The 55,455-nt window shown below is 54.4% G+C and overlaps 4 protein-coding genes across 4 annotated transcripts; 3 read left to right on the top strand and 1 right to left on the bottom strand.

Annotated features, from left to right (window-relative positions):
* Nucleotides 1–21,428: 21,428 nt before the first annotated feature.
* On the top strand, nucleotides 21,429–27,968 carry KRP23_12261 (Deleted in lung and esophageal cancer protein 1; the record flags this gene model as incomplete). Its single annotated transcript, XM_067882857.1, has 1 exon — nucleotides 21,429–27,968. The coding sequence occupies one exon, from the start codon at nucleotides 21,429–21,431 to the stop codon at nucleotides 27,966–27,968; it is 6,540 nt and encodes a 2,179-aa protein (XP_067739870.1).
* A 172-nt stretch (nucleotides 27,969–28,140) lies between these two features.
* KRP23_12260 (6-phosphofructo-2-kinase/fructose-2,6-bisphosphatase) lies at nucleotides 28,141–29,839 on the bottom strand (the record flags this gene model as incomplete). Its single annotated transcript, XM_067882856.1, has 2 exons — nucleotides 28,141–28,508; nucleotides 28,579–29,839. The coding sequence occupies 2 exons, from the start codon at nucleotides 29,837–29,839 to the stop codon at nucleotides 28,141–28,143; spliced, it is 1,629 nt and encodes a 542-aa protein (XP_067739869.1).
* A 6,113-nt stretch (nucleotides 29,840–35,952) lies between these two features.
* Nucleotides 35,953–36,782, top strand: KRP23_12259 (Transmembrane protein 256-like protein; the record flags this gene model as incomplete). The annotated part of the gene is made up of 5 exons (XM_067882854.1): nucleotides 35,953–35,975; nucleotides 36,225–36,259; nucleotides 36,358–36,440; nucleotides 36,501–36,647; nucleotides 36,732–36,782. The coding sequence occupies 5 exons, from the start codon at nucleotides 35,953–35,955 to the stop codon at nucleotides 36,780–36,782; spliced, it is 339 nt and encodes a 112-aa protein (XP_067739868.1).
* A 231-nt stretch (nucleotides 36,783–37,013) lies between these two features.
* Nucleotides 37,014–38,444, top strand: KRP23_12258 (Tenascin; the record flags this gene model as incomplete). The annotated part of the gene is made up of 1 exon (XM_067882853.1): nucleotides 37,014–38,444. The coding sequence occupies one exon, from the start codon at nucleotides 37,014–37,016 to the stop codon at nucleotides 38,442–38,444; it is 1,431 nt and encodes a 476-aa protein (XP_067739867.1).
* Between the last annotated feature and the right edge of the window lie 17,011 nt (nucleotides 38,445–55,455).

Here is a 55,455-nt window from a genome sequence, read left to right as displayed (position 1 = left end):
TGTCGGTACCCGCGCCAATGGAGATCGATGCGATCGAGGCTTCGCAGAATCGACGGTGGTCGTCCTCTGGGAGAGGCCGTAGTGGTCGGAATGACACATCGCAGAATTGTTTCCGCTACGGAAAGCCTGGTCATGGCGCGGCGGTTTGCCGCGCGCCAGCTCTGATCCTCGCCCACATGAAGCACATCACGCCCGACGAGAGAATTCCGAGCCGACTTCGACGGCGAGATCGGAGTGGAGCTGCGCTGTCGGAGACGCTTGCGCCGGTCACGCCGACGCTTGGAGACCGAAGGGATGAGCGGCAAGTCGTCCGATTCATCGCTGTCGTCCCCGGCGCCGGCAGACACCTCGGCTGGAGCCTTGGTCTCGTCGCCAGAGTCCATGGCAGCATCGGGGCTGTCCTCCGAACTCTCGGAGGACGAACTCCGGCTGCGCTTGGAACAAATGCTCGGAGGCGACAGGCCGAGCAACTCCCAGTCGATGTCCTCTGAGGTGATACCTGACAGAGGAAACATGAAGAGTTAGAGGATGAGAGACGACCGAGCAAGTGGAGACCTAGGACTTACCAGCAGAAGCAAGGACCTATGTGTCCACATTCAGGTTGTGGGCAGCCGAGTGACGGCGCAAGACGGAGTTGGTTCGCTTCAGGCTTGCATTTTCTTCTTGCAGAGCCTGCAGCTGAGCCGGAACCGCACCCGCAGAGGCTTGAGCAGACGCGGCGAGGTCGCTCCGAAGCTTGACCAGCTGCGCCGTGTAGGCGACGAGGCCAGCTTTAAACCGCTCCCGATCCTTCCGGATCAGTCGCTGAGCGGCCGCCGCCGAAGTCTCAGCAGCCTTGGCGCGAACCGACACGCCTGCCACTATGTCGGCGTGGTGGCCGAGAGCAGCATTGGCAGCGTTGTGGTGCCGGGTGAGGGCCACGTTATCCTGGCGTAGCTGACGCAAGGTGTCTATAGCCTGGTTGCGGTCGCTCGACCCCTGGGCGCAGAAAACCTCAACCTTCTCTCGCTGTTGCACCTCTGCGTGCAACCGATCCTCTGAGTCGGCGCACTGGGCCTGCAGCCGAGCGATCTCATCCCGCAGAGAGATGATCTTCTCGGACTCGGCGAGCGAGAGCCGAGCAGGTGCAACAGCAGCCGACAGAATCTCACCGAGATCCGTGGCGCTCTCCAGCCGACTGTCCAGGACAGAGTCGACGCGTCGTGGACGCTGGCGCGTAACGCCGACGACCAGGTGACCCAGCTGCAATAGCTGCCGCTCGATGGACGAGGGACCCGAAGGCTCGGCTTGAGCACTACGGGGTAGGTCACCGTCGGTGGGGTCAGTTTGACACCCGACTGAGATGCTGTGGGCCGTCGGCGACCCCGGCGGTGTCGGGACAACCGCCGGAGTGGCGCCAAGGAGGTACGCCAACACCGGAGAGGACCCCGGTGATGACGGAGGCGTGGGTGGGGACGAACCCTCTGCACCCTCGCCCGCGGCCAGAGGCGTGGCAGCTGGCGACCGAGGAACGGTCACCGATGCTCCAGCGGAGTGTGGCGTTGGGTTTTGGTGCCGAACTGTCACGGTTTGGCTGACGTTGCACCTTTCAGTGAACGGCGACAGAGCGTCTTGATTGGCGGGTCTCATTTCCCGCGCTATAGTGACCTAGGAACGATAGTGACCGAGGTCTCGGCTGGGTCTAATAAAACCCCGGCCGAGGTTAAAAGCCTCGTTTGTACCCATTTCGTGTCGTACCCTCGGCTGTATAGAGCCGGCTATACGATTTCCCGCAGAGATCTGTTTACACTTGATATTTGTATAGAGATATAGGACTAGCCAAATGATGACCTACAGAGGCTCCCAGAGCTGTAGGATAAAAGAGAAATAAATCAGCAGTCTTCCCCACAAGCCACCAAGGGTCAAGTCCGTCTTCGGTAAGTCTAGCTAGCTTGTCTTAGGGTCTGGATACGCTCGGCTGCGTGGGATGCCTGTCAGCGAGCTTGAGGTACATTGAACCGAGAGTTTGTTGCTGGTCAGTCCAAGAGATAGGAGTGGCCGAGAGTTAGGGGCGACAAGGAGTGTCGATCCCTATATATTGGTGGAACCCGAGTGTTCCCAAGTGTATCTCACTACCCGCCGAGGTTACCCTCGGCAAACCCGTATCAGGCGTGACTGCCGGTACCCTTACTTCTGAGGGACTGCGGGGAATCGCGCGAAAGCGCAATATTGCATTCTAGCCCTCGCTCGTGGCTAGTAGTGCAGGTTTTAAGGTTGACCGAACTCAACCTTGGTATACAGAGGCGCTTACAACCAACCCGGTGTAAGGGATCGTTCCTGGTCTTCAGGTGTTGATCCAACGTTCGCTGACCTTTCGCGAGGGAAGCGTGTGTTGTTGGTGGGACTCATACCGTTCGGTAGTGAGATTTTCTGCGTGTTCCTACACGACAACGGGTGCCGCGACCCGGGATTGGTGTGACCTTCTGTGTGTCTTGGTTGCATTTAGGTTCTTAACTTAACGAGCATTCGAGAGAAGAAAGAAGAGAAGAAGAAAGAAGATGGCGAAAGAAGCGAAGTCAGCGGTACCAGCAACGCCAGCGAGGTCAAGTGCAACGCGTACCGAGGGTTCGGAGCGTTCCGGTTCGTCGTTCGCGACGCCGAGTACGTTGGCGTCGATCAACGAGCGTTCGGACAGTTTTGATGAGCCGATGGACTATTCTGACGCCAAGGAAGATGACGAAGAAGATGACCTGGAAGAGAAGGCAGCTATGCCCGAGCTTTCGGAAGCCGCTGCAGTATCTGCAGGACGCAGCGGAGGGGTGAGGTCGCTTGCGCGAAACCTCACCGAAGAGTTGAACGAAGTGGCTGGTCCCGAACCAGCCAACGGTTACGACGAAGATGAGTCCGACGATCACCGATCGTCGGCGATGGCCGAGGATGCGAATTCTCGGCCGAATGGCGGCCGGCCTCCTCTTAACGGAGACACCCCGGCCGCCAACCGAGTTCTGGGTCGATACCTAGAACTCATGAAGGTGAAGAGCAACTGGATGCGATCCTTCGCTCCAGAGGTTGTTCGCCAAGCCATCTGGATGGAGCTCGGTGGCGAGTTAACTGTGCCCGTGGAGTCGTGGAATATTCGGCAGGTGGCCGAGGACACGGTGCAACTCCTACGCGCTATGGGATGTGAACCCCAAGTGTTCCCGTCGGAAGAAGACCTCCGAGCATGGGCACCCGAGGACGCCGCTACGGCGCTTCGCGAGTGGAAGCAGAAGCTTCGGTCGGCCTTCGGGGTGGCCGAGGCGGGAGTCAGCCGTCCACCAAACGTCCGCCACGCGTCTGATCCAGTCGACCCGTCCACGATTCCGTTGCCATTGACCCCTGGAAGACGGCCCAGAGAGTCGACCGAGGCCGGAATACTTTCGGCCAAAGGAGCGACCTCGACGTACTTCCAAGACTCTCACATGGTAACGCCTAGGTCGGTCAGTCGTACGGAACGACTGGCGAGAGAAACCGAGGGACACCGAACCGCTCCAACCGCTGGACGAAGCGCAAGTCGGACGCCCAGGCGACGTTACGACCTCCGCGATGACTCATCTGACGAAGATTCGTTCGACGTCGGAGACACCGGGGGTGACTTGACGGGAGAATGGGCACGCCAAATTCGCGAGTTGAGCGCTGTGGAGAATGACAGTGCGACACCGAGGCTAGAGATCGCTACGCATCTCCCACTCGGAAACATCAAGCCGTACTTGGGACTCCGCGATAAGAGCGAGAAGTCCATGCAGTGGCTCCGAGCGTTCATATACGAGATGAAAGGGACGCACACGCCGCCCAACGAATGATGCATGGCGTTTGAATTGAGCCTCCAAGATGGTGCTCTGCATTGGTACCGACAGCTGCCCCGCAAAACGAGACGCACGTGGAAATTGTTGAGCGATGCGTTCATTAAGTACTACTGTTCGAGGTTCAACCAGTCTGCGAAGGCTCGGTACTACTCGGCCAAGCGAGAGGAGAAGGAGCACGTCTGCGACTACCTCAACCGACTTAACGGCTATGCTCGCAACGCCGGAGTGCAGTTCGAGCATGGCGGTCGTGATGCAAAGGATCACGTCGAGCACTTCTTGGATTCGTGCGAAGACCGAGGTCTGGAGGAACGTCTGTGCCATGTTCAAGTTAAGAACATCCACGACCTCGAGGATATGATCAATGATATCCTCCGTCGCCGGGAGCGAAAATCAGGACGCGAGTCCTCGGTCCGCCGCCCTCGAGGGCAAGAAGTAGTACGCTGACGCGATGGTGGACGCTCCGAGGATCCGCGGGATGGCTATCGCCGCGACAGACGTCACCGAGAAGACGACCGCCGTCGGAATGACCAACAGTACCGACCGAGGGTCACTCTCACTGACGCACTGACTGACATAACGACGGCGCTGAATGTGGGACGCACGGCGGACACGCGTGGAGGATACCCAGAAGCATACAACGGCGGATATGATGACACCGAGGAGTACGGACCGGAGTCTCACTCTGGTGATGACGACCGATACTCCGAAGAGTACTCGGACGACGGATACGCGTCGACCGAGGACCGTGGTCACGTGGCTGCTGCAAACGACACTGAACGTCGTAATGCGGCTGAGGGAACGTTAGCTCGCGCCGACAACTGTCGGCCGAGGGCAAGTAACAGCCAACGCCCGTATGACCGAGACGACCAGCGCCGAAACTCCACCGGACGCGATGGTCGACGCCAATATGGTCCTTGCGCCGCCTGGGGAGGACTCACCCATTCGGCTCACTATTGCTTTAAGCGATGCAAGATGTGCAAACAGGTTCATGATGCCGGGAGGTGTGAAGCCTTCCAAGAACTCACGAATCTCCTCCGAGCTAAGGTCGAGAAGAAGGACCTCTCGCCGGAATTGCAGGAACTCGTCTATGGGAGTCATTTAAACTAGGCAGCCCGCCAACTGAAACTGGGTTGGTCCCAATCGGGCTGCCACAGTTAGCCAAACCTGCGCTGGATGCGGACTATATGTTCGCATTCGCAGGTGTGAGCAAACGGCCTGATGACTTGAATATGGAATATGTGAAAACGACGGAAAATGTAAAGGAGAGAGGCGTAAGCCTCGGTGAGAGTGAAGTGAATGGACGACGTGTGGACGGAGACGGAGTGGAGCTAACCGATGCTTCGATCCTCAGCATGGCCAAAATCGACCATCCATCCCGAGACCTCGGCCAGACGATTAAACTGTTATCTGGCGAGAGAATGGGGTGGTGGTCATCCCAGCGCTATGACAAGAGGAAGCGATTGCGAGCCCTCGTCAATGGGGCAGTAAACGACTCGCGAACGAGGATTCTGCTGGACACTGGAGCGAATGTCAGTGTGATTTCCGCGTCGTACGCGAAACGGTTGCGCTTGCGCGAAGTTCCAGATCACGGTAGGAGTCTGGAAGTGCGAGGAATTAACCCAGGGGTGATGGAGACCCGCAGACGAGCACTCGTTAAAGTCACGCTAGGCTGGGAGCGCGTGTACGAATTTGAAGTATGGGTTATGGATCACAGTGCAGGAGTGGACGTGGTCCTGGGAACAGACTTCATGATTCCAGCCGGAGTCCGGTTGGATCTGTTCCACGGTACTGCGAGACTACCGGACGAGGTAATGGTGCCCCTGGTGAAGTCGCAGAACCCAGCAGAGGCCGAGCCGTACAGCATGCAAGTGACTGGACGTCCGACCGAAGACTTGTCGGTCCCTGGGCGTGAGTGGCGAGAATTTAGGCTACCACGACGACAGCCGCCTCTGACTACTCATGACGTGTGGGCCCGCCGGATTGGAAACCTGGTGCCCACTGTAACGAGGTCTCGACGAGGGCAGCCGACGATGGTGCGACTAACGAACGTGTCACCGAAGATTGCTCACTGCGCGAGACACGAATCGGTACTGCTGTGGGTGAAAAAGGGTGACCTGCCGCAAGGGGATGGATACACTCGTTTGAACTCCGCTAAGTATGAGGAGTGGCAAGTCCTGGCGTACGCGGAGTGTCGAGACGAGACTTTGTTCGCGCGGGAACGCAAACTCTACGAACGATGGTTGGCAGATCAGCCACCAGCTGTAGAACGACGAGACTATCCGACACCTAGCGGCATCCTACCTCGACCATCCGACGACTTGGAAGGCCTAGACGAGGGCCAGATAACGTTCGCGAATAGGGGCACTGAGGAACCGGCAGAACGAGACCGAACGCCGTTGACGACTTCGGTGCAACCCTCTGACGAACCCGTTGGAGATAGATGAGTCGACGAAGATGACGACTCGGTGGCGACCGACACCTCTGATGGCGCGGATACCACGTATACGAGCGAAGAGAACTCCATCCCAGTCCTCGGTGATGACCCGGAGACCCGATTGGACTCTGCCTTCGTAGCAATGATGCATGAGATTACCAAGGGGGACGGTTCAGGTAGTGGGAACACCGATACCAATGCGTCCGAACATTTAGCGAATGAGATCGAGTTGACGGACTATGCACACGAGTTGGCGTTCTTACCGGACCTGACCGAAGCCTCGGAAACGGTACTGGATTATTCAGGACCGAATGTTCTGAACCCGAGCGCGACAGCCCGTCAACAAGAAAGTCTCGTTGCGGTGTTGAAACGACACGAGAAGATCATGATTGCGAGTGGGAATGCTCTGCCACCACCGGCCTACGGTGTGGTGTGCGATATTGACGTACAGGGGCATCCACCCATCAAACAGAGAGCTCGGAGAACACCGCTCCGACACCTTCGGAAGCTGTACGAGCTTCTGAAAGGCTTGCTGAAAGCTCGTCTAGTGGCATTTTCGGACAGCCCATGGGCGTCGCCCATCGTGATCGTGCTTAAGAAGAATGGAGTTGATATTCGGTTGTGCATCGACTACAAGCTGGTGAATGCAGTGACGGCGATTATGGAGTACGCCATGCCGTTAGTCGACGACTTGTTGACCGACCTGGAAGCCTACCTATGGTTCTGCTCGCTTGATGCAGCCAGTGGATTCTGGACCATTATGATGACGATGCGGGCCCGCAAGGTCTCGGCATTCGTCTGTGCGCTCGGACACTTCGAATGGCTTCGTATGCCGTTTGGATGGAAGAACGCACCGATGATTTACCAACGAATGATTGACAATGCTCTGTGGGGTTTCGTCCAACCCAAAGGCGGCTGGCTCCACTTCTCGGAGCTTATGCGAACGGCCGAAGCCCACGCCGAGGTTGTGCGGACAGGGGTGACCGACCCTTCACTGCGACAACCCGAGGAGTCAACAACTCGGCCGACCAAATTCGAGGCCGACCGCGAATCCTCGGTCACGCTTGACGCAGTGAATGGGTTAGTGAACAGCCCTGTTGCCGACATGTTCTCCACCGGAGAACCGGATGAATCCTCGTTGGTGCCAGTGTTCGACCGACGGTCGTTTGTCGATGATATCTGTTTTGGGTCCGAGACTTTCGACGCGTGCCTGGAGACGTTAGACCGTCTGCTCCAACGGTTCACCGAATGTCGCATTAGTGTGAGCTTTACGAAGAGTATCTTCGTCCAGCCAAAGGTGGATTTCCTGTCACACGAAGTCTCTGCAGAAGGTATTCGAGCCGACACCAAGAAGATGAAAGCAGTGACCGAGCTGCCATTCCCTGCTTCAAAAAAGGGGATGCAGTCTTTCCTCGGTGCGCTGAATTATTACAGTCGATTCATCCAGGACTTCGCAGTGTATGGAGCGGCTTTGTATCAGTTGAAGGATGAAGACTTCACGCCTAGTGGCAGCCTCTCGGCGGCCAAGCGAAGCTTCGCGGCGCTCCAACAGAAGGTTGCAGAGGCACCGATCCTCCGGCACTTTGACCGAGACAAGGAGGTGCATGTCACGTTATTCGCGAATGAGTGGGCATTGAGCTTCACTTTGATGCAATACCATGATGACAAGCTGCACCCGGTTCGATTTTGTGGCCGAGTCCTCAAGGACGCCGAGATGAACTACCACCCGGCCGAGAAGGAGGTCTTGGCACTACTGCTGGTGTTGAAGGTGTGCTACTCTCAGTTGGTGGGTCGGACCATCCACGTCTATACGCGTTTTTCGACGCTCGAGTGGGTGCACAAGTCCAAGACACTGTTCGGCCGCGCGACCCACTTTACGGTTATGTTGTCCCCGTGGCACCTGGTGGTCAACCGAGTCAAGGAACGCGATTGTACGTTTGCTCAGCTTCTACAAGCTGGCCTCACAAGCTTCGTGGAGTTGGAAGACTCGTTGGCCCCAGTTACACCGCCGACGAAAGGGTCACCTACTGCTCGTATGGACCCCCACTTGCTTTATGCCTGCCTACCGAGGTCCTACACCGGATTTGTGATGTCGTTCGATGGTTCGGCCAAGACCGAAAAGAACGGTGGATACGGCAGTTGCTCGTGGATTTTGTGGAAATTACCAGAATGGACTGTAGTGACGGCTGCGAGTGCTTATCTCGAGACCACCACGGTAAACCTCGCTGAGTATGCTGGAATGAACAACGGCGTCTCGGCTGCGCTCGAACATGGAGCCGAGGATTTAGTCATCGTGGGAGACTCGAGACTCGCAATCCAGCAGTCCCTAGGGGTGATGGCATGTCGAAAGGAGTCTCTGATGGTACAACTGAATCGTCACCGAGAACGCACGACCAAGCTGCGGTCAGTGAAGTATTTGCACGTAGTCCGAGAGTTCAACGCCGCGGCAGATTCGTTGGCAGGCGAGGCTCTCAGCAGCAAGGAGTCCAGCGTAGCGTCGACCGAAGCTAGGAAATCAGAATTGGTCGAGCTGAACCGGATCGGGGAGGTCATCTATGAACCCTCCGTACAGACCACGGCCGAAGAGAAACCGGTGGTCAGCTTCGCCCGAGCCCAGGTAGTCCATGGAACCTCCCGCGACAAATATTTCTTCGACTTTGTGCGGAACGAACCCGACTACCTAACTGCAACAACCAGACACCAAGCAAAAGCGAGGAAGAAACGAGTCCAGTTTGCGGATGAGACTTCGGTAATAGGTCCGAATGATGCGGCTGAACGAGACGAAGCGAATGGTGTGACCACCGAAGCTCAGAACAATCTGAGAGCCGAGCAATCGAGTAACGAGGCGGACCCTGGCGCTCCGAACGCAGAAGACGTTGACCCTGTGGTTATACAGGAAGAGCGCCGGCGACGAATTTCCGCCGCCCAGGACGAAGAGCTGAGATGGTCGAACCTAAAAGCGGTCCTCCGAGGCAAGGAAACAGACCTCAGCTACAGAGCAGCCAGAGACGCTTGGAAGATGGCCGACAAGTTCGTGCTTAGCGAGGATGGTGTACTGTATTTTCTTGGAACGAACTGTCGGTGGGGCAACGAACACAACGATGCGTCTAGTGGTGCCCACAACGATGATTCAGGAAGTACTACGAAGTTGTCACGACTCGTTGGAAAGTGGCCATCAAGGTATCGGTCGAACTTACCACCGAGTCAAATCGGACTATTTTTGGATTGGACTATATGCAGACGCCGAACGACACGTCAAGTCCTGCCCCGACTGTAGTTCGAGCAAAAGTCGACCACAGTTCCGAGGCTATTCGCCAGGAAATGTCTTGGCAGAGCGACCGTTCCAGATGGTGTCGATGGATTTCGTCATACCTCTCGTCGGGGCAACTCAGCTCTACTACTGTTCCAGTGCGCGTTCACAGGATTCGCCATGGGTAAAGCTATGTCAGACACTACCGCTCTGAAGGTCGCACAGGCTTTCGAGGAATGGGTGTACCGAAGATTCGGAGCACCAACTCTAATCCGACATGACCGAGACCCTCGCTTCATGAGCGAGGTGTTCCAAGCCTTTGCAGAGATGATGCAGTCTCGGTCAAGAGCGACCCTGAGTTATCGGTCGCAGGCGAACGGACAGCAAGAGAGGTCGGTGAAGACAGTCATGCAATCGGTAAGGGTGTACGCAGAAGACCCGCTGCAGCAAGACTGGGACGAGATCGCGGAGCGATTGATCTTCGCTATCAACAACTCTCAAGATGGCACCCGAAAGGACACTCCGTTTTACCTAGTTCATGGGTGGGATGCACAATCCACGCTGCGAGCGATGTCGTCGTCACTCAAACGAGGATTCGGAGGCCAGACTGACGCATTGGCATGGCGCCGAGAAGTGAACCGGCAACAGGAAATCTCGTGGAGAATGGCAATGGAGTACCAAAGTGTCGAGAAAGCTCGGAGGGCGAGAGAACATAATGAGTCGCTGGAACGGCGCGAGAGAGCTGCAGTACCGAATGTCGATGAAACCGAGACTTCTGATGAGTCACAGACGGAGACGGGGGCAACATCTGATCCCACTGTCGAAGGACCGAGGTCTCTGTTCCAGCCTGGGAGCAAAGTTTGGTTGTATATGGAACGAGTCAAGCCAGGGTTGACCAAGAAACTCGCCCACCGATGGCATGGACCATTCAGGATCAAGAAAAAGATCGAAGAGTTTGCGTACGAGTTGGAATTGCCAGACCGAAGTGGGTACAGGTTCTACCCGGTGGTGCACGTGTCCCGACTCAAGGCCGTCGACGAATTTGGAGACCGACCGAAGAGTCGGTTAGCACCTGAAGTGACCGAGGATACGAGACTGGACTTCGACGAGGAGTTGTTGCCTGAAGATAGCTGGGAGCCAGACCAGCTCGCTGGCGAATATGAGGTAGAAGCCATCCTCGATGACCGATCCCCGCTGTCGACGAGCACTAGCCGTGCTGTCCGAGAATTCAAGGTGAAGTGGATTGGGTATGATGAGCCCACGTGGGAGCCTGCCTCAAATTTATCATGTGGCGGGCTACTTTATGATTATCTGCGGACCCGGCGCAGCGAACGACGATTGCAGATGGTTCAAGTTGCTGATGAGAACTAATCTGGGGAGCTACCGAGAGTTGAACTGTCTACGGGGGTGATACAGCCCGTAGCAACAGATGAAATTTGCTACTGTATCAAAATTGCGAGTGACCGACTATTGATTGCTACCAAGCCTCGGACGAGGCCTGGTTGCGACGTCGGTTGACGAATGAACTGCCTGCGGGGATGATGCAGCCCGCAGTGACAGACGAAAACTGCTACTGCATCGAATTTGCATATTTACATGTGATGTGAACGATTTTTGAATGGAATTGGATTAAATGGAATTACTTGGAGCTCACGAACTGCCGCAACGGATGGCTACGGAGTTCGGACGGCGCACTAGCAGCTTGATGAACGAACGTGGAAAATGGATGGGGCCAGACCGAAGCCTAGACCTCAGTGGTCGACGCGATGTCGGCCAAAACATCCAGGTCTGACCCTTGAAGAGCGGCCAACTCGCTGTCTGCTGCCGAAGCCGGAGTGCGACTTCGAGAATGCTCGGAAGTGTCTTCACCTTCCTCCTCCTCGCTCGGCTGATCGGGGACACGAGCGACAGAAGCTTGGGCAGCCCATGGGGCCGTCACCAAAGCCGACGGAGGCGTGGGTGGGGACGAACCCTCTGCACCCTCGCCAGCAGCCAGAGGAGTGGCAGCCGGCGACCGAGGAACGGTCACCGATGCTCCAGCGGAGCCAGAAGTAGCGGACGGAGTGCCGCTAGCATCCTGTGAACGTGGATTGAGATGGATGCAAACACCGAGAGGTCAGACAAGGTTCAAGGAGCATGAAGAAGAAAAGAGAAGCAGGAAACGAACCTCTCCGGATGCATCAAGGGCATGAAGAGCGGCAGCCGTAGCTCGGTTGAGCAACGGCGAGCGGCGAGCCATCGGGGTGCGATTGAGAGGCACCGCGACGCGCACTACTTGTGGAAGCTTGCGTCGAGGCGGGGGCAGTTGTGGCGTTAGGTTTTGGTGCCGAACTGTCACGGTTTGGCTGACGTTGCACCTTTCAGTGAACGGCGACAGAGTGTCTTGATTGGCGGGTCTCATTTCCCGCGCTATAGTGACCTAGGAACAATAGTGACCGAGGTCTCGGCTGGGTCTAATAAAACCCCGGCCGAGGTTAAAAGCCTCGTTTGTATCCATTTCGTGTCGTACCCTCGGCTGTATAGAGCCGGCTATACGATTTCCCGCAGAGATCTGTTTACACTTGATATTTGTATAGAGATATAGGACTAGCCAAATGATGACCTACAGAGGCTCCCAGAGCTGTAGGATAAAAGAGAAATAAATCAGCAGTCTTCCCCACAAGCCACCAAGGGTCAAGTCCGTCTTCGGTAAGTCTAGCTAGCTTGTCTTAGGGTCTGGATACGCTCGGCTGCGTGGGATGCCTGTCAGCGAGCTTGAGGTACATTGAACCGAGAGTTTGTTGCTGGTCAGTCCAAGAGATAGGAGTGGCCGAGAGTTAGGGGCGACAAGGAGTGTCGATCCCTATATATTGGTGGAACCCGAGTGTTCCCAAGTGTATCTCACTACCCGCCGAGGTTACCCTCGGCAAACCCGTATCAGGCGTGACTGCCGGTACCCTTCCTTCTGAGGGACTGCGGGGGATCGCGCGAAAGCGCAATATTGCATTCTAGCCCTCGCTCGTGGCTAGTAGTGCAGGTTTTAAGGTTGACGGAACTCAACCTTGGTATACAGAGGCGCTTACAACCAACCCGGTGTAAGGGATCGTTCCTGGTCTTCAGGTGTTGATCCAACGTTCGCTGACCTTTCGCGAGGGAAGCGTGTGTTGTTGGTGGGACTCATACCGTTCGGTAGTGAGATTTTCTGCGTGTTCCTACACGACAGGAGTCAGAAGTAGCGGACGGAGTGCCGCTAGCTTCCTGTGAACGTGGATAAAGATGGAGGCAAGCACCGAGAGGTCAGGCAAGGTTCAAGGAGCATGAAGAAGAAAAGAGAAATAGGAAACGAACCTCTCCGGATGCATCAAGGGCATGAAGAGCGGCAGCCGTAGCTCGGTTGAGCAACGGCGAGCGGCGAGCCATCGGGGTGCGATTGAGAGGCACCGCGACGCGCACTACTTGTGGAAGCTTGCGTCGAGGCGGGGGCAGTTGTGGCGTTAGGTTTTGGTGCCGAACTGTCACGGTTTGGCTGACGTTGCACCTTTCAGTGAACGGCGACAGAGTGTCTTGATTGGCGGGTCTCATTTCCCGCGCTATAGTGACCTAGGAACAATAGTGACCGAGGTCTCGGCTGGGTCTAATAAAACCCCGGCCGAGGTTAAAAGCCTCGTTTGTATCCATTTCGTGTCGTACCCTCGGCTGTATAGAGCCGGCTATACGATTTCCCGCAGAGATCTGTTTACACTTGATATTTGTATAGAGATATAGGACTAGCCAAATGATGACCTACAGAGGCTCCCAGAGCTGTAGGATAAAAGAGAAATAAATCAGCAGTCTTCCCCACAAGCCACCAAGGGTCAAGTCCGTCTTCGGTAAGTCTAGCTAGCTTGTCTTAGGGTCTGGATACGCTCGGCTGCGTGGGATGCCTGTCAGCGAGCTTGAGGTACATTGAACCGAGAGTTTGTTGCTGGTCAGTCCAAGAGATAGGAGTGGCCGAGAGTTAGGGGCGACAAGGAGTGTCGGTCCCTATATATTGGTGGAACCCGAGTGTTCCCAAGTGTATTTCACTACCCGCCGAGGTTACCCTCGGCAAACCCGTATCAGGAGTGACTGCCGGTACCCTTCCTTCTGAGGGACTGCGGGGGTTCGCGCGAAAGCGCAATATTGCATTCTAGCCCTCGCTCGTGGCTAGTAGTGCAGGTTTTAAGGTTGACGGAACTCAACCTTGGTATACAGAGGCGCTTACAACCAACCCGGTGTAAGGGATCGTTCCTGGTCTTCAGGTGTTGATCCAACGTTCGCTGACCTTTCGCGAGGGAAGCGTGTGTTGTTGGTGGGACTCATACCGTTCGGTAGTGAGATTTTCTGCGTGTTCCTACACGACAGGAGTCAGAAGTAGCGGACGGAGTGCCGCTAGCTTCCTGTGAACGTGGATAAAGATGGAGGCAAGCACCGAGAGGTCAGGCAAGGTTCAAGGAGCATGAAGAAGAAAAGAGAAATAGGAAACGAACCTCTCCGGATGCATCAAGGGCATGAAGAGCGGCAGCCGTAGCTCGGTTGAGCAACGGCGAGCGGCGAGCCATCGGGGTGCGATTGAGAGGCACCGCGACGCGCACTACTTGTGGAAGCTTGCGTCGAGGCGGGGGCAGTTGTGGCGTTAGGTTTTGGTGCCGAACTGTCACGGTTTGGCTGACGTTGCACCTTTCAGTGAACGGCGACAGAGTGTCTTGATTGGCGGGTCTCATTTCCCGCGCTATAGTGACCTAGGAACAATAGTGACCGAGGTCTCGGCTGGGTCTAATAAAACCCCGGCCGAGGTTAAAAGCCTCGTTTGTATCCATTTCGTGTCGTACCCTCGGCTGTATAGAGCCGGCTATACGATTTCCCGCAGAGATCTGTTTACACTTGATATTTGTATAGAGATATAGGACTAGCCAAATGATGACCTACAGAGGCTCCCAGAGCTGTAGGATAAAAGAGAAATAAATCAGCAGTCTTCCCCACAAGCCACCAAGGGTCAAGTCCGTCTTCGGTAAGTCTAGCTAGCTTGTCTTAGGGTCTGGATACGCTCGGCTGCGTGGGATGCCTGTCAGCGAGCTTGAGGTACATTGAACCGAGAGTGTGTTGCTGGTCAGTCCAAGAGATAGGAGTGGCCGAGAGTTAGGGGCGACAAGGAGTGTCGGTCCCTATATATTGGTGGAACCCGAGTGTTCCCAAGTGTATTTCACTACCCGCCGAGGTTACCCTCGGCAAACCCGTATCAGGAGTGACTGCCGGTACCCTTCCTTCTGAGGGACTGCGGGGGATCGCGCGGAAGCGCAATATTGCATTCTAGCCCTCGCTCGTGGCTAGTAGTGCAGGTTTTAAGGTTGACGGAACTCAACCTTGGTATACAGAGGCGCTTACAACCAACCCGGTGTAAGGGATCGTTCCTGGTCTTCAGGTGTTGATCCAACGTTCGCTGACCTTTCGCGAGGGAAGCGTGTGTTGTTGGTGGGACTCATACCGTTCGGTAGTGAGATTTTCTGCGTGTTCCTACACGACAGGAGTCAGAAGTAGCGGACGGAGTGCCGCTAGCTTCCTGTGAACGTGGATAAAGATGGAGGCAAGCACCGAGAGGTCAGGCAAGGTTCAAGGAGCATGAAGAAGAAAAGAGAAATAGGAAACGAACCTCTCCGGATGCATCAAGGGCATGAAGAGCGGCAGCCGTAGCTCGGTTGAGCAACGGCGAGCGGCGAGCCATCGGGGTGCGATTGAGAGGCACCGCGACGCGCACTACTTGTGGAAGCTTGCGTCGAGGCGGGGGCAGTTGTGGCGTTAGGTTTTGGTGCCGAACTGTCACGGTTTGGCTGACGTTGCACCTTTCAGTGAACGGCGACAGAGTGTCTTGATTGGCGGGTCTCATTTCCCGCGCTATAGTGACCTAGGAACAATAGTGACCGAGGTCTCGGCTGGGTCTAATAAAACCCCGGCCGAGGTTAAAAGCCTCGTTTGTACCCATTTCGTGTCGTACCCTCGGCTGTGTAGAGCCGGCCATACGATTTCCCACAGAGATCTGTTTACACTTGATATTGTATAGATATATAGGACTAGCCAAATGATGACCTACAGAGGCTCCCAGAGCTGTAGGATAAAAGAGAAATAAATCAGCAGTCTTCCCCACAAGCCACCAAGGGTCAAGTCCGTCTTCGGTAAGTCTAGCTAGCTTGTCTTAGGGTCTGGATACGCTCGGCTGCGTGGGATGCCTGTCAGCGAGCTTGAGGTACATTGAACCGAGAGTTTGTTGCTGGTCAGTCCAAGAGATAGGAGTGGCCGAGAGTTAGGGGCGACAAGGAGTGTCGATCCCTATATATTGGTGGAACCCGAGTGTTCCCAAGTGTATCTCACTACCCGCCGAGGTTACCCTCGGCAAACCCGTATCAGGCGTGACTGCCGGTACCCTTACTTCTGAGGGACTGCGGGGGATCGCGCGGAAGCGCAATATTGCATTCTAGCCCTCGCTCGTGGCTAGTAGTGCAGGTTTTAAGGTTGACGGAACTCAACCTTGGTATACAGAGGCGCTTACAACCAACCCGGTGTAAGGGATCGTTCCTGGTCTTCAGGTGTTGATCCAACGTTCGCTGACCTTTCGCGAGGGAAGCGTGTGTTGTTGGTGGGACTCATACCGTTCGGTAGTGAGATTTTCTGCGTGTTCCTACACGACAGGAGTCAGAAGTAGCGGACGGAGTGCCGCTAGCTTCCTGTGAACGTGGATAAAGATGGAGGCAAGCACCGAGAGGTCAGGCAAGGTTCAAGGAGCATGAAGAAGAAAAGAGAAATAGGAAACGAACCTCTCCGGATGCATCAAGGGCATGAAGAGCGGCAGCCGTAGCTCGGTTGAGCAACGGCGAGCGGCGAGCCATCGGGGTGCGATTGAGAGGCACCGCGACGCGCACTACTTGTGGAAGCTTGCGTCGAGGCGGGGGCAGTTGTGGCGTTAGGTTTTGGTGCCGAACTGTCACGGTTTGGCTGACGTTGCACCTTTCAGTGAACGGCGACAGAGTGTCTTGATTGGCGGGTCTCATTTCCCGCGCTATAGTGACCTAGGAACAATAGTGACCGAGGTCTCGGCTGGGTCTAATAAAACCCCGGCCGAGGTTAAAAGCCTCGTTTGTACCCATTTCGTGTCGTACCCTCGGCTGTGTAGAGCCGGCCATACGATTTCCCACAGAGATCTGTTTACACTTGATATTGTATAGATATATAGGACTAGCCAAATGATGACCTACAGAGGCTCCCAGAGCTGTAGGATAAAAGAGAAATAAATCAGCAGTCTTCCCCACAAGCCACCAAGGGTCAAGTCCGTCTTCGGTAAGTCTAGCTAGCTTGTCTTAGGGTCTGGATACGCTCGGCTGCGTGGGATGCCTGTCAGCGAGCTTGAGGTACATTGAACCGAGAGTTTGTTGCTGGTCAGTCCAAGAGATAGGAGTGGCCGAGAGTTAGGGGCGACAAGGAGTGTCGATCCCTATATATTGGTGGAACCCGAGTGTTCCCAAGTGTATCTCACTACCCGCCGAGGTTACCCTCGGCAAACCCGTATCAGGCGTGACTGCCGGTACCCTTACTTCTGAGGGACTGCGGGGGATCGCGCGGAAGCGCAATATTGCATTCTAGCCCTCGCTCGTGGCTAGTAGTGCAGGTTTTAAGGTTGACGGAACTCAACCTTGGTATACAGAGGCGCTTACAACCAACCCGGTGTAAGGGATCGTTCCTGGTCTTCAGGTGTTGATCCAACGTTCGCTGACCTTTCGCGAGGGAAGCGTGTGTTGTTGGTGGGACTCATACCGTTCGGTAGTGAGATTTTCTGCGTGTTCCTACACGACAGGAGTCAGAAGTAGCGGACGGAGTGCCGCTAGCTTCCTGTGAACGTGGATAAAGATGGAGGCAAGCACCGAGAGGTCAGGCAAGGTTCAAGGAGCATGAAGAAGAAAAGAGAAATAGGAAACGAACCTCTCCGGATGCATCAAGGGCATGAAGAGCGGCAGCCGTAGCTCGGTTGAGCAACGGCGAGCGGCGAGCCATCGGGGTGCGATTGAGAGGCACCGCGACGCGCACTACTTGTGGAAGCTTGCGTCGAGGCGGGGGCAGTTGTGGCGTTAGGTTTTGGTGCCGAACTGTCACGGTTTGGCTGACGTTGCACCTTTCAGTGAACGGCGACAGAGTGTCTTGATTGGCGGGTCTCATTTCCCGCGCTATAGTGACCTAGGAACAATAGTGACCGAGGTCTCGGCTGGGTCTAATAAAACCCCGGCCGAGGTTAAAAGCCTCGTTTGTACCCATTTCGTGTCGTACCCTCGGCTGTGTAGAGCCGGCCATACGATTTCCCACAGAGATCTGTTTACACTTGATATTGTATAGATATATAGGACTAGCCAAATGATGACCTACAGAGGCTCCCAGAGCTGTAGGATAAAAGAGAAATAAATCAGCAGTCTTCCCCACAAGCCACCAAGGGTCAAGTCCGTCTTCGGTAAGTCTAGCTAGCTTGTCTTAGGGTCTGGATACGCTCGGCTGCGTGGGATGCCTGTCAGCGAGCTTGAGGTACATTGAACCGAGAGTTTGTTGCTGGTCAGTCCAAGAGATAGGAGTGGCCGAGAGTTAGGGGCGACAAGGAGTGTCGATCCCTATATATTGGTGGAACCCGAGTGTTCCCAAGTGTATCTCACTACCCGCCGAGGTTACCCTCGGCAAACCCGTATCAGGCGTGACTGCCGGTACCCTTACTTCTGAGGGACTGCGGGGGATCGCGCGGAAGCGCAATATTGCATTCTAGCCCTCGCTCGTGGCTAGTAGTGCAGGTTTTAAGGTTGACGGAACTCAACCTTGGTATACAGAGGCGCTTACAACCAACCCGGTGTAAGGGATCGTTCCTGGTCTTCAGGTGTTGATCCAACGTTCGCTGACCTTTCGCGAGGGAAGCGTGTGTTGTTGGTGGGACTCATACCGTTCGGTAGTGAGATTTTCTGCGTGTTCCTACACGACAGGAGTCAGAAGTAGCGGACGGAGTGCCGCTAGCTTCCTGTGAACGTGGATAAAGATGGAGGCAAGCACCGAGAGGTCAGGCAAGGTTCAAGGAGCATGAAGAAGAAAAGAGAAATAGGAAACGAACCTCTCCGGATGCATCAAGGGCATGAAGAGCGGCAGCCGTAGCTCGGTTGAGCAACGGCGAGCGGCGAGCCATCGGGGTGCGATTGAGAGGCACCGCGACGCGCACTACTTGTGGAAGCTTGCGTCGAGGCGGGGGCAGTTGTGGCGTTAGGTTTTGGTGCCGAACTGTCACGGTTTGGCTGACGTTGCACCTTTCAGTGAACGGCGACAGAGTGTCTTGATTGGCGGGTCTCATTTCCCGCGCTATAGTGACCTAGGAACAATAGTGACCGAGGTCTCGGCTGGGTCTAATAAAACCCCGGCCGAGGTTAAAAGCCTCGTTTGTACCCATTTCGTGTCGTACCCTCGGCTGTGTAGAGCCGGCCATACGATTTCCCACAGAGATCTGTTTACACTTGATATTGTATAGATATATAGGACTAGCCAAATGATGACCTACAGAGGCTCCCAGAGCTGTAGGATAAAAGAGAAATAAATCAGCAGTCTTCCCCACAAGCCACCAAGGGTCAAGTCCGTCTTCGGTAAGTCTAGCTAGCTTGTCTTAGGGTCTGGATACGCTCGGCTGCGTGGGATGCCTGTCAGCGAGCTTGAGGTACATTGAACCGAGAGTTTGTTGCTGGTCAGTCCAAGAGATAGGAGTGGCCGAGAGTTAGGGGCGACAAGGAGTGTCGATCCCTATATATTGGTGGAACCCGAGTGTTCCCAAGTGTATCTCACTACCCGCCGAGGTTACCCTCGGCAAACCCGTATCAGGCGTGACTGCCGGTACCCTTACTTCTGAGGGACTGCGGGGGATCGCGCGGAAGCGCAATATTGCATTCTAGCCCTCGCTCGTGGCTAGTAGTGCAGGTTTTAAGGTTGACGGAACTCAACCTTGGTATACAGAGGCGCTTACAACCAACCCGGTGTAAGGGATCGTTCCTGGTCTTCAGGTGTTGATCCAACGTTCGCTGACCTTTCGCGAGGGAAGCGTGTGTTGTTGGTGGGACTCATACCGTTCGGTAGTGAGATTTTCTGCGTGTTCCTACACGACAGGAGTCAGAAGTAGCGGACGGAGTGCCGCTAGCTTCCTGTGAACGTGGATAAAGATGGAGGCAAGCACCGAGAGGTCAGGCAAGGTTCAAGGAGCATGAAGAAGAAAAGAGAAATAGGAAACGAACCTCTCCGGATGCATCAAGGGCATGAAGAGCGGCAGCCGTAGCTCGGTTGAGCAACGGCGAGCGGCGAGCCATCGGGGTGCGATTGAGAGGCACCGCGACGCGCACTACTTGTGGAAGCTTGCGTCGAGGCGGGGGCAGTTGTGGCGTTAGGTTTTGGTGCCGAACTGTCACGGTTTGGCTGACGTTGCACCTTTCAGTGAACGGCGACAGAGTGTCTTGATTGGCGGGTCTCATTTCCCGCGCTATAGTGACCTAGGAACAATAGTGACCGAGGTCTCGGCTGGGTCTAATAAAACCCCGGCCGAGGTTAAAAGCCTCGTTTGTACCCATTTCGTGTCGTACCCTCGGCTGTGTAGAGCCGGTCATACGATTTCCCACAGAGATCTGTTTACACTTGATATTGTATAGATATATAGGACTAGCCAAATGATGACCTACAGAGGCTCCCAGAGCTGTAGGATAAAAGAGAAATAAATCAGCAGTCTTCCCCACAAGCCACCAAGGGTCAAGTCCGTCTTCGGTAAGTCTAGCTAGCTTGTCTTAGGGTCTGGATACGCTCGGCTGCGTGGGATGCCTGTCAGCGAGCTTGAGGTACATTGAACCGAGAGTTTGTTGCTGGTCAGTCCAAGAGATAGGAGTGGCCGAGAGTTAGGGGCGACAAGGAGTGTCGGCCCCTATATATTGGTGGAACCCGAGTGTTCCCAAGTGTATCTCACTACCCGCCGAGGTTACCCTCGGCAAACCCGTATTAGGCGTGACTGCCGGTACCCTTCCTTCTGAGGGACTGCGGGGGATCGCGCGGAAGCGCAATATTGCATTCTAGCCCTCGCTCGTGGCTAGTAGTGCAGGTTTTAAGGTTGACGGAACTCAACCTTGGTATACAGAGGCGCTTACAACCAACCCGGTGTAAGGGATCGTTCCTGGTCTTCAGGTGTTGATCCAACGTTCGCTGACCTTTCGCGAGGGAAGCGTGTGTTGTTGGTGGGACTCACACCACTCGGTAGTGAGAATTTCTGCGTGTTCCTACACGACACTAGATGCAGAGATGCCGGAGATGCTGCTCGGAGTCAGCTCTTGTGAAGCATCGGCGTTGCCGAGAAAGGTGCTAACGCTGGCGGGGCTACGGAAGCTGTATAAATATTGAATTAGTAAGCACACATATCTGGTTTATCTGGCTAGCCGTACCGTTTTGATAAATCTGTCATATTATAGAGGTCGTTGCTGCACAGGTGCTGCACCTGTCACCGGCAAATACCACAAAGGACGTCTCATCTCGTCCAAGTCCTCAAAGCAGCAGTCAATCTTGTCGCACTTCATCGTTGCGATCGATGAGACGGAAACCGAAGAATGAGAGCGGGGGGGGGGGGGGGGGGGGGGGGGGGGGGGGGGCTATCGCCGGAGAACCACCCATTGCGTGCGGCCATCGAAGATCCAAAGGCTGCCCAAGCATTCAAGATTTAGTAAAGCTATAGTACTAAATATTCGAAATCTATACAACTAAAGCGTTTAGTTCTACTAAAGCTGAAGCCACGGCATATTATGTTTAGTACTAATAGTTAGGCACTACTTATCAAAACTATCGGGGAGAATACTATCAATCCCTGCTCGCGGATCTTGAAGCGGCGCATTCACTCTCGATGGCCGCTAAGAAGACGTCGGACGCCGCCGCTGCAGCTGCTGAGGCCGCCATGGCCCTGGAGCTAGAAACTGCAGCTGTAGCAGTCGCCTCCATAGAGGCCCAGCAAGAAGCGGAAGCGGCGGCCGTGAGACTCCAGAAGCAGCAGCAGGAGGAGGACGAGCTGGACGTCGTGGCCGTCGGAGCCGTCGCGCACGTGATTCGACGCGCTTTCCACACCTTCTACGCATATCCAGAGGCTGAAGACCACACGACAGACGCTTCCGATGCAGACGCAGCAACTCTGGCGGATTTTGAACCCCTACAAGTCTCGGAAGGACCAGTAGAAGGTTCCAAGCAGGACGAGGCACAGGCTCAAGACAAGTCGCCGCAGGACGAGCCGCAGGTTCAAGAGAAGGTGGAGGAGAGGTATATGAGGGAGATGGAGCTGAGTCCGTTCGTGGCGCTCGCTCAGAGCCGCAAAGACGCCATCGCCAAGCAGCTGGAGCACAAGCACGAGCGGGCGAGGGCGCTACTCCAGTTCATGGACGAGAGACAGCGACAAGCGGCAGAAGCGGACGCGCAGATCACAGAACTGTTGAGTCAAAGAGGACTCGTAGTCAAGGCGCAGATTCCAGTGGGACCATCGCACTTGAAGTTGGACGAGCAGGAGCTGAGGACGGTGACGGACACCGGAACGGACTTTGGCGAGTTTGCTGACGCGCTCCTGCATGCGAAGACGCTGGTGGCGGAGTATGAGCAGAGGAGGAAGGCGATGAGTGGGAATATGAATCAGGTGCTGGCATCGCCCACGAGAAGAACTGCTGCTGGAGAGGGAAGTGGTGAGAATGGTGATCAGGTTGGGTACCTGGGTACGACCACGTCTTCGAGTATACGCAAGGGAGCTACGCTCGAGCAGCACAAGAATCACATTGCGGGTGTTAAAGTTGCACATGCAGAGCACCGTGCTACTACTACAGCTGAGAAGACGTCGCCCCCGAAAGATGGCATGAACCAAGATGGAGATAATGTACCAGATCTGACCGCGACAACGTTAACGCCGTTGTCAACCACACTACTGGAGCAACAGCAACTTCAAGGTTTGAAACAGACCATGAACCCCATCGAGAAACGAAAGAACATGGCGATCCTGGAGCGTATGCAAACGAAACTCGACTTTGTCCGAAACCCGCGTTATGCAGTTCCTGTTCAGACCAACACCAGAAAGGATAACGTGGAAGAGGATCTCATTGAACTGCCTGAGAGAAATAGCAGCTCAAAACTAAATTTCGATATCGTACCGAAGCCACCAGTCATGTTCACAGACTACGATATCGGTGGAATCTATGAGCAAATTGTGTATGTGCGGAACACGAGCGTGCTTTCTCGACGCGCGCGGATTCTCCCGCCAGCCACAATTTTCTTCTCGATGGCAAGTGTCTCCTTCCCGGAACAAAGCGGGATGGTCGCTCCTGGTATGCACGTAGAACTACGCATCCGTTTTGCACCGGACTCCCGAGCCGACTACAAAGACAGCTTTACCGTCCAGTATGAGACTGAACAATCGGCGGCTCCAGGATCCACCGGGATACCGGGAGCTGCTGGGTCGGCAGAGATGGTGGTTCCGCTGATGGCTCGCAGGGAACCTCCGGAGCTGACATTGCCGCTGGTAGTTCGTGCGCAGAATACGCTGGTTGGTGGACGCTCGGTTACATCCCTGGTCTGCAAGAACCTTGGCGGGAAGGCACGCTTTTGGCTGCTGAGTGAGCCGGCTTGGTCTCGGCTGGAACATTTACACTCGACAGATGGTATGTCTCCGACTCGTTCTGCGGTCGGGATGCTGGGCGGGGAGAACGAACATGGTACTGCGATGGATGTTGGTCCCTTCCGCATCATGCCCAACGACATTGAGCTGGACAAAGGGCACAGTGTGACGTTCGACCTCATATACACACCTTCTGGCGTTGGTGAGCAACGCGAGCGTTTTGTCATGGTGTGCGATAACTGTCTCGTGCGCGTCTTCCAGGTTGTCGGCCGCGGCTGTCAGGTGGATATAGCTACCACACGCGTGAACGACTCGCCCATCGATACGACAATTGCCGAGATGGGCCCTCTAGACCGTTTGTTCTTCCCCGATGAAGTCCTCGTAAACGCGTGTGCCCGTCAGACGATTGTGATTGCGAATGACACACCAATAGACGTCAAGTACTCCTGGAAGATCCACCCTCTAGTCGAAGAATCAATAAGTGACGGCGGAAGTGACGGCAAGGACAAAGCGATGGTGTTCTCGCTCACAGCAGACTCGTCTCCACCATTTCGAATCACTCCAGACAGCGGCGTGTTTGCATTATCGTCATCGAAAGAGTTCACCATCGAGTTCTTGCCAATTGAGGCACGCGCTTACGCGTACCAAGCAACGCTTATGATTAACGACATCCCAGCCTGCAGTATGCCGGGTCCTGATCAGATGGCACATCTAAAAGCTGCATTTCAGACCCACGAAGATCCTCCTCTCAGTCCTCGTGGTGCGGCTAAAGCAGCAGCAAGAAAGTTGAAGGACGCAATGCCAGGATTTTCGATGCATCTTCGCGGACAAGGGAGACTCGGCAGCTTTACTATTAGCCCGCCACTGAACGATTCCTGGATACCTCTTGAACCTGACGCCTTGCAGCACGCTGGAACTGTTGGCTCCGAGTCTGAGCAGTTACTACTGCAGAACCAGACGTATTCAAGCAGCGTGGTGCTTAGTAATCAGTCCGACGCACGTGTTGTCTATCGCTGGGATGTTGAGAGGCTACGGCAACGGCACTTGGCAGCGAGTGGTGGTCCTTCAGATTTGGCCTTTATGTCGGTGACGAAGGGCCATCCTCCGCATTTCAAGTTGAAAATCTTACCAACCATGGGAGAGTTATCTCCTCTGGGTCAACAACGAGTGGAAATCACCCTTACACCGATGGCCACAGGTGCCTTTTCACTCAGTATCCCGTGCAGAATCGTGGTCCCCAACTGTGTCAATGACGCGCCACGTTTTGAACGATGGTTACTCCTTGAGGGTCGTGTTGCTGGTGCGGAAATCGAGATCACCAGTACCGAAGTCGATTTCGGGCTTGTTCTAGTCGGTGCAAGTGCTGAGTCAAGCATCACCATCCGAAACCCATCGCGCAGTGTCCCGACAAATTGGAGATTCTTACACCTAGAAGGTTCTACCTCAGGTGGTGATCCATTGACCGGACAGCACCTGCAACAGTCCCCGATAGGTGCTAGACTTCGGCGTTCAAGCTCGAAGGAGTCCGTCACCTCGCGTCACTCTGCGATTTCCTCGAGCTCGGGCAACGAGACAGAACGCAGTCTTTTCACTTCGAGAGACATATTGCCTCGGGCCACTGTAGCTTTCGCACCGGAGAACGGAGTGCTCGCACCTGGAGAGATATTCACAGTGAAGGCTACGTGTCTGGCAGGGTCCCTTCCGGAACGATTTCGGGGCCGTTTCAGCTGCCAGGCAGCTCTAGAACGCAGGTTCTTTGGGGACAACAGCGCCGGTTCTCACGCGGTCGTATCGGCACGAGCAGAAATCCAATGTCCAAACGTTTTCCTCTCAACTACTCGATTGCCACTGGGAACAACATACTTGGGTGTGGAGATTCACCGAACCATCGACCTCGTGAACGTTTCCAATCTCGAGGCTGCGTTCAAGTTTGTCGAGCCCGAAGGTGCATCCAGAGCGTACACGATAAGTTTTTCCCCGAAGCAAGGCACAATTCGCTCGAAAGAGCGACTCGGAATCACGCTGAACTACACACCACGACAAGTAGGACGGTTCACGGTCGTACTCGCGTGCAGTGTACGCGGTTTGGCGGCCCCGCTAGGATTCGAGGTTTCTAGCAACCACAAGGGTCTTGTACTCTCGTATGAACTGCTTCAAGCCGCGCCCTCGACGAAAACTTTCTTGCGGAAAGAACGATCGTTTGACACCACCAACTTCTTGCTACCGAAGTCGCCGAAGGAGATCGCCCTGGAGCGTGGTATCCCGCTCACAGACTGCGACCTGGAACCGGAGACTAATCCACTCAGCAGCGTTCCTAAACTCTCATTCGGAAACAACGTGCCGCTAGGTGAACGGCGGACACTCTCCCTTTTGATTCGAAACTACAGCGGCATTGAGGCGCTTGTGGACCTTGAGGCTAAGAAATTTCCGGCTGCAGCAGTTAGCGCTTCATATCTCGACACAGGACTGACAAGTTCTGGTAGTGGAAGCTCTTCGCCATCGACGTCTCCCAGCAAAAGCAGACTCAAAAGCAGGCTTGGTCAATCCGAGAGTCCACGATCACTCGGGTCTAACAGGATGGGCTCTTTCCGAGCGAGTGGCACAGGGCAGGACAATCTCACTAAGCTGCGACTTACGGATGCCAAGGACAATGGGAACCGATTCCAATCTGATAATGGGCGAGCCTATCTGCGTCAACGAGCAGAAGACGTGGAAGACCGACAGATACTACGCGAAGGTCGTGGTGTAGCATTGCAACTGCACCCCGCCCGCGTCCACGTTCCCCCCTGGGAGCAAGTCGTCGTGCGTGTCACGTGCTTCAACAACATGCCAGGTACTTATGTCGACGATGTCGTGAGTCGCGCAACTGGGGCTCCTCCTGTCTTCTTGCACGCAAACGTGGGCGTTGTCGGGACGCCACTTGCACTGGATCGCAACTGTGTGGGGCTACACTTCGGAAAGCCCGTACCTGAGGGACGCCCCCCGGTCTTACTTCGACAGCCAACGTTAACCTTTGGCGCTGTCTGTGTTCGTGCTCCCAGCATCACAAGGACGCTGCGGGTGATAAATCGCGGCCCACAACGTGCTCGTCTCAAGTGGAAGTTGGTGGAGAATGGGCGAGAGGATCAACTCGTGAATGTGACACTGCGCGTTGACTTTGGATCACGTGTGCAGCTTCGCATCACACCATGTGACGAAAACAATAGCGCTGCTGCCGCACTACCTTTCATAGTGGAGCCTCAGTCAGCCATGGTGCCGGCATTCAGCACCGCTCCGTTCCGTGTGACGTTCGAGCCATCTAAACACGGTGTATCGGCGCCGAGAGCACTTCTGTTAGCAGATGCGCATTGGTACGACACCAGCCTCGAGGAAAAATCTGATACTGGTAGTACTGCCAGTTTAGGCAGCACTACCCCTTCTGTTGGAGGCGATCCTCGTCAAGAAGACGCTTCGGGCCCCACTCGACAAAGTAACAACAGTCCAAGCAGCACGACGCATGTCGCTGCAGGAAAAGCCTTTGCTGCTGTGCGGATGGCCAACGCGATGGTTCGAAAGCCAGGTCCAGTAACAGGTAGTATTCCAGCTTCATCCTACAGCCCGAAGTGCCTCCGTGTGCTGCTTTCTGCTGACGTTATCGAGCCTGAGCTATCCATCGACAAACCAAGAGAACATCTTCGGCAGGTCGAAGCGCCACCGTCGCCTCTGTCAGGAAGAAATGGCTCAAAAAGAAACAGCGTGCCATCGATAGTACTCCCACCTCCACAACCACTTGCTCCATATCACATCAAGTTCACGACGTGGTCAACTCTGATGTCGGTGTCGGCAGCACAGCATGTCTTCCATCGACGTGAGCTCTTCTTAGTGAACCGGCTGGGGTCAAGGGTGACGTTCCGGTTAGAGTGCGATGGCCCATTTGCCGTTGCTCACGCAGACTCACTGGCACCGCGTCACCCCTTGTCGATGGCCGATCTACCACCAGCACACCGCCGTTCTGCAGCACAGGGCGAGTCGTATATGTTCATGCTGCCACCACAGATGTCCGTGCGTATCGACCTGCGCTTTCTTCCGTCGGCGTCGTTGACGACTGATTCAGCAGCTTCTGCAGCTTCGAAACCCAAGGCGAAGCCGCTTCTTCAGCAACAACAACCACTTCACTCGCAGTTTGATGGACAGCTCCGTGTCAAATTTGCTACGAAGTCGGTTCAGACGATTCGACTCGCTGCTGTCGTGTTGCGGCCTGCGATCGTGGTGTCCCCATCGGCCTTTTACTTTGGACGGGTTCATCTCTCAGCTTCCCGATTCGTCGTGCTACGCCTCGCAAACCCAACCACCGTGCCCGCGCGCTTCGCCGTCCAGCATGTTCCAAGACCAAAGCCGATATCACGAGCGCAGCACCAAGAAATGCAACAGCACCACGCACACTTGACCGACGAGCCGGCCGTCTTCACATTCTCGAAACTCTCAGGCGAACTCCGTGGGCCCACCACTACTCTCAAGTCAGCCGGCGGATGGTTGCCTACCACCGACTCAATGCGTGACCTACTAAGCGAAGACGCAACTACGACCCACCCGCTCGTGCATGCACCACTGGAACTTCGTGTCGAGTTTCATCCTCGTGAAAGTGGCCGGCGATACAAAAGCCGCTTCCGATTTACTGTGGAGCACGGTCGCGACTTCGAAGTGATGCTGGAAGGCACTGGGCACCTGAATGAAGTGGACAATCCACGCGACGGTGATCGGCCTCTTGTGCGCGTCCGTGAACTTGAGCACTCGTACTATATCTTCCGCGGGACCTAAAGCATCCTGCACAAAGAATTCATGTAGCATAGCATACGTGAGGCAAACGGGGTGGGTAAGGATGTCGTGTTGAGTTCTTCTTGGGCCTTGTGCAACGAGCACGAAGGTTCATACGCTTGAGCGGGAAAGAAGCAGACGTGCACGGCGAGAGGTGCTGCCACCACTTGCTGCCTTAAGCACGCATGTTAAATACAGTTTTTGTCCAGCCGTCCTGACTGGGCACGAGCTCGAGTACCGAGTGGAATGGAATCTCCAGGTCCGGGCTGCTTTCAATAGGCGCACCCAGGAAGTACGAGTAGAGCACTTGCAGTGTCGAGATGTGCGACACCACAAGTACGGGACCTGTGTGCTGCTCGATATCGATGAGGACAGGCTCCAGGCGCAGCATTAGGTCTTGGTAGGACTCGCCACCAGGGAAGCGAGTACGCCACGGGTCCTTCTCGTACGCCGCATAGGCCTCGGGCATTTGGTCCTTCATCTGATCCATTGTCATTCCGTAGCATTCGCCCTTATCCAGCGGATTCAGTGTTCCCATTTGCACTGAGAAACACAACACACGTAAGTAACCACGCAAACAGCTATCATATCCAACTCAGGAATGTGCACTTACTTCGCTTGCCGTAGGGAAGGAAGTCTGCTGTCTCTACAGCGCGCGGTAACGTAGACGTCATGACGAGACACTCGGTCGGGTTGTCCTCCGGCATAATGCCTTCATTCTCCATCCACACCGCCGTACGCTGCTTGACAAATTCACCCAGACGGTAGGCAAAATCCACCCCCAGCGGGCTCAACCTTGCCGACCGCGGCGCCACGCACGGGTCCTTAATAATCGCGCGAAAATCTCGTCGCACCTCGGTGCAGTGTCCTGCCCGCACCAGCCAGATCGGGCGATGTTCGATGTGGAAGCTCATCATGTAGGGCAAGATGGACTTGGCCACGTGGCCGTAAATGCCCTTGGCGTGCACTTTGGACTGCATGTCAAACAGCTTAATGTAGCTGCAGTCCTCCTCGTCCTCGAGGGCTTCGTACGCTGCTTCATAGTTCTTGAGTCTCTGCTTCAGGTCCGCGAATGCTTCCTCCTCGGGCATATTCTGGTAGTCCGGGCTGCTCTCGACCTTCTGCTTGATATTGGCGTTAATCACCGCGTCACTGGTGCAAATGCTCTCCACAAAGACCACGTGCACACTGGTCTTGTGCTCCTCTGCAAAGGCGCTGAACACTTCCCGCAGCACTTTCCTCCTGCCTTTGGTGGTGTTCGTGGCGTCAAACACGGCCACATCTCCGCCTCGCTGCCCATCTTCGCCTGCGAACCAGCGCTGCACCTGCTTAAGTGACTCGAGCGCGAGCATCTCGCGCTCCTCTTTAGCTTTTGTATTGTTAGGGTCAAAGAACGAGTGGTCTTGCTTCATACCCACGCTCTTGGCGCGCCGCAGCTGGCCCACGTTGAAGACCTCGCACCTGAGCCCCTTCCAGCAGAAGAACTTCCAGAGCTTCTTGGCGATGAACGACTTGCCGCGCGCGGGCAGCCCCACCATGACCAGCACGAGCTTGTCCGCCGAAGGTGTGAACCGCTGGCGCTCGCTAAAGAGCGGTCGATTGGTCTCACGCGACCCGCGGCGGTTGAACAGCGGCGGTGGCACTGTGAACGTCACCGTCTTGTAGTCCATCGAGTCAGGACCACCCGGAGACGGCAGTTGGGAGGTCCCAGCGGTTTGTTGCGTCACTTCCACGGCGAGTGGCGCGCTCGGAGAAGGCGCGAGAGATGCGGGAGACGCAGGCGCGGGTTGAGGCACTGGGCGCGATGTGGTGGGGGCCGCCTCGGCCACGGGAGAGCCCGACGAAGGAGTCGAGAGCCACTCGACGGGAGCCATGGTTGAAGACTTTTTGGATGGCGAATGATTTCGAAATGAAAATAAGGTAAATAAAGCGGGCAGAATAGAAGTACAGTGGAAGGAGAGATTTGATGGGAAAACTGGTAGATGTGATAAACGGGAGAACGACGGGAGGGTGGCTTAGTGAGATGAAGTGTAGATGTTGAGGATTGTGAAATTTGATGAAGTTTCAAGAATGGCAAGCCTTGGACGAACATGCGGGTAGGGGAACAAAAAAAAAGGTGAAAAACGCTTCCACGAAAAAGAGGGAACATGAAAAACGTGATTTTCGTGTTCTCCTCGCTAAAGTGCGAGAACAACGAACATTTTTGCGAGCTTCCCTCCCGATATTCGTTCTCGCGCATTTCGTATTTATGCGGATCTGGCGTGTTCGTATCCTACGCGTTGGATTGGCTGAAAATCGCACGATCTTCCACAGCCGCACTGAAATTTATCGAGCTCACTCGCGAAGATATCCTCTGCCCAAGAAGCGGCCTGCGTTCGCATGTGCTGAGCCTCCGACGCGCTCGAAGTGCAGCCGACAGACTCGTGATCACACCAGGGACCCTGAGCACCGCAAGTCTATGCTCGTGACCACCACACGGACCACGGCACCTTCCAGCACACGGATCAAGTCAAGGACTTCAGGAGAAGGTCAGAGGACTCCGCCTGAAGCAGCAGTACATGGACTAAATCCACCTGTGACCCACACTCGTGGCCACCGCAGGGACTCACTGTGCCTCCAGCCTCAGCTTTAGTCCTCGGACTTCAGGTCAGAGGCTCCGCCGCCAAGCATCGAGCTCACAGCGCAGCCGACAAGACTAGAGACCGCATCGGGGACTTACTTCACACTCGTGACATCTGCAGGGACCCACGACACCTCCAGCCAACGCGTGACGATGACAGAGCCACCTTCTGTGGTCCTCCAAGCAGTGAAAGAGGTCCAGGCCCTTGGACCCTTCGAGTTGGTGCCTCCACGACCAAAGGAGACTTCGTACATATTCAAGTGGGGGGTTCGTGTCAAGTACATCGAGAACGAGAAGGAGGTCTTCGCGTGGGCTTGTTTGGCCGACGAGGCGTGTCGGACGTCAGGAAAAAACCTGTTCAAGCTCTATGCTGGCAAAACGACCATGGCCGTGAAGCACCTCCAGAAGATACACAACGTTGGCTCGCCGAAAACAAAGATAGCGACCGTCAAGAAGCGCAAACACGACCATGATTACAACCACCTGTCATCGTCCGCCCTGTACTCAAACAACCCAACCCGGCTAAACGTGCTGATGACCACTCTCATGATCATCAACCATAACTTGACGTTTCGTATGGTGGAGTACGAAGAGGCAAGACTAATCCAAGCGCTACTCTATAAGGACGAGATGAAGGCCAAGATAACTACAAAGCAGGTGAAGGAATCTATCGTGGAGCTGTATTCTTCAACACGCAAGGAGATCACTAACTACCTCCAAGAGAACCGAGAGGACTACCCGAACTTTACGCTCGTGGCAGATTTTTGGACTTGCAAAACAACGCAAGACAAATTTCTTGGGTTGCGGGTTTACCTGGTGGACAAGGCCTGGGAGTACAAGTCCATTCTCTTGGGAACGAGAAAGTTCAACCCCGCATATGGAGATCGTGATGGCGGCATTGTCAAGCCCTTCAAAGGGTGGTTGAAGCACATGCTCGAGGACTTTGGCTTAGCGACGAGCGATTTCTACGGGGCTACGAGCGACTCGGGGGGTGACGTGAAATCGATGCTGTGCAAAGAACTCAATCTGCACTGGGAGTGGTGCTTCGCACACATGGCCCACGCAGCTACAAAGTCATCATGTGGTGTAAATGGAGCTGCTAGTGCTGCAGCTAACCCGGAGATGGCGGACTTAATCTCACGGATGGTAAGAACAATATTTCAGGTCAAGGTCGTGTCTGTCACTGGGAGCTTATTTGCAGAGCTCTGTAAGTCTAAGACTCAGGGTGCCTCCACGCGACTTGTTGGATATTCTACTTCACGTTTCCTGAGCATGACGCGTTCATTGGAGAGAGTTCTTGAGAAGTGGCCAGCAATAACTGCGTGGTATGAAGAGCGAGCTCGTAAAGCACTTCGTGCCAACCAGCCACCACCAGAGTTCCCGTTGGCTAATCGCCATGACGACTTGGTTCATGTGTTGTCTGTGCTGAAGCAAATCGGTGAGATCAAGCGAACATGTCAAGCAGAGCATCCTGTTCAAGTCGACGTGCTCGTACAGTTGTATATGATGCGTATTCACGACCTCGACCCTGATCAGCCTTTGCCACACTACCTATCAACCGACAAAAATCCTCGTTGGATTCCTGCAAGTGACCTTACACCACTGGCTGCGGATGTACGGAGACTATTGCGGAGAGCATTGGACGAACGCTTCTTCAGCAGATATTACAACGACAAGCAATTCCACAAGTGTCAATTTGTATTTGAAATGCAGTTGAAACTCCACCCTATCTTCAAACGAACGGAGAGGAGCCTCGATCGTGCAGTGATTTTGTCGTGCCGTCAGCATGGCAAAAGCGGAAGGGATGCTGTGACCAGGAAGAATGATGTGAGCGCCAAAATCCGCTGCAACTTATTGGACTTACTTAAGGCAGTAAGTGAACCCGCGGACGTCTCTGAATTTGAACCACCTGCACCTGTTGTGCAAGTCAGTCGACTGGAAGCAGAATTTGCGCCGAGATCAAGCCGACCACCAACCTTTAGCCGGCAGGATCGACGCGCAGAAGAGGAACTTGGTCGATGGCTGGAAGATCCTGTCGACATTGCACGAAAAGAGGACTACACACCAAATGAATCAGTACTTGAGTTTTGGCAAAGACTTGAGCACCAAGGCGACTACCGTATCATACCGAAAGCTGTGAGAGTGCTGTTCTCAATACCAGTATCTTCGTGCCAGATTGAGCGTGATTTTGGTGTAAGCGGGCAGATGGTAACTACACAGCGCACGACATTAGCCGAGCACAACATCGATATGTGCTCATTCCTGAACAGAAACAGCGACTTCGTTGATTTATTGCAGTGTGAGGAGATCCCAAAGGGACAGCATCACTTGCACACACCTACAAGCTTCATCTTCCCCGTCGCTGAAGAAATGGACTATGACCTGGACGAGATGACAAGCGACCTTCTGGCCGACTTCGCTTCTAGTATGTCACTACCTGACGACTTCGAGGAAACGAAATCGGAATTGTGAATGTAGTAAGAAATTGACAAGATGACTAGTGAGTGAATTCACACACGTATTACGTTATGCTTTCCGTTAAGCATCTCTCGTAGCCACGCTTACCTTGCCCGGCCAGCTGCACTTAGACAACGCTGCCACATTCACGTTCCACTGCTCGACAAGTAGTGTTGGGCTGTCTGCTCCGCTCTCATTTGCACTTGAAGCTGAAGGCCTAACACGAGTACACTTTGCGCCACCTGTTTGTGTGCTCGCGCTCGATGATGTGTGCGGCGTGCAGGAGCTCGAGCGCGTCCTCGAAGTGACTGCAACCGCACAAGGCCGGTAGATGTCGGACGAAGTGGTGGCGAATATCCTTGGTACTCCTAGGTTTGTGACGAAGCACGAGTCCCCGCTACCACTGCCGCGGTTGGCCTCACAACCGCCACCCTGTTCGATATGCACCGCTCGGGTGATGTCGTCAGTGACGAACTAGCTCCTTGTAGTGTCTGTGGCGATTGATCCTCTGTCTGTGTCGCAGCAATTGACGCCAACGTAATGTGAACTATCGCCACCATGTGTGGCTGATCCCTCTCCAACGCTGCATGCACCTTTGACTCATCATCAAGATTGCTTGGACGGCGACTCTCTCTATTAGGCAGTTGAACAGGAGAGACAGGTCGTGGTGCGTGTCGGTAGGATTTCTCCCATGCCTCTAGCATCCTCATCTCGAATTCACTATCTCCATCAGAGTCGCTGCCACTGTCGCCGTCGTTGCTCCAGTCGGGCTCGTAGCGTGTCGTTCGGATTCTCTGGCGCTCGTCTACAGGCGTCAGCTCACGCACACCCTCCTTAATCGTCTTGCAGATGGCATCAACAGCTGACTGCAAGCTGTGTTCAATGCTGTATTGGGAAGCTTCGGGCTGCTCGGCTGGTCCACCTTCGTGTCGCACCGCGTCGTCACCAGACTGGGATTCCTTGCTCTGCAGAGTGTTGATACACCGATCCACGTCCTTCTTCGCGTCATCACCAGCGGCGCCGATCTCTCCGTCAGCAGCGGCGTCGTGAATCTCCCCGTCGTCGATGTCGCCGTCGATCTCCACATCGTCCTGAGCAGCAGCTTGAGATCGAGCAGCAGCTTGAGATCGAGCAGCAGCTTGAGCGCGAGCTTGAGCGCGAGTTAGCACCATCGTCGGGAAGACTGCAATATTCTCCCGCCTCTCCAAGATCTTAATAAATTACCGTTTGACTAATAGCCAATCGCAGAAAAAATCATTTCTGCCAACCAGACCGGCGAGAAGCGAACACATCCCACTGTGCAGTGCACACGCCAGCATATTCCCCTGCAAAAACCGATATTACGGACGAAGGTCCAAAACCTCGAGAACAATATTCTTGAGGTTTTTTACCTCCCCACTTCGTTCCACGAACAGTGTTCTTCCAATATTCGTCCAAGGCTTGAAGAATGGAGAGTAGAAGATGATACGGTAGAGCAGAAACCGCTTCGATTCGATGCAGAAATTCTAGATGCTCGCCAAAGTTCCCTCAGATCTTGATTATTGTATGGGGATAGAGATTCGATAGCCTCGAACAGGTATCGGGCTGAAGTAGCGGCGGAAGATGGTTGCATCGCCCAATCGCAAGAACGTTCGTGTGGAGTGGTTGTATTCCCAGTCCACCCTCGGTGCTCCCTCGATGCTGGGTAATGCATAGAGTCTCCCCAGCGGTGCGTTTCCAACTGCAACTGTGCAAGATTTTGCAATGTGCTTGAGGTATTGGTTCGTGATGATGTTGTTGCCAAAAACTTGTTGGTGGCATTGAGTCTGCGGCCCTGCAGACATTCCGGTGCTAGGCAGAAATGTCTTAGCTGCTCAATTGCTGCAGTTACAGGCTATGAATAGCGTATACCCTTGCAGCTCTGTTTCAAAGCTCGGATATTGAAGCCAAGAAATGGTTCAGTATATGTAGCCACCAACATTCAATCCGTTGTTGTGGATACGAAGTTTGTGTAGCTTCAGATGCCGCACCAGTCGAGAATCTGCCACTGACGAGAGTCCGTACCAATGTGGTGCCACTACCCCACTGAAGCTGATGCGGAAAACATCCCGAACTTGGTGGCGTTGCTCCTCCACGGCAGCTCATCGAAAAAGACCGAGGCCGCAGCAGCGCTGGAGATTCTATCCGTGGATGCCGAAAACAGTATGACCTTAACAGCATCCTCGAAAAGATACGGCAACGACAAGAAAGCTCGCAATGGAGAGCAGCAGCGCTAACACAAAGCCCATGGCAGATCTGGAATCGGCTAGGATTGTTCACAAATTATCAAAACTGGACAATCTACCGGATCTCATTAGGCACGTTGAACATTTTCCATGCTGGATGGCCTCAAGATCGGAGCTGTCCGGAGCCTACATGCAACGCGTTAGAAACGATTGATCATATGATCCGGGACTGCAACAAAGCGCAATTTTCCAGGAAGCGATGGATCGACCACTGGTTTGGCTATTCAAGCAATCCAAGCGAGATAACAACTGCAACAGTTCGTTGCAGCGAGGCAAGCCCCTCCTACTCCAAGAAATTATCTAACAACAGCTCACCATGACGATGCCATGACAACAATCTAGTTGATATGGTCTACGATCATCCCAGTGCTTCTGTGGCGCCTCCGAAATGAATTAGTATTTAAAGATCTCCGAACCACGGTTGACGACACCGTAAACATCGTCTGGGCTGCTGGAGCATTTCAGGTGACGGCCATTGCCTGTGGATGGAAAACGCACTCAGTATCCCCCCCCCCATCAGTTCGTCCGACTGGTCTTGCCGTACATCGACACCCTGGGCTTTGCGACGACGACATTGCTCTTCAAAAAACCATTACCACCGAAAGCGAACGCCCTCGCTCGCGCAACTGCATCATTGGACTCAGAAATGGAGCCTGCCTGCCTCATAAGGTGGCAACCTCCATTTCCGAGTAGTGTAGCCCGTACAAAGTGATTCACTTCAACTTCGTCTTTGAGGGGGTTTCGTCCCATAATCATGCTTCTGATTGGCTGATCTGGTGTCTGCTGATTGGTCAAAACCACGCTTACGGCAAAACCGGTGTCAACTGTCGGTCTGCGGCTTGCATTCCGCCACCTGCATCTAAGCTGACGACGATGAAGGCCGCTGTGATCTCGCCCGCGCTCTCGATCTGGTGGAAGGTCGGCGCCGTGTGGCGCCAGTGCCGTGCTACTCGGTGCGTCTGTGAATAGCGTTGGATCCCAATTCATTGTCTATTTTCAGCCTGGTCGGTGGCACTAGCCAAGTACTCACGTTCCTACGACGTGCGCACAGGTGCCTTCGGAGCGCATGGGCTCAAGAACCACATCAAAGACCCGCAACTACTCAAGAACTGGGAGACGGCAGCCCATTACCAGGTATTGTATGCTCACCTGCAGTTGGTGGCAATAGTTGGGTAACCTCATAAGGCTCTGCAGTTGATCCACTCGGTGGTGCTGCTGGCCACGCCCATGTGTCGACGACCGGGACTGGCAGGTGGACTCATAACGACGGGGACGATGCTGTTCTCGGGATCTTTGTACGCCATGACGCTGACGGGCGAGAAGAAGCTCGGCATGCTCACGGTGCGTGGCGGTTGTTTGTGGATGGGGTTGGTGGTGATATTAGGACTGACGTGTTACGTTGGTGATGTTTTGATGCTGATGCAGCCTGTGGGCGGCATCGCGCTGGTTGCGGGTTGGCTTGCATTGATTCTGTAAGTTTTTACAGGATTGTGGAGGGATAAGACGTGAAGATCATTGCTAGTTACCTAATGCAAAGCAGCGATGAAATGGGACTGTCGGCGTTTGCTTGAGCAGTGTGGACTCCATGAAGTGCAGCGCACTCTGTAATACTAGGCACCAAAGCTCTCCAGTGGCACTATTCCAGCATTGGTACGCTGTTGCCAGCAAATGTAGAAGCGAAAACGTCGTGCAGCCTATTTGGCAACTATGGTTGGTTCCAGCAAGTTGCCGCAAAAGATCGCCTCCAATGGTCACTTGGCGACGTCTCGCTGCAAGATCGCAATTGGGGACCAACTGACGCGGTTTGTCGAGGAACTGCTCACATTTGGATTCGCTTTGCTGCAGCACAAGTCTACCAGTCCTAGCAAGCGAGATCAGACGATGGCCAAGTGGTGGTTCGTGGCGGTGCTGGTGGTTACTCCCAGCGTCGTGTTGGGCGCATGCCCCAACAAGTGTTCGGGACACGGCCGATGCGGCCTCAACGACGTATGTGACTGCATGCAGAACTGGGTCGGTGGAGACTGCTCGGGTCGGCAGTGTCCGTTCACTCGGGCGTGGCAAGACACGGCTCAGCGCAAGGACGACGCGCACTATTCCGCGGAGTGCGGCAATCGTGGCACGTGTGATCGGACGATCGGAGAGTGCTCATGCGACGCTGGTTTTGTGGGCAGTGGGTGTCGCCGCATGCAATGTCCCAACGACTGCAGTGGCCACGGCACGTGCGAGTTCATCGAAGAGCTGGCGTCGGATACCTACCATAAGCAGATCAAGGGTACGGCTGGCACTACCTATCAGCTTTGGGACCAGGAGAAGATCATGGGCTGTGTGTGCGATGGTGGATTCGAGGGCCATGATTGCTCGCTACGCACGTGTCCGAAGGGGGACGACCCGCTCACACCCAATCAATATGATATGATTCAGGCGATCGTGATTGACCAGCCAGGTGGAGAGGGATACTTGACCTATCACGACCCGTATGGCAACATCTACACTACCGAGAAGATCACATTTGGAGCCTTCGCGGCTAATACGGCTACATGTTCCAGCATTCAAACAGCACTAAACCGCCTGCCCAACAACGTCTTGAACAATGTCCAAGTATCGGTCGCGGCGAGGTTCTATGCCTTCACTCGCACAGACCCTACGGACGTGTTAGGAAGTGGCACGGTCAACAAGATTTTCATGAACACCGCCGGAAACGCCGAGCCGTCTGCCACGTTGGCAAGTCCGCCGCGACAGAAGACAATTTGTCAAGTGGAGTACACGTCCGAGGCGGGGACTACAGGATACCAGAACCTACTCAGGTGCAATATACTCGCGCACAACGATCCCAACGGCCAGCACCCGATGACCGCTGGAGTTACAAATGCTGTCGCCACTTCCTGCAAGATTTACGAGGTGTACCCGCTAGCTGTCAATTGGCCTCCCATTGATATCCTCCCTCCTGCCGTTGGCGCCACTCCAGCGGGGGATGGCATTCCTGAGAATCAACTCATAGAAGGCCAGGCAGCGTTCCGCCCTCTAACAGAGCTGTCCGAGTGCGCCGGCCGTGGCACGTGCGACTACAGCACAGGAACCTGTACGTGCTTTGCTGGTCACATGGGTTTGGCGTGCCAGAAACAGGAAGCGCTCGTGTAGGGAGTATCGACGGAGAACATTCGTCTAACTCGCTGGGGTTTTCTATGCTGGGATATTCCAATTGTTGGACTTTTAGTCTCAGTCCATTTGTCAGCACTCCTTCTGCACAGCCCTGTTGTAACTGCATCTCTTGCACCAGAGCCTTCAGGCTGGAAAAGAATTCATCCGACTGCATGCATCTCGTTCTCATCTTGTTGCTCACGCCTCAGCTTCATTCCTTTGAAATACACTTAGTCTACGCGAGTCCGGCAAAACCGCTATCATATTGGACAGTTAATGACATGAAAAGCGGAGGAGTCGGAGTCCTAGTGTTTCCAGAGTACCAACACGCAGTACAGCCTTGGAACTGCAATACGTGGAATGTCAGGGTCATGGGGGCCAGCTTACACGAGATGAGTGTGCTCAGCATTATGCGCCAGCATCAGATAAAAGCAGACGGGAGATAATCTTTTCCAGTCTTCATTCTTGGCGAATCCATCACCAATAATGTGACGGGGAGTCACACAGCACCTTGCGAGAGGAAGTGCTAGGAGTATGCACACTCCAAGTGAACGGCAGTTCAATAGTTCCCGGCCTCGGGGAACAAGACAACGTAGATTCATGCGCTTTCGTAAGACATATCTTGTCCTTTGAGAGCCGTCGTCTGACAGCGTGTCTTATGTTTTGCCATCAATGCTATTGACGTGCATTTCGTACGACAACTCGTCGTACAACAGATTGGGCTATATCATTGGCTACAATCGCTCAGAGCACCTCACATATTCTCCAGTTCCCAGTTCCCAGCCCCCAGCATTTCCCCATGCCCCCATCCCATTCTGCGCGATCGTCCTCCCCCGAAGACCCCACCATTATTGCGAGAAGCAATGGTGCTACCCCGAGCTCCTCAATGCCACCCACCGAGTCTCTCAACGTGGAGAACGTTCGCCGCGCACGTACAACCTCCAGTACTCAAACGGCTTACCGCAGCTATGGCCGCGGCATTGCTGCATGGATTCATGCGACTAAGACGGACTCGGCGAGGTATTTAGATTCTAGCGGTGAAATTGACGTTAATGTATTTACGCCGAACGATTTTGAGGCCTTCTTGCTAGCTAATACGAACGACACTGAAACAACTCTCAAGGTTACAACCCTCAACGGCTATCGAAGTGACATCTTCCGGCAGAAGAAACTGCCACTCGCTGTCGCCTACATTGATAACATGAAAACACTTTTCGCCGATCTGAAGCGCATCGAAGCTGAGCGCAACTAGGGAGGAGCAGGCACAGGTGATCTTTATCTACGAGGAGGAAGCGGCAAACCTATTCAGAGTGGCGAATTATGATGCAGCATATTCCTGCAGCAATTGAGCGCAAGACTGGAGCCCAACCACCTACCTCTATGACTGAACAGCAGGCAGCGATGTTGTGTATTACGGGAGTAAACGGTATGCCGATTAGCTCTTCTCGTCGCTCTCGTCGGTTAACACAACTCAAGATCACCATAATGCTTCGTCTAGTCAGAGAGACAGAACACGAACACAGCAACAACGCTCGCAATTTAGCATATAGACAGAGGAAGAGAAGAAGCCAAGCATAAATGCACTTACTTGAACGCTCTGCTTCACTTTTGTCGCGCTTGCCGAATACTTTTGACCAATGATATCACTTAGTTAGCACTGTCGTCAAACTGTCGTACGAATGCTCGACACAAGTAATTATAGACTGAATATATTTATAGTTAATAGAAATCGTCCTGCAACATACTTTCTAAGTCAACTATAGTTTCTCCTATGAGACTGAATCGTGCCACAACATAGCCCGCCGACCTAGCGCTAATTGAATGACCGTTGTTGTATTGTAAAATACGCTTTGAAAACAACGTTTACAACGCCCCCGCCCCGAACAGTCAGTGGCGGAAAATCATTCCCCTCCCACCCGTAGCCCCGTAGCTGACGCGCACCGTGTTGAAATGCGCGCGTGCGCGCGTGTACTGCAAGCGAGCGGCTGGGGACTGGCCGCGGAGGATGCGTCGGCAGCTGCGACGTACCCTGCCACCCCACACTCAAGGGGCGATAGTGGTAGGCAGGTGGGAGCTGCGTATACATGTAGAGGTTGAGCTAGCTAGCTGAGGCAGTGCTATACTCAATCTCACTCTATCTTTTGCATCGTTGTGCGCAGTGCGGAAGCCCACCTGAGGGAGGACTTCCAACACACCGCCCGGTCGCACTTGATAGCTTCGACGCAGATCAAGCCGCAGCGACTGTGGACCACTAGAGAAGCTGTGGCTCCTCTTCACCTCGCTGTATTAAAAATGGGTCCACGAAAGCGCAGATTTATTATTGAACCCGACGAATCAGCTTATGAAGACGAACAGGAAGGGAAAAGCGAGGAGATTACACCTCGATAGACCGTTTCCAAGCCCAGCCTGCAAGGAGAAATGTACGAGCCCTGGACGGCGTTCGAAACCGCGCTCGCAGCCTACTCCAAAGCAACATTCCCGGTAAAAGAAAATGTCTGGCCACTGTCATGTTGCGCTGGTGATGGCCTACTTATTTTGCTACGTTTTCAAATGGTAGCCATTCTCGAAGAGAACATCGACAACCCGCTCGGCTCGAAACAAGGGCATCAAGGACGGCTACGCAAAAAGAAACAAAGAAACCCCGGAATATGAGCTTTTCCTGGACGAGCCATTCTCTTATTATCTCGTTGCCTATGAGTGCACTCATGCTGGCAAACACCAAAATCGTGGGATGGGTAAGCACGCTCGCTACACGGTGCGTTCAATCGGTTGCTAGGCCAAGGTATAGCTCATTCTCATTTGGTTGTTCATCAATACTTACCTAACGCGTCGCCTTTGGTGTTGCCTTCTTGTTGAACGTGATTCTGCAACGTGAAGGGGATCGTTACTTTATGAAGGTTTCGCTACACAACCACCGTTCAGGGAGAGACGAATACGTTAACCTATCCGAAAACCGTATGCATCCCCCCAAAGCCGATGTTGCAAACGTTGACATGCTTCGCAAGGTCGTCGTCTCCAGGAATAAGATTTTGAAGTATATTTGGGATCACACGGACTGCAAGCCCAACATGATGGACGTTCACAATCTGTTGGCCAAGCTGAAGCGAAAAGAGGAAGCCGGGACGACTTTGTCTGAGCGAGTATCAAAAACTCTGGAGCGCTCTGATACACTACGCCATGCGCTCAAGCGGCCCAAGCTTGTGAATCCTTCCTAGGTGGAAATACACTGCGTTATAGTGGACACAGATTTCACTGAGATTGGTGTGTTCACTTTGGAACTACCCGAAGCTCGGATTTTACTCTGTCAATTTCATGCCATCAAGTACATCCAAGAGCGTGTGAGCACGACAGAGTATGGTCTCGATGCTGTACAGCGCTCGCGATTGAAACCGATTGCAAGTTTGATTGTACGGGCTGAGTCTGAGCAGGTCTATGACGGTTGAATTGAATTCTTCGTGTGCCTGAGTCAGAAGATGGAATTATTTTGGACGTTTCGCCATTCTGGGCGTACTTCATGCAGAATTGACACGCTTGTCGCTCAATATGGTGTTCTTATCTTAGCGTTAACGTCCATCACCTGGGGAACACTGTAAACAATCGATTGGAATCCTCCTGGCAAACACTCAAGACCATTGTTGACCGAGACGTGGAACTTGATGAAACTAAAAACAGCTTGATATGGTGGGCTATGGTAAAGCAAAACTGTGAGTAAGCACGCGTTTGGCGGAAGTTCAGCGTTTTAAGTGCATCATTCCGTTTAGCTACATTGCAGACAGATGGCTTCTTAACTCGCCTTCCATGATCTGCCAGTTCAGTATAAAGGAGGTAGACGTATGTGGCGTTGGGTTTTGGAGCCGAACTGTCAAGGTCCGACGGACGTTGCACCTTTCAGTGAACGGCGACAGGGTGTCTTGATTGGCGGGTCTCATTTCCCGCGTTATTGTGACCTAGGAACAATAGTGACCGAGGTCTCGGCTGGGTCTAATAAAACCCCGGCCGAGGTTAAAAGCCTCGTTTGTACCCATTTCGTGTCGTACCCTCGGCTGTGTAGAGCCGGCCATACGATTTCCCACAGAGATCTGTTTACACTTGATATTTGTATAGAGATATAGGACTAGCCAAATGATGACCTACAGAGGCTCCCAGAGCTGTAGGATAAGATAAATAAATCAGCAGTCTTCCCCACAAGCCACCAAGGGTCAAGTCCGTCTTCGGTAAGTCTAGCTAGCTTGTCTTAGGGTCTGGATACGCTCGGCTGCGTGGGATGCCTGTCAGCGAGCTTGAGGTACATTGAACCGAGAGTTTGTTGCTGGTCAGTCCAAGAGATAGGAGTGGCCGAGAGTTAGGGGCGACAAGGAGTGTCGGTCCCTATATATTGGTGGAACCCGAGTGTTCCCAAGTGTATTTCACTACCCGCCGAGGTTACCCTCGGCAAACCCGTATCAGGAGTGACTGCCGGTACCCTTCCTTCTGAGGGACTGCGGGGGTTCGCGCGAAAGCGCAATATTGCATTCTAGCCCTCGCTCGTGGCTAGTAGTGCAGGTTTTAAGGTTGACCGAACTCAACCTTGGTATACAGAGGCGCTTACAACCAACCCGGTGTAAGGGATCGTTCCTGGTCTTCAGGTGTTGATCCAACGTTCGCTGACCTTTCGCGAGGGAAGCGTGTGTTGTTGGTGGGACTCATACCGTTCGGTAGTGAGATTTTCTGCGTGTTCCTACATGCCGCGACCCGGGATTGGTGTGACCTTCTGTGTGTCTTGGTTGCATATAGGTTCTTACCTTAACGAGCATTTGAGAGAAGAAAGAAGAGAAGAAGAGAGAAGATGGCGAAAGAAGCGAAGTCAGCGGTACCAGCAACGCCGGTGAGGTCAAGTGGAACGCGTACCGAGGGTTTGGGGCGTTCCGGTCCGTCGATCAAGCGTTCGGACAGTTTTGATGAGCCGATGGACTATTCTGACGCCAAGGAAGATGACGAAGAAGATGACCTGGAAGAGAAGGCAGCGATGCCCGAGCATTCGGAAGCCACTGCAGTATCTGCAGGACGCAGCGGAGAGGTGACGTCGCTTGCGCGAAACCTCACCGAAGAGTTGAACGAAGTGGCTGGTCCCGAACCAGCCCACGGTTACGACGAAGATGGGTCCGACGATGCGAATTCTCGGCCGAATGGCGGCCGGCCTCCTCTTAACGGAGACACCCCGGCCGCCAACCGAGTTCTGGGCCGATACCTAGAGTTCATGAAGGTGAAGAGCAATTGGATGCGATCCTTCGCTCCAGAGATTGTTCGCCAAGCCATCTGGATGGAGCTCGGTGGCGAGTTAACTGTGCCCGTGGAGTCGTGGAGTACTCGGCAGGTGGCCGAGGACACGGTGCAACTCCTACGCGTTATGGGATGTGAACCCCAAGTGTTTCCGTCGGAAGCAGACCTCCGAGCATGGGCACCCGAGGACGCCGCTACGGCACTCCGCAAGTGGAAGCAGAAGCTTCGGTCGGCCTTCGGGGTGGCCGAGGCGGGAGTCAGCCGTCCACCGAACGTCCGCCACGCGTCTGATCCAGTCGACCCGTCCACGATTCCGTTGCCATTGACCCCTGGAAGACGGCCCAGAGAGTCGACCGAGGCCGGAATACTTTCGGCCAAAGGAGCGACCTCGACGTACTTCCAAGACTCTCACATGGTAACGCCTAGGTCGGTCAGTCGTACGGAACGACTGGCGAGAGAAACCGAGGGACACCGAACCGCTCCAACCGCTGGACGAAGCGCAAGTCGGACGCCCAGGCGACGTTACGACCTCCGCGATGACTCATCTGACGAAGATTCGTTCGACGTCGGAGACACCGGGGGTGACTTGACGGGAGAATGGGCGCACTAAATTCGCGAGTTGAGCGCTGTGGAGAATGACAGTGCGACACCGAGGCTAGAGATCGCCACGCACCTCCCACTCGGAAACATCAAGCCGTACTTGGGACTCCGCGATAAGAGCGAGAAGTCCATGCAGTGGCTCCGAGCGTTCATATACGAGATGAAAGAGACGCACACGCCGCCCAACGAATGGTGCATGGCGTTTGAATTGAGCCTCCAAGATGGTGCTCTGCATTGGTACCGACAGCTGCCCCGCAAAACGAGGCGCACGTGGAAATTGTTGAGCGATGCGTTCATCAAGTACTACTGTTCGAGGTTCAACCAGTCTGCGAAGGCTCGGTACTACTCGGCCAAGCGAGAAGAGAAGGAGCACGTCTGCGACTACCTCAGCCGACTCAACGGCTATGCTCGCAACGCCGGAGTGCAGTTCGAGCATGGCGGTCGTGATGCAAAGGATCACGTCGAGCACTTCTTGGATTCGTGCGAAGACCGAGGTCTGGAGGAACGTCTGTGCCATGTTCGAGTTAAGAACATCCACGACCTCGAGGATATGATCAATGATATCCTCCGTCGCCGGGAGCGAAAATCAGGACGCGAGTCCTCGGTCCGCCGCCCTCGAGGGCAAGAAGTAGTACGCCGACGCGATGGTGGACGCTCCGAGGATCCGCGGGATGGCTATCGCCGCGACAGACGTCACCGAGAAGACGACCGCCGTCGGAATGACCAACAGTACCGACCGAGGGTCACTCTCACTGACGCACTGACTGACATAACGACGGCGCTGAATGTGGGACGCACGGCGGACACGCGTGGAGGATACCCAGAAGCATACAACGGCGGATATGATGACACCGAGGAGTACGGACCGGAGTCTCACTCTGGTGATGACGACCGATACTCCGAAGAGTACTCGGACGACGGATACGCGTCGACCGAGGACCGTGGTCACGTGGCTGCTGCAAACGACACTGAACGTCGTAATGCGGCTGAGGGAACGTTCGCTCGCGCCGACAACTGTCGGCCGAGGGCAAGTAACAGCCAACGCCCGTATGACCGAGACGACCAGCGCCGAAACTCCACCGGACGCGATGGTCGACGCCAATATGGTCCTTGCGCCGCCTGGGGAGGACTCACCCATTCGGCTCACTATTGCTTTAAGCGATGCAAGATGTGCAAACAGGTTCATGATGCCGGGAGGTGTGAAGCCTTTCAAGAACTCACGAATCTCCTCCGAGCTAAGGTCGAGAAGAAGGACCTCTCGCCGGAATTGCAGGAACTCGTCTATGGGAGTCATTTAAACTAGGCAGCCCGCCAACTGAAACTGGGTTGGTCCCAATCGGGCTGCCACAGTTAGCCAAACCTGCGCTGGATGCGGACTATATGTTCGCATTCGCAGGTGTGTGCAAACGGCCTGATGACTTGAATATGGAATATGTGAAAACGACGGAAAATGTAAAGGAGAGAGGCGTAAGCCTCGGTGAGAATGAAGTGAATTGGCGACGTACGGACGGAGACGGAGTGGAGTTAGCCGAAGCTTCGATCCTCAGCATGGCCAAAATCGACCATCCATCCCGAGACCTCGGCCAGACGATTAAACTGTTATCTGGCGAGAGAATGGGGTGGTGGTCATCCCAACGCTACGACAAGAGGAAGCGATTGCGAGCCCTCGTCAATGGGGCTATAAACGACTCGCGAACGAGGATTCTGCTGGATACGGGAGCGAATGTCAGCGTGATTTCCGCGTCATATGCGAAATGGTTACGCTTGCGCGAAGTTCCGGACCACGGTAGGAGTCTGGAAGCGCGAGGAATTAACCCAGGGGTGATGGAGGCCCGCAGACAAGCACTCGTTAAAGTCACGCTAGGCTGGGAACGTGTGTACGAATTTGAAGTATGGATTATGGATCACAGTGCAGGAGTCAATGTAGTCTTGGGAACGGACTTCATGATTCCAGCCGGGGTCCGGCTGGATCTGTTCCACGGCACTGCGAGACTACCGGACGAGGTGATGGTGCCCTTGGTGAAGTCACAGAACCCGGCAGAGGCCGAGCCGTACAGCATGCAAGTGACTGGACGTCCGACCGAAGACTTGTCGGTCCCTGGGCGTGAGTGGCGAGAATTTAGGCTACCACGACGACAGCCGCCTCTGACTACTCATGACGTGTGGGCCCGCCGGATTGGAAACTTGGTGCCCACTGTAACGAGGTCTCGACGGGGACAGCCGACGGTGGTGCGACTGACAAATGTGTCACCGAGAATTGCTCACCGCGCGAGACACGAATCGGTACTGCTGTGGGTGAAAAAAGGTGACCTGCCACAAGGAGATGGATATACTAGGTTGAATTCCGCCAAGTACGAAGAGTGGCAAGTCCTGGCGTACGCAGAGTGTCGAGACGAGACTTTGTTCGCGCGGGAACGCAAACTCTACGAACAATGGTTGGCAGACCAGCCGCCTGCGGTAGAACGACGAGACTATTCGACACCTCGCGGCATCCTACCTCGACCATCCGGTGACTTGGGAGGCCGAGACGAGGGACAGATAACGTTCGCGGATAGGAGTACTGAGGAACCGACAGAACAAGACCGAATGCCGTTGACGACCACGATGCAATCCTCTAACGACCCCGCTGGGGGTAGTTGGGTCGGCGAAGATGACGACTCTGTGGCGACCGACACCTCGGACAGTGCGGATACCACGTACGCGAGTGAAGAGGAATCCACACCAGTCCTCGGTGATGACGCGGAGACCCAATTGGACTCTGCCTTCGTAGCAATGATGCACGATATTACCACGGGAAGCGGTTCAGGTGGTGAGAACGCCGATAACGATACGTCCGAACATTTGGCGAATGAGATCGAGTTGACGGACTATGCGCACGAGTTGGCGTTCTTACCGGACCTGACCGAAGCCTCGGAAACGGTCCTGGATTATTCTGGACCGAATGTTCTGAACCTGAGCGCGACAGCCCGTCAACAAGAAAATCTCGTTGCGGTGCTGAAACGACACGAGAAGATCATGATTGCGAGCGGGAATGCTCTGCCACCACCAGCCTACGGTGTGGTGTGCGATATTGACGTACAGGGGCATCCACCCATTAAACAGAGAGCTCGGAGAACACCGCTCCGACACCTTCGGAAGCTGTACGAGCTTCTGAAAGGCTTGCTGAAAGCTCGCCTAGTGGCGTTTTCGGACAGCCCATGGGCGTCGCCCATCGTGATCGTGCTCAAGAAGAATGGAGTTGATATTCGGTTGTGCATCGATTACAAGCTGGTGAATGCTGTTACGGCGATTATGGAATACGCCATGCCTTTGGTTGATGACTTGTTGACCGACCTGGAAGCCTACTTATGGTTCTGCTCGCTTGATGCGGCCAGTGGATTCTGGGCCATTATGATGACGATGCGGGCCCGCAAGGTCTCGGCATTCGTCTGTGCGCTCGGACACTTCGAATGGCTTCGTATGCCGTTTGGATGGAAGAACGCACCGATGATTTACCAACGAATGATCGACAATGCTCTGTGGGGTTTCGTCCAACCCAAAGGCGGCTGGCTCCACTTCTCGGAGCTTATGCGAACGGCCGAAGCCCACGCCGAGGTTGCACGGACAGGGTTGACCGACCCTTCACTGCGACAACCCGAGGAGTCAACAACTCGGCCGACCAAATTCGAGGCCGACCGCGAATCCTCGGTCACGCTTGACGCAGTGAATGGGTTAGTGAACAGCCCTGTTGCCGACATGTTCTCCACCGGAGAACCGGATGAATCCTCGTTGGTGCCAGTGTTCGACCGACGGTCGTTTGTCGATGACATCTGTTTTGGGTCCGAGACTTTCGACGCGTGCCTGGAGACGCTAGACCGACTGCTCCAACGGTTCACCGAATGTCGCATTAGTGTGAGCTTTACGAAGAGTATCTTCGTCCAGCCAAAGGTAGATTTCCTGTCACACGAAGTCTCTGCAGAAGGTATTCGAGCCGACACCAAGAAGATGAAAGCAGTGACCGAGCTGCCATTCCCCGCTTCGAAAAAAGGGATGCAGTCTTTCCTCGGTGCGCTGAACTATTACAGTCGATTCATCCAGGCCTTCGCAGTGTATGGAGAAGCCTTGTACCAGTTGAAGGACGAAGACTTCACACCTAGTGGCAGCCTCTCGGCGGCCAAACGAAGCTTCGCGGCGCTCCAACAGAAGGTTGCAGAGGCACCGATCCTTCGGCACGTTGACCGAGACAAGGAGGTGCATGTCACGTTATTCGCGAATGAGTGGGCATTGAGCTCCACTTTGATGCAATACCACGATGACAAGTTGCACCCGGTTCGATTTTGTGGCCGAGTCCTCAAGGACGCCGAGATGAACTACCACCCGGCCGAGAAGGAGGTCTTAGCGCTACTGCTGGTGTTGAAAGTGTGTTACTCCCAGTTGGTGGGTCGGACCATCCACGTCTATGCGCGTTTTTCGACGCTCGAATGGGTGCACAAATCTAAGACACTGTTCGGTCGAGCGACCCACTTTGCGGTTATGTTGTCCCCGTGGCACCTGGTGGTCAACCGAGTCAAGGAACGCGATTGCACGTTTGCCCAGCTTCTACAAGCTGGCCTCACAAGCTTCGTGGAATTGGAAGACTCGTTGGCCCCGGTTACACCGCCGACGAAAGGGTCACCTACTGCTCGTATGGACCCCCACTTGCTTTATGCCTGCCTACCGAGGTCCTATACCAGATTTGTGATGTCGTTCGATGGTTCGGCCAAGACCGAAAAGAACGGTGGATATGGCAGTTGCTCGTGGATTTTGTGGAAATTACCAGAATGGACTGTAGTGACGGCTGCGAGTGCTTATCTCGAGACCACCACGGTAAACCTCGCTGAGTATGCTGGAATGAACAACGGCGTCCCGGCTGCGCTCGAACATGGAGCCGAGGATTTAGTCGTCGTGGGAGACTCGAGACTCGCAATCCAGCAGTCCCTAGGGGTGATGGCATGTCGAAAGGAATCTCTGATGGTACAACTGAATCGTCACCGAGAACGCACGACCAAGCTGCGGTCAGTGAAGTATTTGCACGTAGTCCGAGAGTTCAACGCCGCGGCAGATTCGTTGGCAGGCGAGGCTCTCAGCAGCAAGGAGTCCAGCGTAGCGTCGACCGAAGCTAGGAAATCAGAATTGGTCGAGCTGAACCGGATCGGGGAGGTCATCTATGAACCCTCCGTACAGACCACGGCCGAAGAGAAACCGGTGGTCAGCTTCGCCCGAGCCCAGGTAGTCCATGGAACCTCCCGCGACAAATATTTCTTCGACTTTGTGCGGAACGAACCCGACTACCTAACTGCAACAACCAGACACCAAGCAAAAGCGAGGAAGAAACGAGTCCAGTTTGCGGATGAGACTTCGGTAATAGGTCCGAATGATGCGGCTGAACGAGACGAAGCGAATGGTGTGACCACCGAAGCTCAGAACGAGCTGAGAGCCGAGCAATCGAGTAACGAGGCGGACCCTGGCGCTCCGAACGCAGAAGACGTTGACCCTGTGGTTATACAGGAAGAGCGCCGGCGACGAATTTCCGCCGCCCAGGACGAAGAGCTGAGATGGTCGAACCTAAAAGCGGTCCTCCGAGGCGAGGAGAAAGACCTAAACTACAGAGCAGCCAGAGACGCTTGGAAGATGGCCGACAAGTTCGTGCTTAGCGAGGATGGTGTACTGTATTTTCTTGGAACGAACTGTCGGTGGGGCAACGAACACAACGATGCGTCTAGTGGTGCCCACAACGATGATTCAGGAAGTACTACGAAGTTGTCACGACTCGTTGGAAAGTGGCCATCAAGGTATCGGTCGAACTTACCACCGAGTCAAATCGGACTATTTTTGGATTGGACTATATGCAGACGCCGAACGACACGTCAAGTCCTGCCCCGACTGTAGTTCGAGCAAAAGTCGACCACAGTTCCGAGGCTATTCGCCAGGAAATGTCTTGGCAGAGCGACCGTTCCAGATGGTGTCGATGGATTTCGTCATACCTCTCGTCGGGGCAACTCAGCTCTACTACTGTTCCAGTGCGCGTTCACAGGATTCGCCATGGGTAAAGCTATGTCAGACACTACCGCTCTGAAGGTCGCACAGGCTTTCGAGGAATGGGTGTACCGAAGATTCGGAGCACCAACTCTAATCCGACATGACCGAGACCCTCGCTTCATGAGCGAGGTGTTCCAAGCCTTTGCAGAGATGATGCAGTCTCGGTCAAGAGCGACCCTGAGTTATCGGTCGCAGGCGAACGGACAGCAAGAGAGGTCGGTGAAGACAGTCATGCAATCGGTAAGGGTGTACGCGGAAGACCCGCTACAGCAAGACTGGGACGAGATCGCAGAGCGACTGATCTTTGCTATCAACAACTCTCAAGATGGTACACGAAAGGACACTCCGTTTTACCTAGTTCATGGGTGGGACGCACAATCTACGCTGCGAGCGATGTCGTCGTCACTCAAACGAGGATTCGGAGACCAGACTGACGCATTGGCATGGCGTCGAGAAGTGAACCGGCAACAGGAAATCTCGTGGAAAATGGCAATGGAGTACCAAAGTGTCGAGAAAGCTCGGAGAGCGAGAGAACATAATGAGTCGCTGGAACGGCGCGAGAGAGCTGCAGTACCGAATGTCGATGAAACCGAGACTTCTGATGAGTCACAGACGGAGACGGGGGCAACATCTGATCCCACTGTCGAAGGACCGAGGTCTCTGTTCCAGCCTGGGAGCAAAGTTTGGTTGTATATGGAACGAGTCAAGCCAGGGTTGACCAAGAAACTGGCCCACCGATGGCATGGGCCATTCAGGATCAAGAAAAAGAGCGAAGAGTTTGCGTACGAGTTGGAATTGCCAGACCGAAGTGGGTATAGGTTCTACCCGGTGGTACACGTGTCCCGACTCAAGGCCGTCAACGAATTCGGAGACCGACCGAAGAGTCGGTTAGCACCTGAAGTGACCGAGGATACGAGACTGGACTTCGATGAGGAGTTGTTGCCTGAAGATAGCTGGGAGCCAGACCAGTTCGCTGGCGAATATGAGGTAGAAGCCATCCTCGATGACCGATCCCCGCTGTCGACGAGCACTAGCCGTGCTGTCCGAGAGTTCAAAGTGAAGTGGATTGGGTACGATGAGCCCACGTGGGAACCTGCCTCAAATTTATCATGTGGCGGGCTACTTTATGATTATCTGCGGACTCGGCGTAGCGAACGACGATTGCAGATGGTTCAAGTTGCTGACGAGAACTAATCTGGAGAGCTACCGAGAGTTGAACTGTCTACGGGGGTGATACAGCCCGTAGCAACAGATGAAATTTGCTACTGTATCGAAATTGCGAGTGACCGACTATTGATTGCTACCAAGTCTCTGACGAGGCCTGGTTGCGACGCCGGTTGACGAATGAATTGCCTGCGGGGATGATGCAGCCCGCAGTGACAGACGAAAACTGCTACTGCATCGAATTTGCATATTTACATGTGATGTGAACGATTTTTGAATGGAATTGGATTAAATGGAATTACTTGGAGCTCACGAACTGCCGCAATGGATGGCTACGGAGTTCGGACGGCGCACTAGCAGCTTGATGAACGAACGTGGAAAATGGATGGGGCCAGACCGAAGCCTAGACCTCAGTGGTCGACGCGATGTCGGCCAAAACATCCAGGTCTGACCCTTGAAGAGCGGCCAACTCGCTGTCTGCTGCCGAAGCCGGAGTGCGACTTCGAGAATGCTCGGAAGTGTCTTCACCTTCCTCCTCCTCGCTCGGCTGATCGGGGACACGAGCGACAGAAGCTTGGGCAGCCCATGGGGCCGTCACCAAAGCCGACGGAGGCGTGGGTGGGGACGAACCCTCTGCACCCTCGCCAGCAGCCAGAGGAGTGGCAGCCGGCGACCGAGGAACGGTCACCGATGCTCCAGCGGAGCCAGAAGTAGCGGACGGAGTGCCGCTAGCATCCTGTGAACGTGGATTGAGATGGATGCAAACACCGAGAGGTCAGACAAGGTTCAAGGAGCATGAAGAAGAAAAGAGAAGCAGGAAACGAACCTCTCCGGATGCATCCAGGGCATGAAGAGCGGCAGCCGTAGCTCGGTTGAGCAAAGGCGAACGGCGAGCCATCAGGGCGCGATCAAGAGGCACCGCGACGCGCACTACTTGCGGAAGTTTGCGTCGAGGCGGGAGCAGTTGTGGCGTTGGGTTTTGGTGTCGAACTGTCACGGTCTGGCGGACGTTGCACCTTTCAGTGAACGGCGACAGAGTGTCTTGGTTGGCGGGTCTCATTTCCCGCGCTATAGTGACCTAGGAACAATAGTGACCGAGGTCTCGGCTGGGTCTAATAAAACCCCGGCCGAGGTTAAAAGCCTCGTTTGTATCCATTTCGTGTCGTACCCTCGGCTGTATAGAGCCGGCTATACGATTTCCCGCAGAGATCTGTTTACACTTGATATTTGTATAGAGATATAGGACTAGCCAAATGATGACCTACAGAGGCTCCCAGAGCTGTAGGATAAAAGAGAAATAAATCAGCAGTCTTCCCCACAAGCCACCAAGGGTCAAGTCCGTCTTCGGTAAGTCTAGCTAGCTTGTCTTAGGGTCTGGATACGCTCGGCTGCGTGGGATGCCTGTCAGCGAGCTTGAGGTACATTGAACCGAGAGTGTGTTGCTGGTCAGTCCAAGAGATAGGAGTGGCCGAGAGTTAGGGGCGACAAGGAGTGTCGGTCCCTATATATTGGTGGAACCCGAGTGTTCCCAAGTGTATTTCACTACCCGCCGAGGTTACCCTCGGCAAACCCGTATCAGGAGTGACTGCCGGTACCCTTCCTTCTGAGGGACTGCGGGGGTTCGCGCGAAAGCGCAATATTGCATTCTAGCCCTCGCTCGTGGCTAGTAGTGCAGGTTTTAAGGTTGACCGAACTCAACCTTGGTATACAGAGGCGCTTACAACCAACCCGGTGTAAGGGATCGTTCCTGGTCTTCAGGTGTTGATCCAACGTTCGCTGACCTTTCGCGAGGGAAGCGTGTGTTGTTGGTGGGACTCATACCGTTCGGTAGTAAGATTTTCTGCGTGTTCCTACACGACAGGCCCATGCCATCGGTGGGCCAGTTTCTTGGTCAACCCTGGCTTGACTCGTTCCATATACAACCAAACTTTGCTCCCAGGCTGGAACAGAGACCTCGGTCCTTCGACAGTGGGATCAGATGTTGCCCCCGTCTCCGTCTGTGACTCATCAGAAGTCTCGGTTTCATCGACATTCGGTACTGCAGCTCTCTCGCGCCGTTCCAGCGACTCATTATGTTCTCTCGCTCTCCGAGCTTTCTCGACACTTTGGTACTCCATTGCCATTTTCCACGAGATTTCCTGTTGCCGGTTCACTTCTCGACGCCATGCCAATGCGTCAGTCTGGTCTCCGAATCCTCGTTTGAGTGACGACGACATCGCTCGCAGCGTAGATTGTGCGTCCCACCCATGAACTAGGTAAAACGGAGTGTCCTTTCGTGTACCATCTTGAGAGTTGTTGATAGCAAAGATCAGTCGCTCTGCGATCTCGTCCCAGTCTTGCTGTAGCGGGTCTTCCGCGTACACCCTTACCGATTGCATGACTGTCTTCACCGACCTCTCTTGCTGTCCGTTCGCCTGCGACCGATAACTCAGGGTCGCTCTTGACCGAGACTGCATCATCTCTGCAAAGGCTTGGAACACCTCGCTCATGAAGCGAGGGTCTCGGTCATGTCGGATTAGAGTTGGTGCTCCGAATCTTCGGTACACCCATTCCTCGAAAGCCTGTGCGACCTTCAGAGCGGTAGTGTCTGACATAGCTTTACCCATGGCGAATCCTGTGAACGCGCACTGGAACAGTAGTAGAGCTGAGTTGCCCCGACGAGAGGTATGACGAAATCCATCGACACCATCTGGAACGGTCGCTCTGCTAAGACATTTCCTGGCGAATATCCTCGGAATTGTGGTCGACTTTTGCTCGAACTACAGTCGGGGCAGGACTTGACGTGTCGTTCGGCGTCTGCATATAGTCCAATCCAAAAATAGTCCGATTTGACTCGGTGGTAAGTTCGACCGATACCTTGATGGCCACTTTCCAACGAGTCGTGACAACTTCGTAGTACTTCCTGAATCATCGTTGTGGGCACCACTAGACGCATCGTTGTGTTCGTTGCCCCACCGACAGTTCGTTCCAAGAAAATACAGTACACCATCCTCGCTAAGCACGAACTTGTCGGCCATCTTCCAAGCGTCTCTGGCTGCTCTGTAGTTTAGGTCTTTCTCCTCGCCTCGGAGGACCGCTTTTAGGTTCGACCATCTCAGCTCTTCGTCCTGGGCGGCGGAAATTCGTCGCCGGCGCTCTTCCTGTATAACCACAGGGTCAACGTCTTCTGCGTTCGGAGCGCCAGGGTCCGCCTCGTTACTCGATTGCTCGGCTCTCAGCTCGTTCTGAGCTTCGGTGGTCACACCATTCGCTTCGTCTCGTTCAGCCGCATCATTCGGACCTATTACCGAAGTCTCATCCGCAAACTGGACTCGTTTCTTCCTCGCTTTTGCTTGGTGTCTGGTTGTTGCAGTTAGGTAGTCGGGTTCGTTCCGCACAAAGTCGAAGAAATATTTGTCGCGGGAGGTTCCATGGACTACCTGGGCTCGGGCGAAGCTGACCACCGGTTTCTCTTCGGCCGTGGTCTGTACGGAGGGTTCATAGATGACCTCCCCGATCCGGTTCAGCTCGACCAATTCTGATTTCCTAGCTTCGGTCGACGCTACGCTGGACTCCTTGCTGCTGAGAGCCTCGCCTGCCAACGAATCTGCCGCGGCGTTGAACTCTCGGACTACGTGCAAATACTTCACTGACCGCAGCTTGGTCGTGCGTTCTCGGTGACGATTCAGTTGTACCATCAGAGATTCCTTTCGACATGCCATCACCCCTAGGGACTGCTGGATTGCGAGTCTCGAGTCTCCCACGATGACTAAATCCTCGGCTCCATGTTCGAGCGCAGCCGAGACGCCGTTGTTCATTCCAGCATACTCAGCGAGGTTTACCGTGGTGGTCTCGAGATAAGCACTCGCAGCCGTCACTACAGTCCATTCTGGTAATTTCCACAAAATCCACGAGCAACTGCCATATCCACCGTTCTTTTCGGTCTTGGCCG

This window comes from Phytophthora ramorum, assembly GCF_020800215.1.
Source record: "Phytophthora ramorum isolate Pr-102 chromosome Unknown Phyram_PR-102_s0014, whole genome shotgun sequence".
In the NCBI taxonomy this organism is placed as follows: domain Eukaryota; phylum Oomycota; class Peronosporomycetes; order Peronosporales; family Peronosporaceae; genus Phytophthora; species Phytophthora ramorum.
This window is presented reverse-complemented; position numbering and strand designations above follow the sequence as displayed.